Source organism: Humulus lupulus, chromosome 9 (genome assembly GCF_963169125.1).
Source record: "Humulus lupulus chromosome 9, drHumLupu1.1, whole genome shotgun sequence".
Classification (NCBI taxonomy): Eukaryota; Viridiplantae; Streptophyta; class Magnoliopsida; order Rosales; family Cannabaceae; genus Humulus; species Humulus lupulus.
Window position 1 is genome coordinate 135,287,212 of NC_084801.1, and position 72,089 is coordinate 135,359,300.

Below are 72,089 nucleotides of genomic sequence, written 5' to 3' on the forward strand. Positions count from 1 at the left end.
GGTCAGTGGCCGCGGCCACTGAATGTTGGTGGCCACGGATTGTGGGACAGAGAGTAGTGGCTGCGGCCACTAATGTCTCTGACCGCGGCCACAGGCCAAAACTGACCATTTTTTCAGTTTTTTCAATCTTTGTTGAACGGCTCAAAAAACCCAAATAACTCCCAAATCTCATTTTTAATTCCATAGTAATCCAATTAAACATTGGTAACAACCATGGGGTTGGTGGAATTTGAAATTCAAAGGGTGTCTCCAAACTCTATAAATAGGAGCCTATAGCTCACTTGAAAGACACAACATTTCTATCCATTAGAGCACTTGGCTAGAAACACCTTGAGGCTTGATAATTCCATAAATCATTTCCAATATCTGAGAGAGATCCCTTAGTGCTTGAGTTAGAGGGAAATAAGCTTTTGGACAAAGGTTTTAAACCTTGTTCAAGTTGGTGATCCCCAACCCTCTTCACTTAGGCTGTGTAAGTGAGAGTTTACTTTTGTTTCTGTTCTTACATTTTATTCTATTGCTTTCTTCTTATTCTCTTGTTCTATTTACTTGTAACTTTTGTTTAAGAGTTGTAATCTTCATTTCTTTTGTTTCAAACACCTTTATTTTACTTGTAATCTTTTGCTTAGAGTTGTATTCTCACTATTCTCTTCTTCTTCATCATCTTCTTCCTTTTCTTTATTTATTTGTAATTTTCAGTTATAGAGTTGTAACTTTATTTAATCAATCAATATTTATTTGTAATATATTGCCTAGAGTTGTAATATTATCTTACCATTTCCATTGAGGAAATCTATTTTTTCCTAACATTGACTACTTCACGAAGTGGGACAAAGCTGAGCCACTTGCAACAATAACGACCAAGAAAGTTCTCAATTTTGTGGTCAAGAACATCGTGTGTCACTATGGGCTGCCAAGGAAGATTGTTTTAGATGATGGCACACAGTTCAATAGTGATCTGTTCACTGATTTTTGTGAAAGGCATGGGATTATCAAGAGTTTTTCTTTAGTAGCTCATCCACAGGCAAACAGACAGGTTGAAGTTGTCAACAAGACACTGAAGGATACTCTGAAGAAAAGGCTTGAAGAAGCGAAGGGGGCATGGCCAGAATAGTTACCTGAAGTCCTTTGGTCGTATAGAATATCCCACCGAACAACAACAGAATATACTCCATTTTCCTTGGCCTATGGGTATGAGGGCATGTTGCCTGTTGAATTAGATCTGCCATCGCACCGAAGGTTGGCATACGATCGAGACGTTAATAGTCAATTATTGATGGAATCTCTAGATTTGGTCGATGAAAGGCACAAGCAATCTCAACTTTGAGTAACAGCTTACCAGCAAAAGGTCGCTCGGTATTTCAACTCTAAAGTACACGAAAGAAAGTTTAATGTGGGAGACTTGGTACTTAGAAGAGTTTTCCTCAACACCCACGATCAAACTGCTAGAGTGCTTGGACCTAACTGGGAAGGTCCATACCAAATCGAAGAAGTCCTAAATCCAGGCACTTATAAACTTGCTCGCTTAAATGGAGATCTCATTCCTCACTATTGGAATGGAGAACACCTGCGCAAGTATGATCAATAAACAGTTCTTTTTAAAGAATTGGCTTGTATTAATTTCACTTTTTACAAGTTTATGAATAAGGGTTAGTCAATCACATGACTGATCACTTATAAGTGTAAGATCAAATTTTTGATCACTTGTACAAACACGATAGTCCATTTATTACGAGAATTAAAAGGAACTATGCGCAGCCAGTTATTCTTGCCAATTATTGTATTTATTACAAGCATTTGCTCATTACGTGTGTTGTTTTGCTCTATTATCATTTTTATAAGTATTTATTCCGAGCAGTAATGTTCAAACAGGTCTTTGTCAAGGCAAGTGACCGAGGACCTTAAGCTCTTCAATCACTTGGGGGCATATAAGGTACTAAGTAAGCAAAGCATATCAACAAGTATATGTAAACACACGACCAAAATAAAGGAAAGCATGCTACGGTACTTAGAGTATTTTTCAAAATTTTGTTTAAATTTTGTTAAATCAAAATAGAGTGCGATGATAAGTTCGGTCATGCGAATAGATGTTATAATAAAGTGCAAATATTATAATGTCAAAAGTAAAATCCTTTTCACCACGAGCAGTTCCTGCTCGGATGAAATTGCTAATTAAAAGAAAAAGCTGCTCGTGTAGCAAAAATTTAAATTGTCTTGGCATCACGAACCGAGGTTCGTGTGTCCCAAGTTACAAATTAAAATAAATACAGGTAAAAATTTATGAGGCAGCAGGAGGATCCTGTTGAGGCTCTTGTGGTTGCTGGTCGACTGTGGCCCCAACATGTTCATTGACGCCCTCGATACCTGTTGCCAAAGATATCTCAGGGGATCCCTGAGCCCTCTCCTCCTCTTTTAGGCGAATGACACACTTCACCAGCTTAGCCTCCTTTATAGGATCTGGTAAGTAGGTAAAGTCCACCTTGGGATTGCTCTTCCAGAACATATAGAAGCACTGGAACGCCGCTCCCTCGTACTTCTCCAGGTTGTGGACATTGGTCTCCTCGAGGTCGGCAACCTCTTTGCGGCTGATTTCCAACTCTACTTGAAGTTTGTTGGCTTCTCGGCAGTTTATTAGCAGGGCCTCCTTATACCTCTCCTTGGAGGCAGAAATTTTGACAATAGAGTCCTCCTTCTTCTTCAGCTCCTCCTCAAGCTTGGCAATCTTAGCCTCAGTTGTTCGCAACTCCTCAGCATGCTTAGACTTGACCATCTTGTGCTGCTCGGTGAGCCTTCCCTCGGCCGCCTTGATTTCTTCAGCATGCTTGGCGGTCGCCTCCTCCGAGCAGTGCCAACCGGTACTCACGGTCAGAATCCCTTGCGATCAGAGAAAAAATAAAAAGCTGTTATTATCAATTAGAGAGATAAGCAATCAAACCACAGTAAAAGCGGTGACTTACAGTGAGTAGTTCATTCAGCGTGCGATTAAGAAGCTGGTCGACCAGCATGGTGGGGGCATTGCTGAAGGATTCCAAACTATGCTGGTGTCTGGACAGTTTCTTCAGCTTGTCGCTAGCCGAAGTGCAAGCAGAGTTCATAATAGCCTCGACCAGAGTTTTATCTGGCTGAGCAGCAGGGCTGGGGTTGGCGGCAGCTGGAAGGTTCTGGTCGGTGGGAGTTGGAGGATTCTGGTCGGCAGGATCTGGAGGAGGAGTCGTCTCTTTCACAGGAGTTGGTGCAGGAGGGTCCTCCGTCCGAGCCCTTTTTGCGGATGGGTCACTACAGCCTTCTCCGGGCTGGCGCTGGTTCGATTTCTTCCTGCTCGCAGGAGTTGTGGTAGTAGGGTTGGTGTACAAATCGAATGCCTTCTCGGCAGGCATGTCTGCAGAAAAGAACATACGATCAGTCAGGGCAAGTTGGCATACAAAAAAGACAAGGAAATGGAGAGAAAAGAAATTATAAGTTAAATACCCGAGCTACAACTACTGGTCATTACATTATCTATTGTACTACTGCTACACTCACTCTCTATCATGAAGAAGTCTGAATCTAAACTAGTCGCGTATTTAAAGTTGCCGTCCTCGTAAAATAAATGACAGGGAATGGGCAAACTGTCTAAGAGTGAGAATTCAATACCATTCTCATCCGAGGACTCAAGTATGGGCTCGGGGTGTGCAGAAAGCTTATGCTTGCCTTTTCCCTGTTGAGCAGGGGCAGCAGTTGCTTGCGGAGTGCTGGAGGGTTCCCTGATGGTCACTCCCGTAGTCCTCCTCCTCGGGGGTTGTGACACATCTTGGTGCTGCTCGGGAACTTCTCCCCCAATGGCACTTCCCGCGGTCGATTCCCTCACATCCTGGTGAGGTGCAAGAAGGCCGACCAACCTTAGGTTATTCTCTGTAACCAGCTCTTTGACACTCTTTTCGATGTCTATCATGCTGGCCAAGGTTTCTGCCCGTATCTCCATGTCTGGAGTGGGGACTGGTCGATGCCATGGACCTGAACAACACTGAAGTTCTAAAAATGCATATAGGAAAGCTAAAAGAAACCAAATGACCAGTAAGTAAATGATTTACCTCATTCAGTGAAGGTCAGGTTGTGGGCGACCAGGTCTGGTGTTAAAAAGTACTCCTGGAAGTACTTCCCCACATTGGACTTGAGGGTGATGTCACTCAGGAAGGTTCGAGCATATTTCTGGTGATAGAAATGGAAGAACCCCGTGTTGTTGTGCTTGGGGTTGGATTTGAGATCAAACAAATAATTGATCTCATGTGGCGTAGGTACGGGCCACTTCTTGTGGTTGTAAAGAATATAGAGAGCATAAAGCACTCTATATCCGTTTGGGGTGATTTGGAAGGGAGTGACCTCGAAATAGTTGGCCACCCACTGGAAGAACGGATGCAGAGGCAAGGTTTCCCCTGCCTCAATGTGATACCTCGACCAGGCGCTGAAGGCACCGCCAAGCAGGTTTGCCCGCTGGTCGATCGAGGGCTTGATGAGGGTTATCCCAAGAAGGCCATACTTCCTGAGATAATTCCCTACCATCCTAGATATAATAATACTAGGAGGTGCTATGTACCATTCGACCTCGGGTCGGATGACGTCGTGAGGTTGGGCTTTGGTTTGAATGTCTAGTGGGGAAGTGTTTGCAGGTTGAGGGGTGGTCGGAGGAGTTTTAGTTCGAGGAGCAGGCTGAGTAGTAGAAGGCTTGGTTGTATTCTTTTTTCTTTGAGCGATGGACTTCACGCGATCCATATTTGTTGGACTGGTCGGTGGTTTGTTTGCAGGGTTGTGTTGAGAAAAGGGAATTTCTGAGAATTGCAGTGACAACTATTCTTGATCTTCAAGTAATAGCGCAAGCAAGTCATCTTCGATCAACCTCTCACCTCCCCATGGGTTGTGCATGAAAATATGCGAACAGAGAAGGGGAGATGAGAATCTACGGCCAATAAACTAAAGAAGTGGAAGCGTTGGGATAACGTTGCTCGTGTATAAAAGTTAAGCTTTTATACGACCAGCAACATTCTAACGTAAACACTAAACAATATGTGAATAGTTTGGAAAACAAATTAAAAATCAGAAATGAAAATTTTTTCAGAGAAAACTTTTCAACTCTAAAAAAGGGAGGGAAAACTCCAGTTTTTTCCGAATGCCTAAAAATCAAATTTTTACTTCGATTTTGCGCCCTAAATCAGTAATCCCAATTCCTAAGCCTCGTTTAGTGTTTTTCCTTATCCTGTCATGTTAATACCTACTAGCCCAATTACCCCAATCATTTTTTCAAGAACATTTGGGAACTCAGAATCCAAAACACACCAGAAAACTCAAAATATAACTATTGCAAGGCATCTCAGAGACAAAGAAGTTCAAGGGACTTACTTGAATAGAAAGTTGAAGGGGAGATACGAGCGTTAATTCGAGTGGCTGAACAAAGACTCCATGAATCACCAAAGTTGTCTGAGTTTTCTAGGTTCTTCATTCTTCGTTTTTCGTTCTTTAGTTTGTGCTTTGTTCTTTAGTATACTTGAGGAAAAAAGGGAGAGTAAAAAGTAAAAAGTGAAACTGAGGGGTTATTTATATTGGTCGAGGCGCGGTTAATAAGGTAATGATGGGGGATGATTTTTTGAGGCATGGAAAAATGTGATAGCCGTCAAATCTCCTTTTAGGAAACTGCAATGACATGATTGGTTACCTTTTCCGAAAAGGCACTGGCGGCTTTGACAGGTCATGCGTAGGGTTGATCGTTTAAAGTTTACTTTATACTGGTCGTAGTAAAATAAACTTGGGGGGGGGGGGGGGGGGGGGCAAATGTTTACCCAAAAACGGACTACCTGATGACGTGGCAAGATTGATCTACATGTGGGAAACACGTGGCAGTTTTAAGTGAGCATATCCTCCTCGAACCTCGACCAGGAGATCATTGGCTTATCAAGTATCATAATCATGGGCGACCAGCCTGGTCACATATATTCAGCTATTTCCTTCAAATATGCAATCTTGTAATTACGTATGATTTATAATTTTCATTATTATTTAGATATTCATGTATTAAGTGTAATTAAGACCCATTGGCCCATGTAAACCGCCTTGAGCCTATAAATAAGAATAAAAGGGCTCAAGAGAGGGGACTTTTTTCTTTTCCAACATTTGGCTTGAGAACGCTTGAGCTGAGAGATTCTAAGAGAGAAAAAGAGTGTTGTTATCCATCACAATTGTATTTATTTGAGATCTAGTGAAACTCGTGAACCCTAGTTCATTGATCATTGTTCTTGGAATACTACATCAATAAGAACACTAAGTGGATGTAGGTTGTTACCATTCTATTGGGTTCGAACCACTATGAATCATTTGTGTCGTTTATTTTTTTGTCTGAAGTTCTTCTTATTTTCATCTTACTTTATATCGTTTATCTGACTCCGTGTCGTTGGCCAATTCGATGGTCAACAATAGTGATTAATTAATTACAAATTAGTTGTAATTAATAAAATTAATTAATATTTAATTATAATATAATTTTCGAAATTATATTAAATAATTAAATTAATTTTCAAAATTATAATAAATTAAATATTTATTTTCGAAATTATTGGATTTAATTAATTGGTGGAATTAATTAAATATATTTATTTGAGTGGGAGATAATAATCTGATAAGTTCAAATTGGATTTCAATTTAAAATTTTGATATTTATTCAAATAATTAATTATATTTGATAATTAGTTAAAAAGATATTTAATTTAAATTTGAATTAGTTATCAGGTTGTTAGATTTTTATCTGACAAAGTAGTTTGAATAAATAATTAAATAAAAAAAAAATCAAATATCCCTAAAAATTAGGGTGGTACACGACCGACTGTGTGTGGTGTGTACTGCATATTTGCATGGACAATTTTTTTAAATTTTATTTAATTAATTAATTAATTAATGGATAATTCAAAAAATCAGTTTTTGGATATTTTCATTTATAAGATAATTAATTAATTAAAAGATAAATTGTAAGTTAGTTACAGATTTATTTTTAAAAAGTTGAATATTTTCTTTTAAGTATGATGTTACACCCAGATTTCAAGACAAGAAGTTATGACCTCGAAAAACTGGGCTCGTCAAGTGTGAGCTCAAAACATATGCGATCATCATATGATCCAACCGTTAGACCTCTTTGAAGTAAACAACGACCTCGAGGGTGTATGGCCTCGGATGTGCTCTGAGCTCGCAATGGCATGGTACAACACCTAAATATATTTTTCACTAATTTTCTTCAAGTGAGGTGGGTCGAGCTCGGGAAGTACAAGCTCGATTGCGACAACATCATCTACATATACCTGTTCCGAGTATAAACAGAGCTGGCGGCGAGCTCGTGAATGACTCATGGTCTCGGCAAACTCAATGTCAATTACTGATCTCAAAGGTTGGATGAATCATCTGGGATAATTAGTTACGTCTGAACACGTTTATTGTTGTACAATCCCTATATTTAAGGGATATCATTTAATCTGCTATCTGTTCCCGATTATCACGGGACGTTTCCATGTATGTAGGATGTCAATTAAATTCTATCATTTAATGCATTATATTAATTGATTTACAGAATATCTTCCCGAAATATGTGGGAATGAATTCTGCAACCGTCTCTATAAATAGAGAAGGAAACACTATTTGTAAGAGACCGATTTCTGATTTCTGGAGAGAAAACTCTGGGCAACTCTTCTCTAAAAAGTTTCCAGAAAACTCCCAAGTCTTAATAACACAGACTCGTGGACTAGGCAGAGTTAACTGCTGAACCACGTAAAAATCCTCTAGTTTTCCTCTTTATTCATTTGCACCAATATTTCACTGTTTGATTGCTCTACTATTCAAGTTGACGAAAAACACCGTCAACAGTTTGGTGCTTTCATTGAGAGCCATTAAACGGTACATGTGTGAGTCTGTTCAGTGAGAGGGCCTCCCGAATCAACAATGGCAGCAAATGATCCCAATGTTCCTGAGGATGGAATTTTAGATGAAGCTGACTACCCCCGACGCCCTGGAAAGCAGCCTATGGTGAATTCGGACCCTGATGAGAGGAGTGGTTCATCCTGTTAGGAACGAGTTTCCTAATACGCAGCGGAAAGGTGGTATGGTTGGCCCAGTGTACAACAAAAATTTTGTAACATATTTAAACTACCTTTAAATATGCGGATCCATTAATATACATACATTAATCATAAGCAAGATAGTGATAGAAATCATACCTCTTGAAGCCTATCAAGTGTCCTTGCTATCTTCTCGTATTTAGAACGATCTTCCTATCCAAGCCGCTCCACGTACTCACACCAAGATCTTCCAAAGCGTTCTCTACACCTCAAGAAATGTGTGGGCACTTAGAGAATGAAGGATAGTTTATTTGTACTCAACACATGAGATCAAGAGAATAGGCCTGAGAATGGGTTCTTTATTTTCAGGGAGAGAAAACTATCGTTCTATTTTCATAGAGCGAAATTGTCAGAGTAGTCTCACACTCACTTCTCTTCTTTTGAATAATAATCTGATCAGTCTTACTTAACAGAAAATATTCAAAATTAAAAAAATAAAAATGTAACCATTTTACAATTTACTTTTTAATTAATTAATTATTCCATTAATGAAAAAATCCAAAAACCAATTTTTGAATTATCCATTAATTAATTAATTAAACAAATAAAATTGAAAATCCCATCCCTGAAAAAATACTGCTCTACATGCCACACACAGTCTATGGACTGTGTGTGAACGTGTAGCTTCCTAATTTCTAGGGATATTAGTTTTTCAAATTTTATTTAATTATTTATTCAAATTTCTTTGTCAGATAAGATCTAACAACCTGATAGCTAATTCAAATTAACTATCTTTTTAATTAATTATCAAATATAATCAATTATTTGAATAAATATCAATCTTTTAAATTTAAATCTAATTTGAACTTATTAGATTATCATCTCCCACTCAAATAAAGATATTTAATTAATTCTACTAATTAATTAAACCCAAATTTTCGAAAATAAATATTTAATTAATCATAATTTCGAAAATTACAATTAATTAATTATTTAATTAAATTTCGAAATTTAATTTAATTATTTAGTATAATTTCGAAAATTATATAATAATTAAATATTAATTAATTTGGTTAACTACAACTAATTTGTAATTAATTAATTAATCACCATTATCATATAATTGCATATTTGGCCTGAAGAACAAATGTCTTCCTAAATATGTCTTTAAACTATTTTCCCTTCATTTTAACTCTTACCTTGAACAGTGTTGATAGAGCCGCTATGGGGACCCATGGACCTATAATTCCAAGCTCCAATAAATTTGAGATTATTAATTAAACTCTTTAATTAAATAATCTTAATTTATTAATCTCATGATTATTCCACTATAAATATGAGATTGAACTTTTGTAATTATAGACATTTCATTTACTGAGTACTTTATAATCATAAAGCGTTCATTGATATAATCATTGCATACAACTTGACCCTCTAATAATGGTTCATAATTAATCGGGAATAAAATTACCGCTTTACCCTTTTAATTATGTCTTGTTTCCTTAAGTACCATTGACTCTACTAGTGAAGGTTAATTCACAACTAAATTATGAATTTGAGCTCAATAACCTTTCAGTCCCAAAAGTCAACCCTTAAGAAAACCATCATTCAATCTCTTGCGAGAAGGTATAGATTCCATATCTGTATACTATGTCCCCAGCCATCTATATTAATGAGTTCCCAAAACAAAAGTTTTTAGCCTGATCATTCTGACAGACCCTAACAAGTGAATCAAAGAACTCATATAACATAAAGAGGAGTTCATAGTAACTTCAGGATTAAGATCCATTTGTATATGATCATCAGTTGATATATTTAATTAATACTTCGAAACGGTATTTAACTAAGTATTAATAAACATATCTGGTCCAGTTCTATATATTCTCTAATATATAAAGCACCTCCACTAAAGTGTCCTACCACACTAGTGATCCGGATCTAGATCACATGTATTCATAATACTAGTGGACAATACTTGCAGTAATTAATCTAAAGATTCCATAACTTTATTTTACTACGAACTATTCAAGTTCATTTATCTTAAACACAATCCTCTCGTACTAATACGTGTTTGAGATTACATTCATGAACTTAGGAATTTTCCTGATATTTACATAATATTATCATAGAATAATATAGTCCATAAAATATATGCATAACAAATTCAATTTATTTATTTATTTCATAAAAACAATGTCCACCACATATGCTTTCAGGGAACATTTCCAACACATCCGACTCTCGGGGACCACCAGCCCCCAGGGACGACGAGGACATGTACTACAATCCTGAACAATATGTCCCGATAGTGGAACTCGAAAATCGCCAACTATGAAAGCAGTTGGCAGAGGCCAAGAAATGCAATGAAGAGCTAGCCAGACTAGTTGCTGAAGTGCAAGCAGCTCAGGCCCCACCTCTGCCAGAGGCCCAGGCTCCTCCTCCGTAGGACGTTCATGTTCCACCACGTAGGCCTCGAGGGCGACCACGCAAAAACGTCGCCACCAAAAGAGCGGAGCCACCTCCGCTGCCAGCGGAACAACCTGCTCCACCGAGAACCCGGAGAAGTAACCAGGCTGGAGGTCTTGCCAACCTAACTGCGGAGGCACCACCCGAAGTAGGGAATAACCAAGCCCCTTCGGAAGCTCAGACCCAAAATCCTGGTAACGCGCAGAACATTGCAAAGCCTGATCGAACAAACTCAGGACCTTCTAGGCCCCGTAATGGATGGCAGCCACCATCACCAATAAGGCACCCACCATCGCCAATAAGGTATCCCTCACCAACTTGGAGGAACACACAACCGACCCATGGTGATAAGGAAAGATGAGCTGGGCGAAGGCGTGGAAATGGGGAGACTGCTAGGGAGCATAGGGGTCCCCAACCCACGAGAAGCCAAATGTCTTGGTCTCACACTATTGAGATGAGGCAACCGACAAGAAACCCGTCTTGAAACAACCATGCAACGAGCCATGTCAGTGAAGGCTCGGGAGACACTAGATTAGTCAGTATATATGACCAGGAACGTAGATACATTGGGAATCGAAGAAATCACCTAGATTTATGAGAACATCTGAACCATAATCAGGGGAATGATAATCCATTAAACCCAGATCTGAGGGATCATCTCAATGGGCACAAGAACCCTGCGCCGAGGCGCGAAACTGGAGTTGTAATCAATGATAACCAGTGCCCGCTGCTTCAAGTCAGACCCCCATAGATCTTGTCCAAGAAAGGATTGAACAGTTGGAAAGAGCATTTAGGCTCTTACAAAACGAATGAGATAGGGAATGAGACGAAGAGTTCGATGAAGAACTTGAGCCCTTTGCCCCGCATATTTCTAGCACCCTGTTTCCTCAGGGATTCAGAATTCCTCATGTCCCACCATTTGATGGGAATTCGGATCTGCACAGTCATTTAAGCACGTTCAACACAATCATGCGAGCTAGTAATGTGGGCTACGAGCTCAGATGCATGCTGTTCCCAGCCTCGCTCACGGGACCAGTGAAGAATTGGTTTGAGAAGTATAAGAGACATTTGATTGCTTCTTGGGATCAATTATCAAGAGATTTCAAGAAACAGTTCAAGGACATGGTTGGCATTAGGCCTGAGGCGTCTGCCTTGACCAATGTTCGACAACAGCCGAATGAATCACTGAAAAGTTACCTCACGAGGTTTAATTTGGAAGTTTCCCAAGCTCGTGACATCGACGACAGTGGCCATTTAATGGCTGTCAGAGCCGGAGTAATGCCTGGAAGTCCTCTCTGGGAGGATATGCAGAGGAAGCCCGTAAGGTCCCTAATCGAGTTCAATCGACGAGCTCAGAGGTTTGTTAATGTAGAAGAAGCGAGGTCAGCATTGAATATAACCTCTCAGCCCATAACTACAACAACAAATGCAAACTCTGCCTCGACCTCGGCGGATCGTACGACCTCAAAACCCCCTGGGGACAACCTTTCTAAAAGAAAGAAGAATGAAGGGAATAATCCCGAGGCAGAAGAGGGAAAGAAGAAGAAAGGGGAAAGATATTTCTCCGTATACAAGGTGTATACCAAGCTCAATGAGTCTCAGGAGAATATCTACCTGGCTAATGAGAACCAGGTCCTTTTCAGACGGCCTGACCCCATGAGAAATCATAAAGATAAAAGAGACTCCAGCAAGTACTGCAGATTCCATAAAGATATCGGACATACAACCGATGAATGCATGCAATTAAAAGATGAGATCGAAGGCCTGATCTCGAGAGGATATTTCAAACAATATGTTAGGAATCAAAACCCCAATCAAGCTTCCACCAGCCAGAGGGCAGCAGCTACACCGCCTTCCCAGAACAACAACTCCCGAGCACGGGAAGATGAACGACCCCCTCTGATTGATGGAGAAGATGTTATAACCATCTCGAGGGGATCACATATTGCAGGATTGGGTAGGAACGCCCAAAAAAGATATGTCAATGAGCTGAAAACTGGTGACGGGTCCCCTTACGAACCCGAACCCAGAGCTCCAAAACAACAAAGGGTTGGATCTCAACCCATAACTTTTACTGAGGATGATGCGTCTCACGTACAATTCCCTCACAATGACCCGCTAGTCATCACCCTTCAGCTCGCGAATAAGACGGTACACCGGGTCCTAATTAACAATGGGAGCTCAGTGAATATCCTCTACAAGGCCACTTTAGAAAAGATGGGACTCACGCTTCGTGACCTAAAGGCCTGTGTAACGACATTGTACGACTTTTCAGGAGAAGGGATTGCATGTATGGGATCCATCGAACTCCCCATAACCTTGGGAGACTTCCCAGTCTTGACAACCAAGATGATGGAGTTTTAGGGGTGGATCTTCCATCGGCCTACAATATTCTGCTCGGAAGACCCGCCCTAGTAGGGCTGGGGCCAGTTTTGTCCGTTAGGCACCTAGCCATCAAGTTCCCGACTTCTAGTGGCATCAGGACCCTAAAATGAGACCAGCTCGCTGGCAGGGAATGTTACAGCATTTCCGTGAGAGGAAAGAAGCAGACAAGCGCACAAACGCTTGTAGTAATTCAGAGTAAGGATGGGACAATTTTCGAAATAGACGAAGAGATCGATCAAAGAATAGAAGAAATGGCTGACCTCGAGCCCCTAGAAGAACTCGAAGAGGTCAAGCTCGAAGAGGTTGATCCCCCAAAAACTGTGAAGGTAGGGAAAAACCTTCAAGAATAAAATAGCAATTAATTTGCTTCTTGAAGAAGAACCAAGATGTTTTCGCATGGTCACATTCAGACATGGTAGGGATAAGTCTGAATGTGATGAGCCACGCCCTTAACATCGATAAGAGCTTCCCCTGAAGCAACAAAAACGAAGACTCCTGGACGATGACAGGAAGAAAGCCCTGAAGGAAGAGGTCGACAGGTTGAAGGCAAACCGATTCATACGAGATGCCTTCTACCCTGATTGGGTCGCTAACCCAATACTAGTTCCAAAACCTAACGGAACATGGAGGACCTGTATCGATTACTCTGACCTCAATAAAGCATGTCCTAAGGACAGCTTCCCCCTACCTCGGACCGACCAGCTCGTAGATGCCACAGCCGGGCATGGAATTATGTCGTTCATGGACGCTTATTTTGGATATAACCAGATTGCCATGCATGCCCCGAACCAAGAGCACACGAGTTTTGTGACATATAAAGGTTTGTACTGCTACAATGTCATGTTGTTAGGGTCAAGAATGCTGGAGCCACATACCAACGGCTCGTAAACATGATGTCTCTGAACAGATAGGTAATAACATGGAAGTTTATGTTGATGATATGTTGGTAAAATATAAACATAACAATAACCATGTGGACGACCTTGAAGAATGCTTCGCCGTGCTACGAAAGTACAACATGAAGCTCAACCCCTAGAAATGCTCTTTTGGAGTATCGTCGGGGAAGTTCCTGGGTTTCATTGTGAACGCACGAGGAATAGAGGCTAATCCTGACAAGATCCGGGCGTTGATTGACATACCCTCACCTCGAAAGCATAAAGATGTCCAGAGTTTGACTAGACGAATGGTGGCATTAAGTAGGTTTATCTCGAAATCTACAGACTGCCGTCTTCCATTTTTCAACCTTTTAAGGAGGGGGGGGGGCAAAAAATTCGAGTGGGCAGAGGAATGAGAGCTAGCATTTTAGGAGCTCAAGAAGCACCTCGCAGAGCCTCCTATCTTGTCGAAACCTATCACAGGAGAAATTTTGTACCTATATCTCGCTACAACCGAGCATGCCATCAGCGCCGTGCTTGTCCGAGAAGACCAGAAGGTACAAAAGCCAGTATACTATGTCAGCAAAAGGTTACTGGGGGAAGAATCGAGATACCCCTTAATGGAGAAATTGGCTCTCAGCCTAATTCACTCATCTCGAAAGCTCCGACCTTACTTTCAAGCACACCCCATCCATGTGCTGACTGACCAACCACTACGACAAGTCTTATCAAAGCCAGAAGCCTCAGGCCGATTATTAAAATAGGTTGTTGAGCTCAATTAAATATCACTTATCATCCAAGGACGACCATAAAAGGATAGGCCCTGGCAGAATTCATAGTAGGATGTACTAGAATGACTGACGACAAAGTTATAACCCTAGCCCGCGAGCTGTGGAAACTTTATGTCGATGGGTCTTCCAACGAAAATGGATCGGGGCAAGAATCATATTGATCACTCCAACTGGAAGTCGATTTCACTCCGCCTTGAGATTTGACTTCGAAGCATCTAACAACGAGGCTGAATACGAAGCTCTATTGGTAGGACTTCGAATAGCCAACGAACTCAAGGCTAAAGCGATACACTGCTATAATGACTTGCAGTTGGTGGTCAACCAAATTTTAGGGGAATACCAAGCTCGCGAAACAAAAATGGCTGCATATTTAGAAAAAGAAAAAACAGCACTCGAACATTTCGAGTTCTACACAATAGAGCAGGTTCCCCGAGAACAAAATTCGAATGCAGACGCCCTAGCCAGGCTCACCACATCCACCGAGGTCGACAAGCTGAATGTTGTGCCAATCGAGCATCTGTTGACACCCAGTATTAGCGAGTTAGAACAGGAAGATGTCTGCATGATCAACTCCGAGCCAACCTGGATAACCCCAATAGTTGAGTACCTTGAAACCGACCTTCTCCCAGCAAAACAGAACAAGGTCGAAAACTGATGTATCAGATCCCCAGATACACTATTGTGGAAGGAAGGCTATATCGGAGAGGATACTCTATGCCACTACTCCGATGTGTGACTCCACCCAAGGCCAAAAATATCCTAGAAGAGATACATGAGGGATTCAGTGGGGACCACACTGGGGGGCATAGCTTATCAAAGAAAATTATACGCCAATGATACTTCTGGCCCACTATCAAAGTAGACACATTTGATTATGTCAAGAAATGCGATAAGTGTCAACGGTTCGCTACAATCCCACGAGCTCCACCTTCCGAGCTAACTATGATGACCTCCCCATGGCCATTTGTGGTATGGGGAATTGACCTCATATGCTCATTGCCGACTGGCAAAGGTGGAGTTAAGTATGCAGTAGTCGCAATAGATTATTTTACGAAGTGGACCGATGCCGAACCTCTGGCAACAATTACCTCAAAGAAAGTTTTGGACTTTGTGGTAAAAAATATAATCTGCCGATATGGAATGCCATGGAAGATAGTATCGGATAACGGTACTCAGTTCGATAGTGAACTATTTACCAATTTTTGTGAGAAAAATGGGATAATAAAGAGCTTTTCCTCTGTGGCTCATCCCCAAGCGAATGGCCAAGTTGAAGCTATGAATAAAATCTTGAAGAGTTCTATGAAGAAGAAATTGGAAGAAGCTAAGGGAAAATGGCCCGAGGAATTACCACAAGTTTTGTGGGGATATCAAACCATAGCTCGCACTTCAACAGGACATACCCCCTTTTCTTTGGCATATGTATGCGAGGCTATGCTACCAATCGAGGTTGAAATACCCACTATTCGTAGCCATGCTTTTGACCAAACCTCGAACCAATCCCAGCTCGAAGTAAGTCTGGACTTGATTGAAGAAGATGGGATGAGGCTCAGCTAAAAAATGCAGCATATTAGCAGCGAGCTACTCGATATTTCAATAAAAAGGTTCGGGACAGGAAATTCGAATTGGGAGACTTGGTTCTGAGGCGTGTGTTCCTAGCCACGCGGGACCCAGCCGCTAGCGTGGTCGGGCCTAATTGGGAAGGGCCTTATCAAATCGAATCAGTTATCCGACCTGGCGTCTACAAATAGGCAAGATTAAATGGGGAATTGGTACCACGAGCATGGAATGGCGAACATCTATGACCTTACTATCAATAGTGTAGGAATGATGTCACCTGTAACCATGCTTGTTTATCTTTACTACGCTTTTGTTGATAAATTGTTCATTTCTGAATAAAGTTCATTTTCGTTTCAATATGTTGTATATTTTGAAAACTCTCTTAATTTAATAACCTATGGTCACACCCATAGGATATTAAGGGGGCATTAGTGGTATATATACCGTAAGCTTGAAAAAAATAAAAAATAGCATACACGAAAATAAACAAAGTGTTTGGATATAACCAAACGCGCGAGCTAAAATAATTTGGACATAACCAAATTATTAAAAGTAAAGTGTTTGGATGTAACCAAATGCGCGTGCTAAAATAATTTGGACATAACATAACCAGGTTATTAAAAGTAAAGTGTTTGGATGTAACCAAATACGCGAGCTAAAATAACCAGATTGTTAAAAGCAAAGTGTTTGGGCATAACCGAATGCACGAGCTAAAATAATTTGGATATTAAAAGTAAAAGTGTTTGGATATAACCAAATGCAGCCAAGATAATTTGGGCATAACAAAAATATTAGAAAAGCGTCTGGATACAACTGGATACGCAAACCAGTACGATCTAGATATAACTAGATCAAAAATATATAAGTGTATGGATTACGAACCAAGAACACGGCCTAAATAGGTTTGGAACAAATCAGCTAAAATTGATCGATGCAGGTGGGATATAAATAAACCCACTTCAAGTTAAGTCGAGATCGAGGTTGGAATACCTTGCAACAAGATAGTTTCGACCTCATAACTTTGGGGAGCTACCCAAGGATGAGGAAAATTAACTAGAAAAGCAGGGTATAACTAAACTACCCATCTTGCACGCCATATAAGTACTTTCGTGTGCATGGTAAAAGTAAGTTCTGACCTTGACGAATAACGAGATCGAACACAGATATATCGAGCAAACTATGCGAAAATGTGTAGAAACTCGAGCTAAAATCCACAGCGTTTTTGTATGAATAAACAGACATAAGGACAAACTTTTAATACAAATTGCTTAAAATATTTCTATTTAAGAGATGTAAAGCAAAAATATTAAAGTAAAGTCAAATATGGTATTGTAAATATCATAAGAAAATAACTCTTTTACGAGCTATAAATTTTCTTAGCCCCAAGGGCATAAAAAACAAAAGAAAAAGACTATTACAAAGGTTTCAAAGGGACGCAGCCCAAGATCGAGATTCAGGAGGAAGGAGCACCCCCCTTAGCCTTCTCAGCATCCTCCTTAGCCTTCTCAGCATCCTCCTTGGCCTTTTTTGCATCCTCCCGAGCAGCCTCCTTCGCATCAAGCCGAGCTTGCCATTTGGCCACAAGCTCCTCCTTAAAAGAGCCTAGGAAGCTGGTATCAAGATCAGCATTGCTGGCCCAGATCCTGTACATGGCCAGGTCAACTGCTCGGTCCTTCCTCTTCTTGAACTCTTCAAGAAGACGAGCCTTTTCGCCCTCCATTATCTCGAAGGTGGCCTTTTTCTCCTCCTCAAGCTTGGCATTGATCTTCTTAAGCTCCTCAAGCCTGGCATTCAGCTTCTCGAGCGCTACTATCCTGGACTTCATCTGCTCGGCCTCAGCCTCCAGCTTTGATTTTGTGGCCTTAAACTCTTCTGCGAGCTTGAGCTGGAGATCCTTCACCTCTTGAGCATAGGACATGCTCAAATGGACATCGTTGTTCAGCTTGTAATTTAGCTGAGCAAATGCAGTAAGAGACTAACACAAAAACAAATCAAGTTAGAACATACACTAAGCACAACAACAACAAATAATAAGGTGAGAGAGGTTACCACAGCAACGAGCTCGACACTCTTGTCATAAAGGGTGTTGCAGTCTCGAGCATTGACCAAAAACTGCCACTGAGGAGCCTCAAAGCTGGTGATGCTCTGGCCTACCCGAGACAGGACGTCCAAGCCAAGTGTAGCCCCATGAGTCCCTAGCAGCATTGTCGACGACATACTCATCAACATGAGTATAAATCAACAACAGGCGCCATTTGGATGCTGGTTTCTTCGGAGGAGGGCCGAGCGTGGGGAGGATCTTGATGGCAGGAGGCAGAGGAGGAGCATCTGTGGAGGAAGCATCAACATGGGAGGCAGGATCCGCGGTCAGGCTCGTAACAATGGGACCTGGGGAAGGAGGAGTCTTCTCGGTCCTCTTAGAGACCTTAGCAGGTCGATCAGACTTCTGCGAGGCTCTCGGGTGCTTACTCTTATTGGCCTCTTACCCCTGGAGAGCACGATCTCGAGATTGGAATCCATAGTACCTGCACATTCATACCACATTATAAGAAATTTCAAGACAAAAAAGTTAGTATAATGCAGACAGTCAAGGAATAAAAGGACAAGTAACGAGGAACCTAACTGGAACTCTCCCTTGAGCTCGTGCTCAGCGACCACGTAATTCCCCCATCTTCGGAAGAGGCAGGGGGAGTCCCTTCCCTATATGTGGAAGTCAACCTCGAAAGGTCCCTATAATCATTCGTCCTGTATTGGACGACTATTCCATCCCAGACCTCGTTCAGACTATACATAGTATCGTACTTCCCTAGCCAACTATGAAACCTATGAACCCTCTCATCTACCCAAGACCATACATAAAAATTGTCCCTATCATCTGGGCATAAGATTAGGGTGTCGAGTTTATGCTTAAGTAGCGAAGGAGACCATAAAGCTGAGCTAATGATGACCGTACCTTTGTCGCTTTAGCTCGAAGCCTCATCATTGGCCTCGTTCCCCGAGCACGGACTCCTAGGGCAGCGAGCTGGGGATCATGCCTAAGAGCTTTGCCTCGGGGGAAGGCTGCCGGTTGGAAGAGGCACAAACTCCCACTTGGTGTACTTCTTGTAGGCTCTATCGTCTGTGGAATGATCCTTCTCCAGGAGACCACAGGCTCGAAGATTATCTTCATGAAGAAGATAAGAGCGGGAGTGCCTACCATAAGGGAGTTGAAGTAAAGTCTCCTTATGCTCCTTCATCTCACCAGTGGGAGTAAGGCGATGATAGTTGGCTGAAGAAGTGAATGTATTATGAGTGGTTCAAGCCTAAGCAAAAATTCAAGCATAAAAAGAAAAAAGATAGTATACTTACGGATTCGGCTGAATGAATAGTTTCTAAAGGGAGCCAGGTCGTCCGTCCAAAAGAACGCCACCTTGAAGTTGGGAGGATGGTTCGGCAGGTCCTCGAAGATTTTCCTCTCCTGGGGATAGCTCGAGAGATAGTAGAAGCCATCTCCTTCCCGGGCTCGGGAGGGATTGCTTTTCAAGAAAAAGAGATACAAAATCTCTTTTGGTGAAGGTCCTTCCCACTTTAGCTTGTGGTAAAGCGACCTCAGGGCTTACAAGACCCTGTACGAGTTGGTTTGGAGTTGGAAAGGCGCGAGCCCAACATAATCCAGAAAGTCCTTAAAAAAGGACTTCAAGGGCAATAAGGCCCCTGCCCTCATATGCTCATGGCTCCAAGCCGCGAGCTTTAGCTTACTGTCGGGATTTCCATCTCCCGAAGCATGACAACTACGCTCAGTGGGGGTCGAAGCTCGACACTTAACGAGCCTGATAATCCCAGGCCATGTCGAGCTAGGATGTTTGTTATCTGCCCCAAAGAGACCGAGCTCCAATAATGTTCGACCTTGAAAAATTCTCCCCTCGAGGTGGGAATAGTGGTTGGCTGCGAGGTGGACGGTTGATTTGTTGGTTCCCCTATCAGTGAAAATATAAGTTTGCTTGGATTGAAAGCTACCGTCACTTTAAGGGTAGGGTCGAGGGGGATTGGTCTAGGCTCGGGGTGTGGATCTAGATAGATTGCGACCTTAAGTCTCTTCCTTTTTCTCTCTTCGACATCGTCGATCTGGCATCGAAAAATGAGCTCGAGTATCCTCTTGCTCACACTTCAATTCGTGCTCTCTAATCAGCCGCTGGTTTCGAGTAAAGGGTGACTCCGGGCTCAGAGTTAACGGCGAGTAAGGAATCACAAATATTGGCCCCCACCGCTTTTCCAAATTTTGCGACATCTAGTGTAACGCCCTGGCTACCCCAGAACAGTTACGGAGAACGGTGAACCAGAAATTTGACCCGCTACCCGAGTCCTTTGGTTAAAAACGTGATCTAGGTGTCATTAACAGGTTAAGGTGTAAAATCAGTAAAAAGGAAAGGGCACTTTTCATTAAGTAAATAAACTGCTCATGAGCCTTTTTAAAATGTTTACAAGTAGTTCATGTTACAAAAGAGCTGTTACAGTTCCAAATATACAATCCCCGCCGGCCTAAGCGGCAAAAATAGGGTAAACCCCTAGTCCCTCTGAGAACTCCTTGACCGTGGCAGTCAAGCGGCCCTGTATGTACATCACATCGCCCAAGCTCTCCACTCAGGGTTGGCCAAGCTTTTCCTTCCCTTTACCTGCACCACATAGCACCCATGAGCCAAGGCCCAGCAAGAAAACACAATAAAGCATGATATAATATCAACAACGATCATAATAACCATTCAGGACTATCAATCCAACAAATAGGTGACAATAGCCAAAAGTCACAATAATGAGCATCGCTCCCTCTAGCCATGTGACGATAGGGTCACCAGGGCTTAACTGAGAAGTGAATCATTCATAAGTTGTTTAGGACAGGTGTATGGTGATTAGTCACCAACGTAACCTTCCTCACGACTCTGGAGTCGAAACTATGGACAACGTCCCTTAGCCATGTGACAAACAGTCACCGGGGTCATATACCTTGGCTATATTCATCTGGTTGTAAGCCAAGCAAGCGCTTATAAGTTCCTCGACCTTAGGGTCGGTCTGGCATTAATGCTATAGAGCCATTCAATGCATGATTCTCGACTTTAGAGTCGGTCCCTGACTAGTCAGTGTCTCAAACAGGTAAACAACGTTCAACAGCATTTAATATGCAATCCATGTCCACATATATCAACCAACATGCCTCAAGTATCAAACCACGCATGTCATATACCTATACAGGGTGCAACTGTACTCAAACACCGTTTTCTTACCTCTGGTTCGAGTGAGAATAATTATATGAACGACCCCTGAGAACGATCAACCTTTAAATTCCTCGACGGTCACCTGGTCATAACCAAAATATAGGATTCATCAATAAAAATGATAACTGAGGGTTCCCAAACCAAATCCCAGCCCCCGAGACCTCAAATACTACCCAACCGGGTACTAGGTCCAACCCCGAGGCCTATGGTATGAATCCCTAAGCTAAAAACCACTTTTAGCAAAATTTGGCCTTATGGGCCGCGGCCCCAAAAAGCCGTGCCGCGGCACGCCCCCAAGCCCCATCTGCCAGACGCGCGTGGGCCGCGGCACACAAAAGCTGTGCCGGGGCACCCAGCCCAGTTCAGCAACTAGCCCACGCACAAACCAGATTTTCCCCCTGTGCGTTTTTCTCTCAAACCAGCCTCTCAAACCATCATAAAACCTCCTCCAAACATGTAATTAAACCCCCTTACAACATCCTTATCTCACTCACACCAAACCCCAATCAACTAACACCAAAAACCTCCTTTGATTCATACTTCCCACATCAAGAACATGAATTGAAAACTATAAACAAAAATAGAGTACCAGCTGTGTTAATAGCCAAAACTCACCTTGAAACTTGTCTTGAACCTTCCACACAAGCTAACACAAGTCTTCAATCCAGCCCTTAAGTTTCCCTAGCTTGAATCTCCTCCAAGAACTCAAAACCCAAGGAAAGCAATGGAGGAAGTGGTGTGTACGGGAAGAGAAAATAGAGCCTCTGTTTTGTTCTGTTTTGTTCTACAACCTTCAGCTATCAAACATCATATATATCCACCCCTAAAAAGACCAAAATACCCTTTATGTCATCTTAAGCCTCCAAAGCCACCCCAAGGGCAAAATTGGTACATTATGCTAAACCCGTTAATTATAATTAACGCTTCCCAATTCCCGCTAATCTCAATATCCTCAAACACCAATATTTCATAACCCGTTACCCTAAAATCCCCGGTAACGCTATAACCTTTAAATTCACCCCGAGACTCACCCCAAGCCCCGAGCTCAAACTTGTTATGACCAAACCGATAAATCATGTTTAAAGATCGTCTCATGTCGAAATACTCGAACCAATCCACATTATAATGTGGTCTCACAATATATCATTATCATACAACAAATATTCAATTATACCCTCAACGGGCCAAATTACCATAATACCCCTATAAACAAATTGTGGACTCACATGCATGCATTTAACATCATATGATAATATAATTCTCATAAACATGCATAAACACATTTAATGGCATAATTAAACAGTTATGGCCCTCCCGGCCTACTAATCCAGCCATTAATCATAATAGGGAATCCGAGGCATTACATCTAGCAAGAAAGAAAAAGGGTGAGGCCCAGGTGTACAAGAAATTGAAGATAAAAATCAAAATGGTCAGAGCTCGAATGCTCGAGACCATCGAGTAAGCTCGATTAAAAGAACGAGATCAAGTTTGGAGGGAACTTGAGCTATCAAAAGAATCAAGCCCCGAGCGTGTGTTTGACGAAAAAGGGGGAAAGTGAATTTATTTTTAAAAGATCCCAGATTTTTAGGGAAAAAGTTGGCGGTTACTCGAAAAGTCATATTTTTTAGAAATGTGCAATTTATAAACCCTAATATTATACCCTGTTTCTTGGTCTACATGATATGATGTTCAAAATCAATACAAACCCGTTAAAAGAGCCATATTTGCATCATTCATGCAAAATCTGGGATTGGAAATCCGTAATCTCAGAAGAGCCTAAAAATTACACGACATTGACTAAAGTAACCTAGTGTTGAACTGGTACTAAAATTGGTGTCCAAAGTGCTACTATGACATAAACATGCATGGAAAAATAGAATGTACATGATCAAGAACTGATACTTACACAATGTGGCTGGTGGGTATAGAGAAATCGATGACTGAAGGATCTGTTGCAAGAACGATTTCACGGAGTCGAACAGGCCAGCATTGTTTTGTTTCCTCGGCTTGGAGAACATACAAAAGTAGAATGAGTTTTGAGTTCTGATTTTTTGTTCTTCACTTTTCTTTGAAAACTTGAAAGCGTAAAATTGAAATGAAGAAGACGATGGGCGTATTTATAGACCACAAGAGAATGTCAAACGGCAAATTAAATCTGGACTGTTGGATGAATTTGGTATCTGATTGGACGAACGAGTACTGGCATGGCAATGGCAACAAAAAGGTGGCAGATGAGAAGACGTGGGCATGGTGCAAACATACTCAAGTACTCTGATCCTCCAATATCTGCCTGACGCGTGTCTACACTCGAGTACAATCAATGGTACAGTTTCCAAGAAGGGCAGTTCAAAAGTTTCCTTCTCATGGGATTTGAACTGATACTTTTGAGGGGGCAAAATGTTACACCCAGATTTTGAGACAAGAAGTTATGACCTCGAAAAACTGGGCTCATCAAGTGTGAGCTCGAAACATACGCGGTCATCATATGATCCAACCGTCAGACCTATTTGAAGTAAACAACGACCTCGAGGGTGTATGGCCTCAGATGTGCTCTGAGCTCGCAATGGCATGGTACAACGCCTAAATATATTTTTCACTGATTTCCTTCAAGTGAGGTGGTTCGAACTCGGGAAGTACAAGCTCAATTGCGACAACATCGTCTACATATACTTGTTCTGAGTATAAATAGAGCTGGCGGCGAGCTCGTGAATGACTCATGGTCTCGGCAAACTCAATGTTAATTACTGATCTCGAAGGTTGGATGAATCATCTGGGATAATCAGTTACGTCTGAACACGTTTATTGTTGTACAATCCCTATATTTAAGGGATATCATTTAATCTGCTATCCGTTCCCGATTATCATGGGACATTTCCATGTATGTAGGATGTCAATTAAATTCTCTCATTTAATGCATTATATTAATTGATTTACAGAATATCTTCCCGAAATATGTGAGAATGAATTTCGCAACCTTCTCTATAAATAGATAAGGAAACACTATTTGTAAGGGACCGATTTTTGATTTCTGGAGAGAAAACTCTGGGCAACTCTTCTCTGAAAAGTTTCCAGAAAACTCCCAAATCTTAATAACATAGACTCGTGGACTAGGGAGAGTTAACTGCTGAACCACATAAAAATCCTCTAGTTTTCCTCTTTATTAATTTGCACCAATATTTCACTGTTTGATTGCTCTACTATTTAAGTTGACGAAAAACGGCGTCAACATATGACTAATAAGAAAATATACAGATAACTCAGACAACTCAGTCATTCGCTCTGTGAAAAATAGAACGATACTTTTCTTTCCCTGAAAAGATAAAGAACCGATTCTCAGGCCTATTATATTGATCTCATGTGTTGAGTACATCAAGTAGAATCACAAATAAACTATCATTTATTCTCTAAGTGCCCACACACTTCTTGAGGTGTAGAGAACGCTGTGGAAGATCTTGGGGTGAGTACCTGGGAGCAGCTTGGATAGGAAGATCGTTCTTATTATGAAAAGATAGCAAGGACACTTGATAGGCTTCAAGAGGTATGGTTTCTATTCCTAACTTGCTTATGATTAATGTATGTATATTAATGGATCCACATATTTAAAGGTAGTTTAAATATGTTACAAAAATTTTGTTGTACACTGGGCCAACCCCACCACCATTTCGCTGCGTATTAGGAAACTTGTTCCTAACAGCTACAGCCTGTGGAACCTGTAACCCATTGCCTTGAGGAGATGCATGTTGCCTCAAATATCAAAGCTCTTCTTTTGTTCGGTGAAGTATAGCTTCCATCTCGGTAAATAACTATTGTCAATTCGGTGGGGGCAGGATGAGGGTCCTAACCTTGGTTGTCATCGTCGTCCCTTTTATCGCGAAGTCTGATTGATCACCAAGGCATTACCACAATATGCATGCAATCAATGATGCCGCTTATCAAGCATGATAACAACAACCAAAACCACCTCCTAAATTCATCAACAAATCACAACCAACAAATCCACATAACACATATAGCATACAACAATCAAGGGGGCCATGCCCTATCATCAAGCATATGTCAACTCGTTCATCATGCTCTATTTAAATATTCAGGCAAATAGGGCACTTTAACAAGCAATCAAGCATATAATTCACTAAATACAAACCAACCCTGAGTCGAGCTTGTAACTGGCAGCCAGCGTACATGTTCGGTCGATCTCCAGGAACCATAAACCTTGGCTTGCTTTTATACCAAGTTGTAACGCTCTACTTCCTTAGAGCTGTTACTAAGTGAGTTAAAAATGTGTCATTAACTCGCTAATCGAGATTTTAGGTTAAAAATGTGACTAAACTGAAGCAAAAGTCATTTAAAGACATTAGGGATAAAATGTTTGGTTATTCATTGAAATCATAGAAAGTTTTACAATTGGGACCCCAAAATATTGTTTAGAAAATAAAATGCAGATCAAAATATACACATGGTCGACCTAGGCGACAAAACAACAATTATAGTACATTTTCCTAAAAATAACCCTGGTAGTGGCAGCCAGGTAGGCCGAACATGTACTCGTCGCTCCACGCTGTCCAACTCATGGTTGGTCGACCTTTCCTTTACCCTTACCTGCACCAAAGAGCACTCGTGAGTCGAAGCCCAACAAGAAAACTCATACAAAACATATAACATATATTAGACAATCCACAATATATAACAAACAGCCAACGGGCTAAACATATAGTGGCCAGCGCTGTCCCAGGCGCTTACCAGGCCCTGGGTTCGTGGTCTTCACTAAGAGGGTGACTCCAGCACCCTAGGAGGGTCTCGCCCTAAGGGCCTACACTCAACATGCTTAATGCCATTCCCAACCCCTGGTCGTATTTAGCTTCCTGCCATTCTCGGCCTTCGCCGTTCACTTACAAATATGTATCACATAGCATAATATCAACAGATACTTAAACACATATTGAATATAAACATTAGGGCCACGCCCTGCAATACAATCATTAGGGATACACCATGTAATACAAATAATAGGGCTACGCCCTACAATACAAACAATGGGGCCACACCCTGCTTTATGGGTAGAACAGTTTCCTTACCTGTGTCCCGAGCTATCTGAGCACCGTGATCCCAAGCACAGTCCCCTAACCCGAGCCTCATTGAAAACCTAGTCACAATGCATTCATAATAACCATCCATCAAGTTCTAAACCAATAAATACTTCAGAATATAAATCTAGCCTCCGGGACCGTGGATTCTACCAATCCAGGAAGTAAAATCCTTCCCGAGCATTAACATTTGGGTTCTCGAGCTAAAAACCTTCAAACAACCATTATTTTTCATTTGAGCCGCGGCCCAACCCCTTAAGGGCTGTGGCGCACTCAAGTTAGAGGAAAAATGCCTCTCTGCTGAGGGACACTATGCGCTACACCTTGTGCCGCGCCGCACCTCGGAAAATAGAGGATTTCCAGCCTCTTCGAACACACCGGCCGCGGCGCCTAAAGAACAAGGTCGCGACTCGAGCCTCCAAACCCAGAATTCCCATGCATTTTTATGAGCTGACCTCCCTAAAAATCAATCTAAACACACCCCAAAGTCATAGTTGAGTCCCATAATCACTCTACTACACCTTAAGCAGTGCTAGTACCCCAGAAAGCTAACTAACTCACCCCAATTCAGACCAAATTCAATCTTAAGTCCAAAACTTAACTAAGTTTCATTCTCAACAGAATTGATCATCAAAGCATGCTAGTAACCTTACCTCAATGAGTATTTGAGCTTAGACCAGCTCTCCAGCACCCTAAGCTTATCTTCCCCAAGTTCCAAGCTTTAGTTTATGAGTTTCTCCTCCAAAATTCCAAAGATCAACTAAGTCCCCAAGAGAGGGAGAAAGAGAGCCGAGAGAGAGTACAAGAGCTGAGATACTTTGGTGTTTTTTCTTTCCTCTTCTGTTTCCTTCCAAGTCTCTCTAGAGTCTCTGTAGTCAATGGGGTCTAAATCTATCCCTTGCCAAAAGTCTAAAATGCCCCTTAAATCTATCCAAATCCTTAAGTGTACAAGGGCAATTTCATCGATTGCCAAGTCCCACTAATTCCTCGAGTGTTCCTATAAATCCCCATTTAATCCCAACATGTCCAAATCATTGATAAATTACTACCCATTATCCGGTAATTCCCGAATACATATAACATTCCCACAATACCCCTAGGCTCCTCCCGAGCCGGGTATTTGACCCCGTTATGACTATCTAGCTAAACTGGTCCTTAGGACCATCTCGAATTGTTCATCACAAATATATCACCACTCACTCGTTGTATCAATCACAGTATACACAAATATTACATTTAGGTCATCAACGGGCTAAAATTACAAATATGCCCCTAATAGCCAAATGGGGCCCTCATGCATATTTAATTCACCTAAACATGCATATCTAATCACATAATCATCAAACTCATATATTAACTTAATTAAATCAATTATTGCCCTCCAGACACACTAATCAAGGCCCTAAGCCTTATTAGCAAATTTGGGACGTTACACTTAGGATGACACCTCTTCCTCTCATCCATCAGCCCTGACCCTAGAAGTCGTCTCCACTGTCTCTGTGGGCTCATTTGCCAACTGGTCCTGAACTTGATAGGTAGCGCCCCCAGACTTTGGCATCAAGGAATGAGAAATCCCCATCCTGATTATATGCCCAAAATCGATAGAACATCTCCTCCCCTACCAGATCCTGTAAAGGGAGGTCCCATCCTCCTGGTATCCCTTCTGATCGCGTTCTTGCACCATATCTTGTTTTCAATGCCCTTTGCAGTAAGGACTCTCTCTACTACCTGAGTGTATGTCGTCACTCCAGGCATTGTAGTAATTCTGACATCCCGGGCTATCATAGAATTCAGCCCCCTAAGAAATCTCTCCTTCCTGTTCATATCAGTAGGCACCAAGTCCAAAGCAAACTTGGCTAGTCTATCAAACTTCAGGCCATATTCTGTTACTGACATATTTCCCTGAACCAAACTGTTGAATTCATCTGCCTTCGCAGCTCTCACTACATCATTATAATATTTTTCATTAAATACATCTCAGAATTCTTCCCAATTCGTTGTGGTCACATCCCTAATTTGGGACACCACCTCCCACCAGATTTGGGCACCGTCCCGAAACATGTACGTGGCACAAGCCACCCTCTCGTTACCCACCACCATCATAAAGTCTAGGATGGATGTGATCATGCTCATCCACTGCTTAGCCTTGAGTGGATATATGCTACCCTCAAAAGTCGGAGGGTGCTGCTTCTTGAATCTTTCATATAGTAGTTCCCAACGGTTCTCTATCTCTCGCTACTGCTGTATGACCGGTACTATGGCAGCAGATGGTGCTACTGATGCAGCGCTCCCTACTGGAACCTACTGCTGTCTCAACTTGAAAATTTCTTCTTCCTACCTCTGCAGCCTAGCTTGCATATCAGCAAGCATCTGTTGCCAGTTCTCAAGGACTGGCCCTTTGGCAAAATGACATATTTTTTTAAGTCATTTTGCAATCCAGCCTAGTTTTAATAATTCTTTGCAAAATGGCCTCTCATAATTTAGACAGCTAGTCGAAAATTTAGACAGGTGGTCAAAAAATTCAAACAGTTGGTTGAAAATTTTAGACAGCTGGTCAAAAAAATTAGACAGCTAGTCGAATTTTAGACAGAGGCCATTTTGCAAAAAATTATCAAAAGTAGGCCAGAGTGCAAAATCACTTAAAAAAAGAGGCCATTTTTACTAATTTCTCTACCTGATTATTCAGCGTCGACTAGCTCATTTGAATTCCCTAGAAGCATACTTCCAAGTCTATCTACAATCAATGAATCAACTCATCAGGCAATAATAACAATATTCCATGCCAACCCATGGTCCAAAACCGATCAAATAAGCATTCACATGCATTGACAATGCTAATAAGCATCCCAATAGCTTCACACATATACAGTCATGCTAATAAGCATGGCGATTCATGTTCATGCTTATTATGGTTATTACTGCTAGGCATGCTTATTATGGTTTGATAATGTATTATTAACTTCTTATGAGCATGTTTGAGTTTTCTTGTTGGGCCTTGGCTCACGGGTGCTATGTGGTGCAGGTACGGGGAAAGGGAAGTTGGACTAACCATGAGTTGGAGAGCTTAGGTGGTGACGTGTACATATGCGGCCGCTTGACCACCAGGACCAAGGTTTCTCAGAGGAACTAGGGTTAAACCCTATTTTTGCCGCTTAGGTCGGCAGGTTATAACTTTTGAGTTGTAATGACCATTTTGGAACTGTAAACAACTTTGTAAACGTTTATTATGGGATCCCATGTATAGCTTAACATTTTAATAGAATATCCATTCCCTTTAACCAAAATTTTAACCATGGAATGTTAATCACATTTAGATGCACGTTTATGGCCTAATGACTCGTTTAGCGAGTTAAGCACTATTTAAAATACACAGTGTAACAATATTGGATAACTAGGGCGTTACAAAGTTGTAACCCCTACTAATCAGGGACTGTTATGACATGTGTTTAAAATGGTGCTGTACTCGCTAAATGAGTCATTTGGACTAAACCATGTGATTAAGTAACTAATAGCTCAGGTATTAAAATTTTTGGTCAAAGGAATAAACATTTTCATTAAAAGCTTTAGTCTTTACATGGGATCCCAAAATAGAAGTCTAAAAGTCGTTTACAACTCAAGGATTACAAAATAAGGCAACCTAAGAGGCAAAATATGGTCCAACCCTAGTTTCTCTTTAATATCTCGGACATGGCGATCAAGCCAGACAAGTACATAATACACTCCCATGGTGGCCAAGCCATAGCAGCTTGTGTTCTGCACGCATAGTGCCGACCGTGACTTATAAGTCGAGCTTTCCAATCAGGAATAATCATACATATAATATATTCATCATATAAACAAATGCAGCGCATTCCAGTATGCTTAATCATATATTCACAGGCATAATTATAATCATGCTCATTAACAGGAGCCCACGCCCTAACCATATCTACATTTAACAACCGGCCAAGCCCTAATCACATATCTCATGTATTAGGGGCATTTTTCTTACCTCGAGCTTTGTGTGAATAAAGAAATGACCTTGAGCGGTACCCCTGACTTAAGCCTTGCAGAAACCAGTTCATCAGGAATCGACCCCAGTTCTAGAGTTCCAATCTGAACTCTAACTCACAGAACCACTGCTTCCAGTTAACGGGGCGCTAAAAATGTCCCCTGAGCCTCCAAGCGGGCTCCTAAACTAGATTCCCGAGCCCCCAGACCTTAATCTTAAAATTCAGCTAAACCACTTTTCAAGGCACCTGGCGCGGTCGCGCCTCCCCTTAGCACAGTCGTACCCACCAAAAATTTGGGGTTTCCAGGGCATTGGCGCGGTCACGCCCCTAAACTCGAGCCCCCAAATTGAATTTCAATTTCACCCTTTCTGGGATACTAGCGCAGTCTCGCCCAACCTAGTGCGATCGCGCTAGGTCACCAGAAACACAAATTGAGCCCAGAATATTAGTGTTCTTCCCCAATTGAAAAATCTACGATTTTCTCTACCCAACCAGACAAAACTTTGACCTAAGGATTAGTATTCCAGCAAACTTTCGACAACAAAATACACCACAAAGCTTAGGCAACCAAAACCCAACACTTATTTCTCAACAAAACACATCATACAACTCAAAACCCAAAATCAAACTCTAAACTAAAAAACACCATTGAAATACCAAGAGCATGGGTCTTACCTTTGAATTTCCCCAAGAAAATCCAAACTCCTTGGGTGCTAATACTCCTAGTAGCCTCAAGTCCCTTGCCACAAGCCTAACTCCCCTTCAATCTCCTCCAAAAATCCAAGCTCGGTCTAGTCTTTTGGGTACCTTTAAGTGCTCTTCCAAAATATCCAACAAGTGAGAATGAGAGAGGGAAAAAAACGTGTATGTCCCCTCCTATGGCTATTGCCTATTTTACCAATCAATGTGGTCAAATGACCTCATTGCCCCTTGCCCCACTTATCCTTAAAGGTTACGCCTAAGGGCAACATTGTCATTTGGCATATTTCCTGCTAATCTCAAATTACCCCACATATTCCCAAATAAGTCTATCAAACCAAATATTCATCAATTAATTCTTGTTACTCAATAAATCCTAGTAATTTACCAAATTACCAAAATACCCCTAAGCTCACCAAGAGCCGGGTTTTTACCCCATTGTGACTTTTCCGCTAACTTGCTCACTTGGATCGCCTCTTTCCGGGTAACTTAAATATATTCACATAATAATGTGGTCGCAAATCATAAATCACATATATTTATAATTATACCCTCAGCAGGTCAAAATTACGAAAATGTCATTCTAATAAGAAACGGGCCCACATGCATATTTAATACACTTAAACATGCAAGCATATTCATATCATCATACCATTCACATAATTCACATAACAATATGCTCATAACACATAAATACATAATTAAATCAATTATTGCCCTCCTGGCCCTTAATCAAGGCACTAACCCATATTAGGGAAGTTGGGGCGTTACAGTCGCAGAACGTTTCGTCCTCTTATAAATTGCTACACAAGATAACAACTCGATCAGAATAAGTAAATCTTAGCAAAAGTAAATAATTCAGATGAAGAGGTTAAAAGATAGGATACTTACGAGGTCAGTTGAAATAACGGTGTTTGTAGTTCCAGAATACGTTTGATATAAAGAATTGGTCTTTGAAGTCATTCAGATGGCCGGGGAGGTTAAAGATGCAGGCGGATTTGGGAAACCGGTTGAGGTAGTAGAAACCATCACCTTAGGTTTTAACGTCTGGATTGGCCTTCAGGCAGAAAAAATATAAAATATTTTCTGGGGTGGGGATCTCCCACTCGTTCTTGAGGAATAGATACTTTAACCCCGCAAGGAGGTGATAAGAATTTGGCGGGAGCTGAAATGGGGCGAGCTTCACGTAGTTTAGGAAGTCCGCAAAGTACTGATCCAGTGGGAGGAAGGCACCCGCCTTCAGGTATTCATCACTCCAGGCCCCGACGTCGTCCTCCAATGGGGCACAACTCCGCTCACTTTCCAACGGAGGTCGAGCGTAGAAGTTTAGGTTCATCTTGATCCCGTGACTTAGCATTATTTTATTTACTTTGGATTGAGAAGTAATTCAAGAAACGATCCTCTCGGCCTCAAAGAACCTTGATCTTCTTCTCCACCATTGGACCAAAGTGAGGGATGGGGGTCTCGGGGGCAACCTGCTTATCCTTGTCTCGAGAAGAGAAGCCTACCACAGTCTTTTTCTTTTGAGAGGACATGACGATTGTTTTAGTTTGCCTTATTACAAACTGACTCATTAGAGGTGACCTAGGGATATAACCTAGTTCTAAATAACGGAAGAAATGACGACCTAAAATTCTAAGGCTTTATTACTCGACTTAAAGCATCTATGGGTTAAGTTCAGGCTTAATATCTTGACGCGTGGTCCCTAATTCACGCGCCCTAATCTTGGGAAGGTGTTGAAACTTCGGGATTCGCGTGTCAGACACGGTGGTTTCAAAAAGTAATTTAATGCAAAATCATCCTTGTATCGTGTCCCTTAAGCTACCTGGGTTTAAGCCTAAACCCTTCACCTTCCAGACCAAGAGATTCGTACATTTAACCTCTAAACCCAGAAAAATTACCTCTTTTTATGCACTTAACTTAACAGTTTGTAGTCATGTTTGTTTTGGCATAGTATAACCCAAACTAAACCTGTACAGAACCAAAATAAGGAAAAACACACTGGAAAATTTTAGAAACTTGTCAAAAAAAAATGAGTAAAAAGAAATTTAAACAAGAGTAAATATGTACTTATGGATTGGTTCTTGATCGAAGTTGTAAAAGGACAAAGAACGACGAAGATTGCAGAAAATCTTGGAGGCAATCGTCAAAGGGATTTCTGAGAGGGAAGAAACTTAAAGGGGTTTTTTGAGAATTCTCGGCGAGAAGTAAGAAAGGAAAATTCAAATGCAAAGGTGGTGAATGCCAGGCCTTGTTCTCCTATTTATACTTCAAAGTTGGGGACAAATCTGAGCCGCATGATTAAAGCAGGTAGAGATCCGAGGGTCAGTATTAAATAAACCAAACAACGACAAAATGTTGACAAGACAACTGTCACTGTACTCAAAACCCGAACATAGCCCTACAATAAGCAGACACGTGTCCCATACTCAAGTGAGTGGGTGGGCACGTATTCTCACGACAGAAGCCAAAAAGTCCCTACTGTGCATGTCAGAAGTGACGTCATGCTCGAGTAGGGACTTGGGGAGCAAATGTTGTACCCTAAATACATGAGTTTCATTATCTTGCTCGAGATACAGCTGGCTCGTAATAAGTAAAGGATGCAAGACTTCAGAGATGTTTCATTAACTTCAAACCAAACAGCTTGAGGTTGTGTCACTAAGTTTGGGACAACCCAGGATCCTTTAGATCGTTTGAAGTACTGATGACAAGAGATCGAAGTATCCCATGTCCAGATCACCTTCATCAAGCCCGAGCATTATCTAAGTCAATCCGTCCTGCTCTAGCTATATCTAGTTCGAGAGTGACATCTAGCTCGAGGCGGTTCAAAGATATGCATATGGAAGAATCCCTATAGACCCGGATTCCCAATATGCACATTAAATGTATATTGTCAATCATAATTCCATATTAATATTAGGGGAATTGACAGTAAAATGAACCAATATGTTGTATGCCAAAATTCTACTGAAGTTGTCATAAATAAATTCTTCAAGAGTTCCTAAGCAAGAAATAAGAGTGACTCATGGACTGGGTGAATTTTAATCATTGAACCACGTTAAAATTTTGCGAGTTTACATTTCTGATTTATTAACAAGCTTAATCTCTCTAATCGGGTTTCTTAATCCCCTGTTGGTGAAAAACCGCGTCAACGAGATCCGAAAAATCACAAAAAAAAAAAAAAAAAAAGCTAAAAAATTACAAAAAATAAAATAAAAAATCCATGCCCAGATCTATTCAAAATGCATAAATTAGTGTTTTAATTGAACTTTTAGTGGGTTTAAGTTTTAAATCATCAATAACTATCATGAGGTATTTTTTTAGTCTCCATGGATAATTTAAGAGAGAAGAATAAAAATGGAGAAGGTGTCGAAGTTGTTAATATTTTTTTCAAAGAAATTTGGTGGTGATGTGGTGTAGTGGTGACTGTCATGACTCTCCCATGAAAAAGAGAGTGAACCAAGAAAGAGACGGAGAAGAAAGAAGATTAAAAAAAATGAAGGCTAAAAATATAAAAATAGTATTTTTAGAAACAAAACAAATAATAACATAAGTTTGTAACGTTAGAATTGGATCACACTTTTTGGATTTATTAGTCCAATAGAAACTCAAATTTTCCTTTTGGAATCAATAATTATGATTCTATTAGGAGAAACTATTAGATTTTTTTTTAATGGACAATAATTTTTTAAATAATTAATATATTAAAATATAATTTCACTGAATGATTTTTGTTAAAAAAAAAATTAATAATAAAAAGATATGACGTTTTTGACTTAAAATTTAAAAGCTACCAAGGTCGCTTTTAATGCTTAGGTGAAAAACCGTTTAAAGAAGAAACAAAAGGAAAATATTAAATAGCACGCTATAAATGCTATTGTCTCCACATACGAACGGTGCGTGAAAACAACGTCCAACAAAGACGCGTGGTGTATTACAAAGCAAAATGAATTATAGGGGTGCGCAGGTTAAGCTCTCTCGGGTCTCTGCATCGCTTAGCGTTAAACTACGCCGCATAATACCATCGCCTATATTTCTTGCTATTTTGCGCACGCTACCACAAAATTTACCTTGGACTTTTTCACTTATAAAAGAAAATAGATAAATAAATAAATAAATAAATCTTGTACTCTTTTTCCCTTTGAAAAATATAGATAAATAAATAAACCTTGTACTCTTTCCAATCATATCATGTACAAATTTACTAAGATAATCACAAGAATGAGAAATTATTGAACTCGACTAGATTGTGATATGATCTTCATTGTTATTTTTTTTTTTTAAAATGGATCCATCTAACATATTTATTCTAGAAAAAACCAAAGCATAGCCAAATCTAATTTTGATTTGAGCTTAATAAACAAGGGATTTGTAAAAAAAAAATATGAGACAACTCTTTCGGTGAGCATGAAAGTATTATTATTATTATTATAGAATGTTAGTTTATAAAATCATTTATCTATTGATTAAAAATAATGAAATATATCATTTAAAATGAACCAATATTGATTAAAATATTGTTACAAAACATTTTGAACATACATCTTTATGCAAATTTATTTTGGCTAATTTTTTTTTTACACTATATATATTTTTTGCCATGAATTACACTATATTTTTACAATATCTATGGCATGTTGATATTATTCAAATATATTATATAATAACTAATCATAAATTATTAATAAAATCTATGTTTCAAATACTAAATAAGAGAATGTATAAAAAAAAAGGAGATATTGTATATAGTATCTTTCATATGTGTATTAATGTGTAATGGTAATTTGTAACTTTTTTTAAAGATTTCTTAAAATAACAATTTTTTAAAAATCTCGATAGTTATATTTGCTACCAAACATGGAGTCAATATCTCTTTAATATAATAAGTGTGTAAATAACAGAAATTCTTAGTTTTAACAATTTTTTATTTTTTTTAATGTTAGCTTTAACAGAATATTCTTATAATTAACAAAATAGTCTTATATTTAACGATAGTTTGTAAACATCACTTAAGCTTAAATGAAAAGAAATAAAATAAGATATTTTTGAGATATTTTAAAATGATAATTATTTAAAAATAATAAATAATTAAACAAATTAAAATATAATATTTTTTAGATATTTTACAATGATAATTATTTAAAAATAATAAAATCATACATTTTATAACTTAAATAAAATTTAATTAAACTTAAACTCACTTAGTAGAATAATCTCATATTAAACATATAATATCAATTAGCAATAAATTATTATTTAAAAAAAAAACTACCAAAAAACTTAAATTTAAAATCCATGTATAATATTTAATATTACATTAAATATATAATATATAATCTCTTGTTGTCACTCTCAAATTCAAAAACTAGAACAAACATAAATTTAAATAAAAATAAATAAATTATTTAATTAAAATAAGATATTTATTTAAAATTTATATGATATTAATATAAATTTAATAAAAATAATTAATAAATTTTATAAATAAAACCAAATAAATATACATATTACACATTGTTTATATCTAATATATTATAAAATTTACCAAATGTAGACTTTATAATTTTATAATATATATACATATATAACTGTAAATTTCTCTCTTTTTTATTATACATTTTTATTTTAGATTAAAAATGTATGGTAAAGAAGTATAAGTGAAGGCTCATGTCATCACAAGGGTCGTAACACGTGTGAAAGGGCAGAAGGAAGGAAGAATGAATGAGACCCCACTTTGGTTTTGAGTGGGTCCCACACAGTCTCTAAAAACCACACATGCTCACTTTCATACCATCGTTTGTGGGTATGCCCTAAACCCTCCAAACCAATACAATTAATGAACCTCAACACTTTAGATCCACTTAGATTGGGACCACACCATCTCTCTTTCTTCATACTATTTCTTTCCTTTTTTTTTTTCTAATTATTATGTATAAGTTTTTAGTAAATTAAAAAAAATGGTAACAATGCAAGAAGAAAATTTTAGCAAACAAAAATGAAAGACTCACATGACAAAGGAAAGTTGATAAATAGAATGCCTTATTCTCATCTTTAGGAATGAAACAACATGAATAACTCTTAAGATTGGAAATGGAGTGTCTAACATCTCTTGTAATAAGGAGTTTAGCTTGAAAAAATGGTATTAAAATACTTTATCGAACATCATATCAGGACAGATCTAGGATTCAATCTTAGGGTGGATATACTATCGGTGGTGGTGGTGGCATAATAACAAAAAAAGACCTACCAAAACTTTTCTTTAGACCATCCAAGGATCGATTCCCACCAACCACACCACAATAAGGTTGAAAGTATTATCTCTCACGTGGATCTACCTTCTTATGTTTAATTGACCAATGGTGCTTAGTGGACTTCCTAAATAAATATTGGAAAAGTATGAGATATGTCATTTTCCATTCTACCTATGGTTCTAGTAGATTCCAAAAATAACATTAGGCTGGGGGCACGAGGACAACATCAATACATAAATGAAAAAAAAATTAAAATTGTAACAAAAACGTAAGTAAAAAAATAATTTTTAATACATGCACATTTATAATTACTAGATATAAGTAACGTGCAATGCACATTTCTTTAGTTTTATTTATAGAATTTATTAATTATTTTTATTAAATTTATATTAATGTCATATAAATTTCAAATAAATATCCTATTTTAATTAAATAATTTATTTATTTTTGTTTAAGTTTATGTTTGTTCTAGTTTTGAATTTGGGAGTGATAATAAAATATTATATATTATATGTTTAATGTAATATTAAATATTATACGTGGATTTTAAATTTAAGTTTCTTGCAAGTTTTTTTAAATAAACAATTTGTTGCTAATTGACAGTAGATTATATTATATGTTTAATATGATATTATTCTAATAAGTGAGTTTAAGTTTAATTAAAATTTATTTAAGTTATAAAACGCATGCTTTTATTATTTTTAAATAATTATCATTGTAAAATATCTCAAAAATATCATATTTTTATTTTTTTAATTTTTAATTTTTTTTATTTAAGTTTAAGTGATATTTACAAACTACCGTTAAATATAAAAATATTCTGTTAAATATAAAAATATTTTGTTAAAGTTAACATTAAAAAAATAAAAAATTGTTAAAACAAAAAATTTCTATTATCTACCCACTTTTTATATAGAAGAGATTATATATATATATATATATATATAAACTAATTAAAAAATATCTATGGGAAGAGGAAGGAAGGCAATTGTTTCACTATGTGATTTCAAACCACGTTGCCTATACCAATAGCACCTACAAAAATCAATAATAATAAAAACTCACGATGCAACCACGTTAAGCTTTAAATACCTAATCGTAAGGGATTCAAACTATTTTGTTGAGATTGATTCTTTAAAGGGAACTTAGATGGTAAGGCAAATAAGTTTGAAGAACTATAGAAAAAAAAAAAGGATAACTAAGAATATCTTTTTTATAGGTTCAACTTTGATTTTGTGAGTGTTGCTCTTATTTTGTGGATAAGTATTGCATTCATATGGGATCGTGTATGCTTGATTGGAGTTAAACTTCAACACCTAGGTTCAAGGCACTACAAAATACATTGTTTAATGTATCCAACTCTAAAATATATATATGGTATATTTGGTTATTTGTTTGACATGAATTATAATTATATATTAAATTATTATTATTATTATTTAGTTGAAATTGAAGTACATTACTTCTTTTCAAAACTATCTTTTTAAATAGGCATTAGCTTTATAATGTAGTATTTTCATCCAAAATGTTCTAAATCTTAACATTTTATCAAGATCAAATTTACCATTACCACACATCTAATTACTTCATTCAACATTATTCTTAGTGTTTTTCAATATGAAAACCAAAATTCTTCTCCTTCTTGCTAACTTTAACCCATTTATTCATAATGTCACGACCAATTTTATTAACAATGTCAACTTGACTATTTTCACCAACATTACCATCATTTTCATTATTTAAAAAAAAAAGTCTCAGGTAACTTTAATACTTAAACCTAGTTGTGACGACTTTTTACGTTAACTAAATTAAATAAGAGCGATTAAGCACTTACAAACAATAAAGGAACAAAATAATGAACATAGATTGTTTACGTGGTTTGGTAGTTAAATTTACCTACGTTTACGAGTCACTTTTATAAGTAAATAGCCTGTGTTTAAAGCTTTGAGAGCAATTTCACAGAGCTTTGAGTACAAATTTGTGCGTAAGAAATATATGACTAAATCTAGGATATTTATAGACCCGATTTACATAATATTATTATCTTAATTTTAGGGAAGTTACAAGATATCTCATTTACATTTGAAATACAAAAGAATATATTAAAATACAATAAAATGTATTAATACAATAAATATCCCTTAAAAATAGGATTGTTTACATACGGTTTTAACTAAGCTCATAATTGTATGGATTTATAACTGCACACACACTGTTACTCCAATGCGCTTTTGAGCCTGCTTCATGTTTCGAGCTCATCAAAACATTAGCATCGCCTCCTTACTGTCAGACTTTCGAGACTATCCTTCGGAGGGAACATCGACCTTCAAGCTCACATTGCATGCGCGGGTACTAGTGATGTGACACCTTAGCGTGATTGATTATTTGCATAAGTAACCATACTATTTGTCTTTTATATAATCAGACTATATAATTGCGAGCCTACATTTAGAGGCTAATATTTGTATCTCAAAATTTGGGGTGTAACACTAGCTCTCCTTTATCTTAAGAAAAAATAGCCATTATGCCTCAAATTCAACCTTTTTCTGCTTCTTCAATTTAACCAAATCAGTAAACATTACTTGTTGCCACATATTTATATCAAGTAAACAGTCTCTTAGTTTAGACAATTTAGAATGAAAAGAAGAATAAGGAGAAGAATGCATATCATCAATTGTTTTCAAAACCTATAAAATCATCATCTTCAACACCTTGATATTCTATTGGATATCTTCTTCATTCCTTTTTTTTAAAAAAAAAATCCATATTCAATTTGACCATTTTCTTATCAATAGGTCCTATTTTGTTAATTCTTCATTATATATCTAAAAAGAGGCATGTTTATAAGTAATAGTATGCTTTATTTTTAGAAAAAAAGTAATACTATGCTAGACTAAAAAAAATTATAATTTAAAAACATAAAAGATTAAAAAAAGTGACAAAGTAACACATAATTGATTTATACAATAGAAGTTACTAAACATAAAACTAAAAGTTATAAAGTAACATTACAACACAAAAACTATTGAAATGAAAACATTAAAACTGAGACTTAAACAAAAACACATAAACAATTACAAATATTGATTTCTACTAAACATGAAAAGTAAATTTTGCAAAAATAACAACATATATCATGTTGACTCATTTTTTCGTCTACTTGTACAAAATAATAAATGAAGAGTTGTTTTGTGTGTAAAATCTCAAAGCGGAACTTAATGATAAACAATGAGCCAAAGAAAAGAGGACCAAATGCGGTAATAAATGAACGAGACAAATATTTATAGTGGTTCGGCTAAAAAAAGATGACCTACGTCCACTTTAGTCAGTATTATTTATGATAAAATTTGAACCCTCAAGAACAAATACACTGAGTTTGATCTTGTCCTTGGGGCAGTTACAGTAATGGAGAGTGGGAGCTCTCTCTGAAAATGAACAGAGACTGACTTGTTTATCCAGTTAGGTCTCGAAGTAGTTAAGGAAGCAAGTGAGGCGGTAGAGAGAATTAGAAAATAGATGCTAACTTCCTAGAGTAGACAGAAAAGCTATGTAGATCCGAAACATAGGGAAGTTGAATTCGCAGTAGGTGACCTCGTGTTTCTAAGGGTATCACCTATGAAAGGCGTGATGCATTTTGGGAAAAAAGGGTAAGCTAAGCCCAATATATATAGGTCCATTTGAGATACTGGACAAGGCTGGGCAGGTTGCCTATCACTTAGCTTTACCACCAGCCTTGGCAGATACGCACAACATTTTTCACATTTCTATGATGCGAAAGTACGTGTCAAACCCATCCCATGTGTTGAGTTACAAGCTGTTAGATAGAGTTGAGATAGGACCTAAGTTATGATGAGCAGCTGGTGGGAATCATAGAAAAGGGAATCAAGGAACTGAGATTCAAGAAGATTCCACTAGTAAAGGTCCTGTGGAAGAATTGTTTGGCAAGGGAAGCAACTTGGGAGTTGGAGGATGACATGAGAAAACAGTATCTCGAGATTTTTGGTGAGTCAAATTTTGAGGACGAAATTCATTTTAAGGATGGTATACTGTAATATCCAGACACACACATTTTAATTATTTATTATTTATTTTAATTTTTTAATTTAATGATTTTATATTGTCTTGTTTACTTGTTTAATTAGTTGTTACCTTATTTACTATAATAGTTATTCTTTTATTAATTTATTTATGTAGTTATTTATTTACCTTTATTTTATTACTCATTTATGCTTTGATTTAATTATATGATAATGTGTGAACATGTGTGTGTGACTAAGCCTTGGGTGTGTGGTGTGTGTGAAAGAGAAGCGTGGTAAGATCTTGATGATTTGTATGAATTAAGGCTTGACATATTTGATTGAATTGTGGTGAATTAATGAGGATTTTCTTGTTCACACTACAAGCTGATTTTTGAACAGTAAAAGGGAAGTGTGAGGTGAATTTTTGAAAATTCAAGAGGATGGGATGACAATGTGAATGACAAGATTTGTTCCTTGATTGAGTGGAATCAAGAGCTTCATTTGAAGAGCCAATTTTGAAAATCAAGCATCTGTGATGCTCTTGATTTATTTGGTGATACAAAAGGAAGGATTGTCTCTTGATTCTAGTTTAGAGATTTCGACATTCATGAGATTTGATGATGGGAACTCAATGGTGATTGATTTTAGAAGATCATCGATGGGATAGTGTTTGATAAATGTGGCTAGAATGAGGACTAGGTTCATGCTAATGTGAATAGGATACGATCAATTAATAGTGATTGTGAATCAATTAGGCTATGTAAATTGGAAGAATGGAATAAATCAGCTTCAACTGGGAGGATTTGATGTGTGGCCTTGGAGCATATAAATAGAGAGAGTTTAGCTCTCATTTTTGCACAACACTAAGAAAGGAAGAGAGAGAGAGAGAGAGAGAGACGTGAGGAAAGAAAGAAAGAAAGAAAGAAAGAAGGCGTGAGAAAGAAAGAAAGAAAGAAAGAAAGAAGGTTGAGGAGGTGGAGGTTTAGCTTAAGGGCTCAGGATTTTCATGAAGAAAGGGAATAAAGGTTTAAGGTAAAATGTTGCTTTATGGTTTAATCTTCAAGTTCATTCTCTTCTTGTTCTTTTTTGTGGTTATTAGATAGACATGATTCTTGGCTAGGGTTCGTAATCTCTAAGGTGGTGGTGCTTCATAGTGGTTCGACCTACACATCTAATTAAGGTATTATTGGTTATTTTTGAAGGTTTTTTGGTGTTGGTATTAGGGTAAGTTTGATTTATGGGAATATAATATTTATGATTAATGAAATAAGGGTACTTGTTGCATGGCTCATGCAAAGTGGTTCTTGGGTGTGTAACTTAGCTATTTAAGCATGTTATGGTCTAAATAAGGTTATTGTTATTTTGTTGATAGGCTTTGATCGTTAAACAAGATCACTTTCTCCTTTTTCAAAGACTCCACACACACGCGAAGGTAAGGAGGTTAAACATGTTTACTTGATTTCTAATGTTTATTGAATGCATGTTGTATGCTATATGTTTCAGGGCATGCACTTGGGAAGGTAAAATGTGGACAAAGATAGCCACAAAGTTGACCATGGAGGTCGTAGAGAGGACCACGAGAGCTTCCTCGTAGTTATCTCTCCCATTTACATGAGTAGTGCACACATAGGTTTTTTGTATGATGATTGTGATGATGATGATAATGATAATGCTATGTATTGTTATGATATGAGATTATGACTTGGCTATATGAGGTTTGCTTTATGTTGATGTTTGGTTTGATTCTCCTTACTCGGCTTTAGCTCACTTTTTTTTCCTCTCCACAGGCAAGAATTGATTATGTAATGACATGGTGAGCAGGGACCGTTCCAAGAAAGTGTTTGTGCTCTATGAGGGGACTGCATGGACGACGATGATCCTAAGAACATCATAGTTTATCATTAGTTTTATGAAATGCATTTATTATATGTTGGAACATATTTTATTTAATTGCATGTTTCGATGAAACTCAGCTCCGGAGCATTTATAAAGACTACTTTCTTTTGTATTTAAAATATTTATTAAAAGAATATGTTCTAGTTAAATTAGAGTGTTACACCATTAGGCCCAATAATTAATTAGAAACTAATTTTTAATTAATTTATTGGGTAAATAATCATTTGGTACCCTGTGTTTGATCAAAATACAGACTTGGTACCCTATGTTTTTGTTGACGCGGTTCTTCGCCAACAAGTAATTAAGAAAATAAGAGAATGAGATTAGTGCTAAATAATGAACCGAAACAGATGAATGATCTTAAAATGAATTGATGACACGAATACGTTTTTAGGTGGTTCAAAGGTTAAAATCCTTCTACTCCACCAGCCAATATTATTGGTATATTTATGATATTCTTTACAAGGTAATTTGTTACACAATAGAATCCAACCCCTTGCAACTCCCAGGGTCTCCATATTTATAGGAGAGGGCACCTGTGAGTTGGTAAGGGGGGTCATCCCGTGACCTTCTTACCCATCATGTCACTTCTGTGACATTCATGATTAATTCCTAAAACCTGACAAATGAAGTGTGGTCTAATCAATGGGTAAGGGGGATAATGGGCCGCACGGCCCAACCCAGTCGTGGGTGCCTGAACACGGACGTTCATGCTGCGTCTCCGAGAATTCAGGGATATATCAAACACGTGATGTCTGATATATGCACGTTTACATTGCGTGGTTGACTTTATGAAGGGTCACAGCTGCCAACTCCAGCTCGTACCTCGAGCTGGATGCCTTCTTGACCTACAGTCTTCATATCTCTGACTCGGCTCTTAAGTAATCTTTAATAAACTTTTGACTACCTCGAGCTAGAAAGATACGACCTGACAACAGCAGCTCCGGCTACGTGGCATCCACGTAGCTGATATAATTATGCCATATATCAACTCGCTAATAGCCCGTGGAAAATTAGGGTGTACATTTGCCCCCCAAGCCTCTGCTCGTGGCACATGACGTCATCTGGGGCCACAGCGGGGGCTTTTAGGCTTCTTCATGGACTCTCCGTATTCCGCCCATTACGCAGGCGCCGAATACGTGGAGCATCGTGGTTGGTGATGGTACATCTTTCGAGAACCACATTAAATGGCCTAGCCTATACTCGGCCGTCGTTTCGCCTTTCGAGTAGAGAGCCTCAGATCCCACATCAGGGCAATCCAACAGCCCTCCTCACACGGCCTTTCACGTATATAAAAGGGGTGGCCACCTTACGCATGGGCCACCCGTTTATTTGAAAATGTTCTAAATTTCCCATCTTCTTCTCTCTTCCCATCTTAAAAAAACCCTCTTTTTCTTCCGGTTACCGTTCCCAGCATTCCAGAAGTTCAGTTGCAAGGGCTCCTTTGAGGCTTAGGTACCAGCTATTCCGACGAGGCTCCAACCCAGACGATCCCTTCATCCCCTCCACAGCACAACACTCCGTAATTTTTCTGACTGTGCATGCTTTAAATTTTCTTTTCACTGTAGCCTAGGTAAATAGTTCCTGTAGCTGCATGCAACATTCTGTTGGTTTTTTGTGGGTATGAAGGGTGTAGGATTTTACTTTAGGGCATCGACTGTGGAAGAAAACCATTTAGGAGCCTGGCTCATAGGGTACGCTTTCTGGGGAAATCTTCTGGGTAGGATTTTTGGTATGCTTGTTTAACATTTCCAGCCTTTTGGGTGCAAAACCGGGTAGCTTAAGGGACACGCTTCACAGGCGGTTTTGCACTTCTTACCTACTGAAACTTTCCTTCCAAGGCAAACTTTTATCTCGACTCTCCTGACACACGAATTCCGAGTAACCAGGGATCCGTTGGGAGCACAGGCGCGTGTTCATAGAACTGCGTGGTCTCACTCTCCACGGGCTGAGTTTACCTCAGCCCGTGCAAAGGAAACACTTCTCTTCAGATTCTTTCTTATGCTTAGGTCGCCCCTTCTAAAGTTTCTTCTTTTGTTCACTAGGCGACCAGATGGGACCCAAGAAGAACGCCCCTAAGAAGACCGCAGGCAGCTCGTCCTCCCAATAATCCAAAGGAAAGGAGGTGGTGACCGACTCCCCAATCCCTGTTTTCGGGCCGGCCGTGGAGCGGGAGCTCGAGGTGGCGTCCGACGCTTTTTTCGAGGCCGAGAGGATCGTCTCGAAGATCACCGACCAGGGGAAAGTGAATAAAATATTCCTTTCCCACAATATCGTGCTGGGGAGGGGGCCCTGATCGCCCGACCTCCCCTAGAAGGTGAGCGGAGCTGCGCGCCGCTCGACGAGGAATACGCGGCTTGGAGTGACGAGCACCTCAAGGCTGGGGCCTTCCTCCCGCTAGACCAATATTTTGCCGACTTCCTCAACTATGTGAAGTTGGCTCCTTTCCAGCTCCCCCCTAAATCCTACCGTTTATTGGCAGGGTTGAGATATCTGTTCCTGAAACAGGAATGGGAGGTCCCCACCCCGGTGGATATCTTATATTTTTTCTGCCTCAAGGCCAGCCCGGAGCAGCGGGGGCGAGGTGACGGGTTCTACTACCTGACCCATTTTCCAAACACGGCTGCGGTCATCGAGCTACCCAGCCACCCCAACGACTTCAAAGACCGGTTCTTTATGTCCAAGGGGTTTCGCAACTGTAACTTCATTACTTCAACCGTCCTCGTAAGTACCTTTTACTCTAAGCTCGTAAGTTAAGTATCGATTAGCTCCCCTATATCAGTTTCTGACTTAGAACAATTCTGCAGCCATTTTCGCGAGGACAGACAAGTCTGTGATCCTCGAGAGTCAGTACGAGACACTGGCGGGTCTGCCCCCCAGTGAAAAGGACTATCGCCAGCTCATGATAGACGAGACGATGTTGGCATGCAAACTGATCTCTCCAGGCCAGACTTTGGCTCCGAGGAGACCGCGGGGGCTTCCCCCAGCTCGCGAGATGAGGCCCATCCCCGAGGAGGAGGCCGAGGGAGGAGAGGAGGACGAGGTGCCCCTCGTGAGGCAGAAACGGGCGCTGGAGGTCGCCCAAGCAGCTAACGCGGAGAGGGCCCAATCCGGGGCAGCAGCCGGCCCCTCCGGCCAAGGTAACCCTTATCTATTTAGGGGCTTAGATAGGGCCACCGCAGACCCTCGGCTAGTTAGGTTTAATCCCAACCAGCCCATCCAGCGCCATCGAAATGACCCAGACCTCGACATAACCTTACTCCAGTGTGTCGACCGGCTCGTGCTGGATTACGAGAGTAGTCACCCTAGGGGTACTGTAGTCGTAGACAACAACTTAGCCTTTAGGTCGACCTTCTTTGAGGAGTATGGGACTAATCTCCGGTCGTGGCCCTCACTTCGGGAGGGTACCGTAGCTCCGGATCTTAGGCAGTATGTAGAAAAGTCTAGTCCCGAGCCAGATTTGGACCCAGAACCTGTTCCAGCTTGTGAAGTCATTGTCTTAGATTCCCCCGCAGAAGCTCCGGGGTCGATGGTCGTGACCATAGATTCCTCTTCTAGCTCGGGGGGTAGGATCCCTTCCGATATATACTTGAGTTTCGCTTTTTCCCTCTTATTCTTGTTGTTCTTGCATAAATGCTTACTTGTATACTAATGTTGTCTTTGTTTTGCCAGAGGAGATGTCTCAGCCCGGAAACAAAGACTTGCGAGCTATGTTCACCGGAGGGAACTCTTCTGCTGGGGCCTCTGGGCCCATTGTGAAGAAGCTCCGGGTGGCGAAGAAAGCCGTTGGGACAACATCCAAGTCCCCTGCCAAGGGGAAAGACCAGACCCCAGCTGCCCAGGCCAAGGTACCTCCACCTCCTACAGCAGTGGCGAAGATGCCCCCGCCCCCTCCACGAGCTCCTGCCTTTGTTCGGGATATGGAGATGGATCCCAGGACTTCGGCAACCGCGGTCCCCGAGGTGCGCGTTCCGGTGGACCCCCAGGCCTTGGAGAAAATTCCTGACGTCTTTCGGGGGATAATGTATGAGACAACGACCTACACCGTCGACCATTACTACAGCGCCGCCGAAAGGGACCTGCGGGTGATCGAAACAAGGAGCCCGGAGAGCGTGATGAAATCTTCACTGGGAATGGCTCTAACGGTAAGTTGGCTTTGCGTTTTGTATTCTTTGGTTACCATGCATCGCACGTTCTCTCCCTTTTTTTTCTAAGACAGTTGCCTCTTTGTTTTGTAGGGTGCTCTGGCTCTTCACTGGAGCATATCCAGGTCCAAGGCTCGGCTCGAGGACATGAGGGGCGAGCATCAGGCTGTTTTGGCCGCCCAGCAGGCTACCTTGGTCGCCCTGGAGGCTGCCCAAAAGCAAGAACAGGAGGCCAAGGATGCCTTGGCGGCCGCGCGGGTTGAGCTGGACGCGTCCCGCCCCAAGTTGCAAGAGGCCGAGGCTACCAAGGCCGCCCTAGCTGCTGTAACGGGCGAACTCGAGGAGGCCAGGGCTGCCCGGGCCACGCTAGAATCTGCGAAAACCGAGGCCGAGGAAGCCAAGGTCGCCTTGGTAACGGAGAAGGCAGCTTCCAGCTCCGCCATGGAGGACATGCTATACCATTGCTGGGCCTTCAAACCGGATGGCGACTTCTCCTTTCTAGGAGCGGATGCCTGGGAGTCCTTCCGGGAGGGGTTTAAAGCTCGCCTTCAGCAAGAGGCGCCCTCTGAGACCGGGGAGACCTCCACAGCGGCCAAGCAGGAGGGCGAGACGGCGACCTTAACGGAGCAACCCGATGGAGCCTAGGGCCTTCTTTCTTTTTCTTTTTTGAACACATATATTTTTTTTTGTAACTTTTGTATGAGGTTTTCTCACCTCGAGACAATTGGCTTTACCAGCCTTTTTTGCTTTTAATTGATTGGCATCACTTTACCTTTCTGCATTTTTGGCAAGTCTTAGTTTTTGTTGATGCTGCGATTGACATTCTATGCTTTTCTAGGGGAAAACATAACCAATTTTGAGCCAACTTCTAAGATAAGTCCTGGTTGCTCCCCGGACATTGCCTTGAAAACTTAGTTTGCATTAATTCTTGATATAATATCTCGTGTTCTTTAAGAAAAACAACAATCAATCAACTTGAATTAACTTCTAAGTTTTAGGACCTGGCTATGTCCAGGACGTTAGTTTGAAAAATTAGTTGGCGTTAATTTTTATCAATATCTCGTGCTTTTTAAGAAAAACATCGATCAATCAATTTGAATCAACTTCTAAGTTTTAGGACCTGGTTATATCCAAGACGTTAATTTGAAAACTTAGTTCATGTTAATTCTTGACTAATATCTTGTGCTTTTTAAGAAAAACACCGATCAATCAATTTGAATCAACTTCTAAGTTTTAGGACCTGGTTATATCCAGGACATTAATTTGAAAACTTAGTTCGTGTTAATTCTTGACTAATATCTTGTGTTTTTAAGAAAAACACCGATCAATCAATTTGAATCAACTTCTAAGTTTTGAGCCGACCTGGTTATATCTAGGATATGACTTAGTTCGCGTTAATCCTTTATTAATATCTCGTGTTTTTTAAGAAAAACATCGATCAATCGACTTGAATCAACTTCTAAGCCTTTAAGGCGACCTGGTTATATCCAGGCACCATATGCCTCCTAAGTAATTAGGAAAGGGTCTTTCGTGGTTAATTGAGATTACACTTGCAAATATACACAATAATGAAAAAAGATTTAATTCTCATTGCATAATACACAAAAAATGGCCTTTCTGAGTAAGCCTTACAAGGGTGTTACTGATAATATCTCTTTAAATGGATGGCGTTCCAAGTTCGTGGGACTGCTTCTCCATTGAGCTGAGCTAATTTGTAAGTTCCTTCCTTTATGACCTCGGTGATTTGATATGGCCTTTCCCAGCTCGGTCCCAATACTCCATCTTTGGGATCCTTACCAGCTAAGAAGACTCTCCTGAGGACCATGTCGCCGATGCTAAAGGCGCATTTTTTGACCTTTAAGTTGAAATAACGAGTGATTTTTTGCTGGTAATGCGCGACATGGAGCTGCGAATCTTCTCATCTTTCCTCAATCAGGTCGAGGGATGTGCAAAGTAGTTCGTGGTTGCGGTCCTGGTCATACGCCTGGACCCTGTGCGAAGATAGCTCTATTTCGACAGGAAGGACTGCCTCACTCCCAAAGGTCAGGGAGAAAGGAGTATGACCCATAGGAGTTTGATGCGAGGTCCGGTATGCCCACAATACCTGGGGGAGCTGTTCTGGCCAGACCCCCTTGGCTTCGTCCAGCCTATTCTTAAGGCTCGCCTTTAGCGTCTTATTGACAGCTTCGACCTGGCCATTTGCCTGGGGATAGGCCACGGAGGAGAAGCTTTTCACAATGCTGTACCTTTCACAAAATTCGGTGAAGAGGTCGCTGTTGAACTGAGTTCCATTGTCGGATACGATTTTCTTTGGCAGTCCGAACCGGCAGACAATGCTTTTGACCACGAAGTCGAGGACTTTCTTGGAAGTGATTGTGGCCAAAGGTTCCGCCTCATCCCACTTGGTGAAGTAATCGATAGCCACCACCGCGTAATAGAACCCACCCTTTCCAGTAGGGAGGGCGCCAATCAAGTCGATTCCCCAAACCGTGAATGGCCACGGGGACGAGATCATCTTCAGCTCGACTGGGGGAGCTCGGGCAACTGTGGCGAATCACTGGCACTTATCACATTTCTTGACGTGCGAGATCGAGTCCTTTGATAGAGTGGGCCAGTAATACCCTTGCCTTAAGACTTTCAGGGCCAAGCTTTGCCCCCCAGTGTGATCCCCACAAAAACCCTCGTGCACCTCCTGCAAGATGGTCTTTGTTTCGCCTGGCAGAACACATCATAGAAGGGGTATGGAATGCCCATGCCGGTACAGCACCCCATCTACTATCGTGTACCTTGGAGCCTGGTACAGTATCCACCGTGCGTCTTTACGCCCCTCGGGTAACTTTCCTTCGGTGAGACACTCGAGGATGGGGGTCATCCAAGTCGGTCTGGCGTCGATCATCTCGACCTCCACCCCGACCTCTTCTATACTTAGTTTCTCCAAGAACTCTATCGGTACTAACCCCAAAGCCTCCGTCTCCCCAGAGGTGCGAGCTTGGCGAGGGCATCTGCGTTAGCGTTCTGTTCTCGAGGTATCTGCTCGATCGAGCCTCGTTCAAATGCGGACAGTGCGAATTTTACCTTGGCCAGGTAAGCAACCATCTTGGCTCCCCGTGCTTGATATTCACCTAGCACCTGGTTTACCATGAGTTGGGAATCGCTGAAGCATTGAACGGAGCTGGCCTTCAGCTCCTGGGCCACCCTTAGCCCGGCCAACAAAGCCTCGTATTCGGCCTCGTTGTTGGAGGCCTTGAATCCGAATCTCAACGCCGAGTGGAATCTATGCCCTTCTGGGGATATCAAAATGATTCCAGCCCCGGAGCCGTTCTCATTAGATAAGCCATCCATGAAGATCTTCCATGATGCCTGGGCCGAGGCGATCTGGGGCGGATCCACCACAGAATCTTCTTGGAACCCTGTACACTCCACCACAAAATCAGCTAGGGCCTGGCTTTTTATTGCAGTTCGTGGGGTGTACAAAATCTCGAACTGACTGAGCTCGATAGCCCACTTCAACAGGTGTCCCGATGCCTCAGGTTTTTGCAAAACCTGCCTTAAAGGTTGATCGGTTATGACGTGTATTGAGTGGGATTGGAAATACGGCCTGAGCTTTCGGGAGGCCGTGATAAGACAGAATGCCATCTTTTCCATCACCGGGTATCGGGACTCGGCTCCGAGAAGCCTCTTACTGATGTAGCAGACTGGTTTTTGAACCCAGTCTTCTTCACGGACTAATACGGCACTAGCTGCATCTTCCGTGACAGCTAGGTAAAGGAAAAGAGGCTCTCCTGCCTTTGGTTTGGACAATATGGGTGGCTCGCCCAGATGTGATTTCAGGTTGAGGAACACATGCTCACAATCCTCTGTCCATTCAAACTTCTTATTCCCCCGGAGCAGGTTGTAGAATGGCAGGCACTTGTCGGTGGATTTTGAAATAAACCGATTAAGGGCTGCCACCCTTCCTGTCAGACCTTTGACGTCCTTTCACGACCTAGGTGAGGGGAGCTCGAGCAATGACCTAATCTTATCGGGGTTCGCCTCGATTCCTCGGGTATTGACGATGAAACCCAGGAATTTTCCAGATGCGACCCTGAAAGTGCACTTCTGCGGGTTAACCTCATGCCGTATTCTCTTAGTATCTTGAAGCATTCCTCCAGGTCAGAAACATGGTTATCGGCAGTCTTTGACTTGACTAGCATGTCATCAACGTACACCTCCATGTTCGTCCAGATCTGGTTGGAAAACATTCTATTCACCAATCTTTGGTATGTAGCACCGGCGTTCTTCAGTCCGAACGACATGACCTTGTAACAATATACGTTAGTTGGGGTCATAAAGCTGGTATGCTCCTGGTCCGTCGGATTCATGGCGATCTGATTATAGCCTGAGTACGCGTCCATAAAGGACATGAGCTCGTGCCCTGCTGTGGCGTCCACCAATTGGTCGATCCTTGGTAAGGGAAAACAGTCCTTGGGGCAGGCTTTATTCAGATCGGAGAAGTCAATGCAGGTCCGCCATTTCCCGTTGGGCTTCAGGACCAGCATAGGATTGGCGACCCAAACCGGGAACTTGGCTTCATGGATAAAGCCGCATTTCTTGAGTCGGGCTACTTCTTCTTCTAGGGCTTTAGCCCGAGTCGTTCCCAGGCGCCTTTGTTTCTGGGACTTTGCAGGAACGTTCCTATCCACATGAAGGGTGTGCATGATGATGTTTGGACTGATTCCCACCATGTCCTCGTGTGACCATGCAAACACATCCAGGTTCTCCTGCAGAAATTTGATCAGCTTCGCCTTCCTCTTGTGACAGAGGTTTTTCCCGAGCTTAACCATCCGTGAGGGATTTTGTGGATCGATATTTACTTCCTCGAGCTCTTCAATAAGTTGGAGCTCGAACTTATCCTCGCCTATTCAGGGGTCAATATCCTCACTTAGGACGATACTTTCCCCTTCGACGCTTTGAGGTTTTTCAATCTCAGGATTAGGCAAAGGTTCCCGAGATTCCTCTTCTCCACCTTGAATGGCCATTGTTAACTGCCCGGGTTTCAATTTTCCCTTCATGGAAATGCTGTAGCATTCCCTGGCAGCAAGCTGATCACCACGGACCATGCATATCTCTGTGGAAGAAGGGAATTTCAGCGTGAGGTGGCGGACGAAGGTGATGGCTTCAAAAGCTATAAGTGTAGGTCGACCCAAAATGGCATTGTATGCGGCGGGACAGTCGATGACCACGAATTCAAGGAGTTTTGAGACTGTCCGAGGTCCCTCTCCTAAGGTGATCACCAACTCGATCGTCCCTATAGCCACTGATCCTTCTCCCAAGAAGCCATAAAGCATCATGGAGGTTGCCTTCAGCTCGGCGACGGTCAAACCCATCTTCTCCAGCGTGGACTGGAATAGAAGGTTTACTGAGCTCCCATTATCGATCAGCACTCTCCTAACCCTCTGATTAGCGAGCTGCACTGCTACAACTAGAGGGTCGTTATGAGGGAACTGAACGTGGCTGGCATCTTCTTCAGTAAAAATAATTGGTTGCCTTTCCAATCGCTGCTGCTTTGGCAGATGTTGCTCGAGGATGAACTCTGCTCCATTATGAGCCTTAAGTTCGTTGACGTACCTCTTTTGGGCACCTCTGCTCGTGCCAGCCAAATGAGGACCTCCAGAGATTGTGGAGATCTCCACTCCCGTCACTGGAGGAGGGACGTCTAGATCTACTCGAGACCCGGGCTGAGTGATCGGGACTTCCGGAGATGGACGGGCTGCGGGAACTCTGTTCCGCGCATATTGAGCCAAGGGGCCGGCTCTGATGAGAGTCTCGATCTCATCCTTCAGGTGTCTGCAATCATCAGTATTGTGGCCAAGGTCGTTGTGGAAACGACAAAACTTGGAGGGGTCTCGCTTCCCCTTCTGGTGCTTTAACGACTCCGGCTTCTTCCAGGGGAGGCGAGCAGAGTTTGCTAGGAAGATGTTCTCCCTAGAGTGGGTGAGCTCCGTATAAGTCGCGTAGACTGGCTTAAATTTTTCTACGGACTTGTTCTTCTTTGAGCCGTGCTGGTTGCCCTCGCTGCTCCCCTTTCTCTTGCCTCCACCAAACTGGTTATTCTGTGTAATAGTCTGGGTTGCTATCACGACCTCCATTCCCACTCCAGCGGGCTGCTCAGGGACCTGGCTGGTTTCTGCAGCTGAGGCTTGGGCCTCCTCCAAGTTGATCCACCCCTGGGCCCTGCTTAGGAATTCATTTACTGAGCTGACTCCCTTCCTTTGTATCTCATTCAAGAGTCCCCCTCCGATGAGGATTCCAATCCTCAAAGCCATGAGCTTGGAGCTGTCATCTGCGTCTCTGGCTTGAGCAGCGACGTTCGCGAACCTTCTCAGGTAGGCCTTCAAAGGCTCATCGGGCTGTTGTCTCACGTTGGCCAGGGAGTCGGCCTTGACGCGGGCAGCCTGGGAGGCCCAGAAGGCTCTCTTGAAGTCAGCGGAGAAAGTCTTCCAGGAGCCGATTGACTGTTTCTTGCTTTGTTTGAACCACTGCCTGGCCGGCCCAGTCAATGTGGAGGGAAATATTAAACATCTCAGCTCGGGGCCAATGTTGTGGGCCATCATTAGGGTATTGAACATACCCAGATGATCGGACGGATCTCCGTCTCCATTGAATTTGGACAGGTGCAGCATACTGAAATCGGGCGGGTATACCGTTGTTGCTATGCTGGGGGCGAAGAGCTCAAGTTCGTCCCCTGAATCATATTCGTCCTTTTCTTTCTCTGGCAGGAGCTTCCTCATTAGCTCCTCCATCTGAGCCAGGCGCTCAAGGGTTTTGTCCTGATTTCCTTGGTTGTTCCGGGGCTGTTCAACAGCTCCGGATCCATCGTACACGTCTGGCGGGTTATTGTCCCTCCTTTCTTGAGATAGGTTATATGGAACATTCCCGCTGTCACGCACCTCGGACAAGTCTTCCCTTGAGCGAGCACGGCTGCCACTTCCTACTGGGTCTCCCCTTTTTGGGAGTTAAGGTGATCTCGTAGGTCGCCCCTCGGGGTGGCTTGAGGACTTTGCGCCGAGCTTAGGCATTGGCATAGGTCTCTGCCAGAAAGATCACTTCGGTGGCTTCCGGTCCAGTAGCTCCCATTAGAGAAGCTTGGAGCCCACCTTTGGGGCTGAGGATCCGGGACTTCTCTGGGCGCCCTACCACGATGGGAATGTCCTGCGGATGATGGATTTCTCCTGCTGCTCCCATAAGCTGGAATATCTCGGACAGCCCGAGGAGGAGACAGATATCTTATCGGTGAAGGAGGATGTCTGACCGGGGATGCAATTCTGGTCTCGTCAGGGCGGATGAGGTTAGGTAAGGGCCTCTCGACCCTGCCAACTTGCGGGTCTTGCACCTGGCGATCTGAGCGGGACGCAGGACGGCTGGCCGGGATGGGCTGTCGCTAGGAGCCCTCCCCGGATCTCCTTTTAGAATTCCCTCGAGCTCTCCTGGGTGCACTCAAGGCTGGTAGTAAGCTGGGAGTTGAAGTTCGGACCGATCGGCTATACTGTTGCTCGGCTCTGGGTAGTTCTTCGAAGGTTGTCTCCCGGCGATGTGATGAGGGAGTAGAGTTAGATGTCGGGGGTCTGACCGAACGGCTAGGCCTGGACTGATTACCCCAGCGGGACTTATGAGTCTCGCCTTGCCTCTTTCCGACGTTAGCGTCGGTTGCAAGAGGGGGTAGTCAGGCCAACACCTCCTTAATCTGCTGGTTAGCTTTCGCCAGCTGACTCCTCAGCTGAGCATTCTCCATTTCTACCGCCGTGTAAAAATCTGGGTTCGGATTGGGTGGCCAGGTTGCCGAACTTCCAGTGTCGTCCTGGCCTATTGGCTGCTTGCCCGGCCACTGCTGAACTTCAAGGTTCTGCTCACCAGAGATGGCGGCATGGTGGGCCTCCTGCCCATCATGTTGGTCCGCCTCGTTACCGTTTCTTGAGCGAGTGATCACCATGGTTGGGTATTCGCGATAACACCAATTGAACAAGCTCTCAATGAAAGCACCAAACTGTTGACGCGGTTCTTCGCCAACAGGTAATTAAGAAAATAAGAGAATGAGATTAGTGCTAAATAATGAACTGAAACAAATGAATGATCTTAAAATGAACTGATGGCACGAATACGTTTTTAGGTGGTTCAAAAGTTAAAATCCTTCTACTCCACCAGCTAATATTATTGGTATATTTATGATATTCTTTACAAGGTAATTTGTTACACAATAGAATCCAACCCCTTGCAACTCCCAGGGTCTCCATATTTATAGGAGAGGGCACCTGGGAGTTGGTAAGGGGGGTCATCCCGTGACCTTCTTACCCATCATGTCACTTCTGTGACATTCATGATTAATTCCTAAAACCTGACAAATGAAGTGTGGTCTAATCAATGGGTAAGGGGGATAATGGGCCGCACGGCCCAATCCAGTCGTGGGTGCCTGAACTCACACGTTCATGCTGCGTGTCCGAGAATTCAGGGATATATCAGACACGTGATGTCTGATATATGCACGTTTACATTGCGTGGTTGACTTTATGAAGGGTCACAGCTGCCAACTCCAGCTCGTACCTCGGGTTGGATGCCTTCTTGACCTACGATCTTCATATCTCTAACTTGGCTCTTAAGTAATCTTTAATAAAATTTTGACTACCTCGAGCTAAAAAGATACGACCTGACAACAGCAGCTCCGGCTACGTGGCATCCACGTAGGTGATATAATTATGCCATATATCAGCTCGCTAATAGCCCGTGGAAAATTAGGGCGTACAGTTTTCATTAATGATCATCTAGTACCTTGTAATTTGAAATCGTATCCATTTGGTACCTTGTGTTTTATAGAAATACATACTTTTGTACCCTGAGTTCAAATTTTGTCAATATTTTTTTAATATGACCAAATTACCCTCAGTTATAAATAAATAAGTAATCAAAATTTATTAAAAACACAACTTTGACTAGTGTCATATTTTTATTATTCCAACTTATAATTTTTTTTAAATTACAAAAATAATTAAAAAAAATTAAAATTAATAAAATAAAAAATATTTTTTTACCCCTTATTTTTACCTTTTGCACTCCTTTTTTAAATTATTTTAATTTATACTTATTAATTAAAATATTTTTTACCCTATTTTTTTAACCTTTTTCACTTTTTTTAAAAAATTATTTTTGTAAATAAATAAAATAGAAGTTGGACTAATAAAAATATGACACGTGTGAAAGTAATTTTTTAAATAAATTTTGATTACTTATTTATTTAGGGTAATTTGGTTATATTGAAAAAATTTGTTGAGAAAATTTGAATTTAGGGTATCAAAGTTTATATTTTGATAAAACATAAGGTACCAAGTGAGTATGATTTAAAATTAGAAGATATCAGATGATCATTATTGAAAACATAGGGCACCAAGTTTGTATTTCGATAAAACACAAGATACCAAATTCAAATAATTATTTAAACTTAAGGTAAGATCTTAACCAACTAAAAGATATTTTATTTTTCTAATAAAAATGAAATAAGATAATTAATTTTTCAAATTCAAATAATTTAAAGATTCATTTAAATAAAAGATAACTGAAAAAATATAGGGATTTGTTGTGCACCATTTTTTGGTGTACAACCCTAGGGCCGACGCAAGGAGGTAAGCCCTAAGGGGCTCGAGTGGTGGTTGCTGGCGCACACAGGCTGGGCTTGGGTAGCACGCATGGGCGTGTAGGGCTTGCTGGAAAGCACGGTCACGTGGGGCGCCAGGCAGGCGCAAGGCCTGGGCACGAGTGCGCGAGCCACAGGCGCATGGGGTGCTCGGCTTGAGCCATGGGTGCTGGTTGTGGGGCTTATGGGGATCGGGCCGTGTGCCTCTTTGGCGCATGGCTCAGGTCCCTCCTCTTTTTCTCCTTCTCTTGTGACCAGAATTTTTACAAGAAAATTTCACAAATAAAATTACAAAAACTCCTATGCCCCATATGGCTTACACAAGATCTAAGGAAAATTGAAGAAATCAATTCCTAACCCAATAGTACCATATAATTAACGATTGATCATTCGACCATACATTCAAAAAATAAAATAATCCATTCAATATACATATCAACATATATATAAAAAAAATGCAAGAAACTCACACAACATTTAATGTATACATATATGTAGACTGCTCTAGTACCAATGGTTGGTATTAATGTGAATAAAATCAAGGACGCAGCGGAAGGTGGGCTGGGGATATTTTAAAATATCATTAATATCGAGCCATGATCAATACATATATTTATACATTAAATCAACATATACAAGGAAAAGTAGATTACCTCTTATAGCCTATCAAGATTTCTTAAGTCTTTAGTATAATCAAACAATCTTCCTATCCATTAAAGACTCACACCTTAGCCTTCCAAGTCATCCTCAAATACTCAAGGATGTGTATGGCTACGTAGAATTCACAGGTTGATTATTTAGGCTATATAGATGTTCTCAACACATGAAACCTTGAGAGTTTGGAGGAAGGAGAAGAATTGTAGAAATTCCTAGAATTTTCAGGTCTATAAAATGTTGGTAATTGGTTTACTATATGCGTAGCGGAAAGCACGGGGTGGTGGGTCCAGAGATTAAAAAAAATTATTTAAACATTCTTTAAAGAATAGATCCATTAATATGCAAAACATTAATCATATAGAAAGAAAAAGATGAGGATTTACCTGTTGTAGAACAATCAAGAATTCTCGCTATCTTTTAGTACCTCCAACATACATCCAATCCAAAGCAGTCTCTTGAATACTCAGACCAAGATATTCCAAGATGTATCTTTACACCTCAAGACGTGTGTGGGCACATAGAGTAATGGTGGAAAAATTTATGATTCACAAGATGTACTCAACTCAGGAGATCTTGGAATATTAGGTCCGAGACAATTTTTTTAGGGATAGAGAAAAATAATGCGATATATTTTTCTCTATGTGTGAAAGACTTAGAATTCTTTAAAATCTTGTCTCTATTAAGCGTATTATGAAATTATTTCCACCAGATAGATTTATAAAAGAATTAACTGAATTCAAAATTCAAATTATAAACCTGTTACACCCAGATTTCGAGACTTGAGGTTGTAACCTCGAAAGATGGATCCGTCAGGGGTGAGTTCGAGATGGTCAAAATACATGCTCGTAACCTAGATATCGAACCTTCAAAGCAGGTGGCTACCTCGAAGATGGGCGGCCTCGAAGTTCTTGCAAGCTCGAAAGACAGAACATCGGAGTACGTCCATTATCAGATGACCTCGGATCAAGTGGCCCGAGATTGGCATGAGTGTGAGCTCGGGGTAAGACGGCCTCGGTGGTACTTACCCTCTCCAAATTGATTTCGGGAAAACAAGACAACTTGTACTTCGCTCAGAGACTTAGACGGGCATGGTGCTGATTGCTGACCTCGAACGGCTTAATAGGTCACTTGAAGAGACACAGTCCATGCATTCAAGAGATATTATTGTTGTAACTTCCCTACGATAAAGGGATATTTATTAGTCAGTTACACGCCCCCTGGTCTTCAGGGGACGTTTCCTTGTATATAGGAGTTATAGGCTTTAAAGCCATTAAATTTATTAATATACAGAATAACTTCCCTGAACGTGTGGGATAGTATTATGAGACTTTCTCTATAAATAGAGAAGTCTTGTGCCTTTGTAAAGGACCGAAATTTTGTAATCTGAGGAGAAACTCTGGAGAATTCATCTCTGAAGAATTTCCAGAAATTTCCTAAGTTCTAATAACAAAGACTCGTGGACTAGGCAGAATTAACTGTTGAACCACGTAAAAAATCCTCCTTGTTTTATTGTATTTTCTGGCCATAATTATTTACTGTTCACGTGCTCTACATTTCAAGTTGACGAAAAACGACGTCAACAGTTTGGTGCTTTCATTGAGAGCCTTAAGCAGTGCGATCCCTGAACAAGTTATGGCCGCAAACGATCAAAACATTCCTGAAGAAAACTATGCAAGACGCCCTGGGAAGCAGCCAATGGTAAACCCGGATATTGAAGAGACAAGCGAGTCCTTCGATTCTCGGGGACCACCCGCACCTCCAAGGGATGAGGATATGTACTACAATCCTGAATGGTATGTTCCCATTGTGGAACTTGAAAACTGGCAGCTAAAACAACAATTGGCTGATGCCAATAAGCGGAATGAGGAGTTGGCTAGGTTAGTCGCAGAGGCTCAGGCGGCTCAGTCCCCACCTCTGCGTGAAAACCAAGCCCCTCCTCCGAGGGACGTGCATGTTCCTCCCCGCAAGCCTCGTGTACATCCACGAAAAAATGCTGCCACAAGGAGGCCAAAGCAACCTCCGGCACCAGCAGAGCCATCCGCTCCCTCAAAACCCCAGAGAAGTACCCGAGCTAGGGCTCCGGTTAATTCAGGTGCGGAGGTACCAGCAGGAACTGGGAATAACTGAGCCCCTACAGAGGCTCAGACTCAAATCTCTAGTAACACGCAGAATGCAACCGACCCGTCTCGAGCAAACTCCAGGCCATCTAGGCCTCGAAATGGGTGGCAGCCACCTTCACCCATATGCTTCCCGCCATCACCTATAAGATACCCTTCACCGCCTCGCAAGAACGCTTAACCAGTTAGTGATGATGAGGAAAGACATGCGGGAAGGAGGCAAGGGAACAGAGAAACCTTCAGGGAGCGGAGAGGCGCCCAGTCTACAAGAAGTCAGATGTCCCGGTCTCGCACTGCAGAGACGAGGTAGCATGAAAGAGACCCATCTCGAAATAATCATATGACGAGTCTTACCAGTGATGACTCAGGAGATACTAGATCAGTCAGTATGTATGATCGAGGTCGAAAGAATACTGGGAGCCGCAGGAATCGCTCCGACCTACGGGAGCATTTGAATCAGAATCGGGGTAATGTTAACCCGACAAACCCGGACCTGAGGGATCGCCTAAATGGGCGTAAAGATCCCCTGCGGAGGCGCGAGCCTGGAATTGTGATCAATGACAGCCAATTTCAGGCAAGACCCCTCGCGGACCCGGTCCAGGAAAGAATTGATCAGTTGGAGAAGGCCTTCAGACTTTTGCAAAATGAGCAAGGCCGAGGTCGGCATGAGGATTCTGACGAGGAGCTCGAACCGTTCGCTCCCCATATTTCCAATACTCCATTTCCTCAAGGATTTCGGATCCCTCATGTCCCAACTTTTGAGGGAAAATTTGACCCGTACAGCCATCTGAGTACATTCAATACCATAATGAGAGCAAGTAACGTGGGTTACGAGCTCAGGTTTATGTTATTTCCAGCATCGCTTACGGGACCAGCCAAGAGTTGGTTCGAGAAATATAAAAGACATTCAATCACTTCTTGGGATCAGCTGTCTAAGGACTTCAAGAAGCAGTTCAGAGCCATGATGGGGGTTAGACCTGAGGCATCAACTCTGACTAATGTTCGGCAGCAGCCAAGTGAGACATTAAAAAGTTACCTTACGAGGTTTAACTTGGAAGTTGCCCGAGCTCGAAATGTGGATGACAACGGTCATCTAATGGCTGTCCAAGCTGGAGTAATGCCAGGAAGTGCTCTCTGGGATGACATGCAGAGAAAACAGGTGAGGTCCCTAACCGAGTTTAACAAACGAGCACAGAGGTTTGTCAATGTAAAGGAGGCGAGGTTGAAACTGAATATGACCTCCCTGCCCGTAACTACAACGATAAACGTAAACTCTGCCTCAACCTCAGCGAACCCACTAGCCTCAAAGCCTGCTGCGGAAAACCCTTCCAAGAGAAAGAAGAACGAAGGGAGTAACCCCGAGGCAGAAAGGGGAAAGAAGAAGAAGGGGGAAAGATATTTATCCGTGTACAAAGTGTACACTGAGCTCAACGAGTCTCGGGAGAACATATACCTGGATAATGAAAACCAGGTCCCCTTCAGACTTCCAGACTCCATGAGAAATCAGAAGTCCAAGAGAGACTCCAGCAAATATTGTCAATTTCACAGAGACACTGGGCACACTACTGACAAGTGCCGACAGTTGAAAGACGAGATCGAAGGATTGATCTCGAAAGGCTACTTTAGACAATATGTCAAAAACCAGAATACTAATCAGGCGTCTACAAGCCAGAGGGCAGCTGCGCCACAACTTGCACAAAACAACAATTCCCGGGCCAGGGAAGAAGATAGGCCCCCTCCAATTGATGGAGAAGACGTGATAACCATTTCGGGAGGGCCTCATCTCGCGAGCATGGGCAGGAATGCCCAAAAAAGATATTTGAACGAGCTAAAAACTGGGGATAGGTCTCCTTATGAACTCGAACCTAGAGCTCCAAAAAGTCAAAAGATTGAGTCCCAACCAATAACCTTCACTGATGACGATGCTTCCCATGTTCAGTTTCCTCACCATGATCCACTGTTCATCACTCTCCAGCTGGCAAATAAGAGAGTTCACCGAGTTCTCATAGATAATGGGAGCTCAGTAAACATTCTCTATAAGGCCACCCTAGAGAAAATGGGACTCACTCTTCGCGACCTGAAAGCATGTGCGACAACACTATACGGTTTTTCAGGAGAAAGGACCGCTTGCATGGGATCCATTGAACTCCTCGTAACCTTGGGAGACTACCCAGTCTCAACAACCAAGATGATGGAGTTCGTAGTAGTAGACCTGCCTTCGGCCTACAACATGCTGCTCGGAAGACCCGCCCTAGTAGGGCTGGGGGCAATCTCATCTGTGATGCATCTGGCCATTAAGTTCCCTACTCCTAGTGGCATCGGGACATTGAAGGGAGACCAGTTGGCTGGAAGGGAATGCTATAGCATCTCCCTAAGAGGAAAGAAACAGACGAGCGCACATGCACTCGTCATTATTCAAAATAAGGATGGGACGATCTTGGAGATAGATGAAGAAATTGACCCAAGGGTGGAGGAGAAAGCTGACCTCGAACCATTAGAAGAGCTCGAAGAAGTCAGGCTCGAAGAGTCAGATCCTTCCAAAACGATAAAGGTCGGGAAACATCTCCAAGAGGAAACTAAATAGCAATTAATTTGCTTCTTGAAAAAAACTAGGATGCCTTCGCGTGGTCACATTCGGACATGGTAGGAGTAAGTCCGAACATAGTGAGCCACGCTCTAAATATCGATAAGAGCTTCCCAGCGAAGCAACAAAAGTGAAGACAATTGGACGATGATAGAAAAAAGGCACAGAAAGAGGAGGTCGACAGGTTAAAAGAAAATCGATTCATTAGGGATGCTTTTTACCCTGACTGGGTAGCCAATCCGGTGTTGGTCCCAAAGTCGAATGGGACGTGGCGAACCTGCATTGACTATTCGGACTTCAACAAGGCTTGTCCAAAGGACTGCTTTCCCTTACCGAGGATTGACCAACTCGTGGATGCCACGGCAGGGCATGGACTGATGTCGTTCATGGATGCCTATCCTGGATATAACCAGATTACCATGCATGCCCCTGACCAGGAACATACGAGCTTTATAACTGACAAAGGACTATATTGTGATAACATCATGCCATTCGGGCTCAAAAATGTTGGGGCCACATACCAGCGGCTCGTGAACATGATGTTTTCGGAGCAAATAGGGAACAACATGGAAGTTTATGTTGATGACATGCTAGTCAAGTCTCAACTTAACGATAACCATGTTGATGATCTCGAAGAGTGTTTTGCCGTGCTCCGAAAGTATACACATGAAGCTTAACCCTCAGAAATGCTCGTTTGGGGTATCATCCGGAAAATTCCTGGGTTTCATTGTAAACGCTCGTGGAATAGAAGCCAACCCATACAAGATCCAGGCCCTGATCGACATGCCCTCACCCCGAAGACACAAAGATGTCCAAAGTTTGACCGGTAGGATGGCGGCACTGAGTAGGTTTATCTCGAAATCTATAGACCGTTGTCTTCCATTTTTCAACCTATTAAGGGGAGGCAAGAAATTTGAATGGACGGAAGAGTGCGAGCTGGCCTTCCAGGAGATTAAAAAACACCTCACAGAACCCCCCGTCTTATCAAAACCTATTACGGGAGAAGTGCTATACTTATATCTTGCCACTACTGAGCACGCAATAAGTGCAGTGCTCGTGCGAGAGGAAGAAAAGGTATAGAGGCCCATATATTACATTAGTAAAAGATTATTGGGGGCAGAGTCGAGATACCCCTTGATGGAAAAGCTAGCTCTCAGCTTAATTCATTCATCTCGAAAACTTCGAGCCTACTTTCAGGCGCACCCCATCCATGTATTAACTGATCAACCACTGAGGCAAGTCTTGTTTAAGCCAGAAGCTTCAGGTCGACTTCTTAAATGGGCGGTTGAACTCGGGCAATTTGAGATCACCTACCACCCAAGGACGACCATTATGGCACAGGCCTTGGCAGAATTTATAGTGGAATGTACTGGCATGACCAACGATGAAGTTATAACCCCGGCCCATGAGCTGTGGAAACTTTACGTCGATGGGTCATCTAATGAGAATGGATCGGGGGCAGGGGTCATTTTGATTACTCCCACTGGAAGAAGATTTCATTCTGCCTTAAGATTCGACTTCAACGCATCGAATAACAAGGCCGAATATGAGGCTTTACTAGCGGGACTCCGTATAGCCAAAGAGCTCAAAGCTAAAGTAATACATTGCTACAGCGACTCCCAGCTTGTGGTTAACCAAATTTTGGGAGAATACCAAGCTCGTGGCACGAAAATGGCAGCTTACTTAGAAAAGGCAAAGTCCGCATTGGAACATTTTGAGTTTTATGCGATCGAACAAGTTCCCCGAGAGCAAAACTCAAATGCATATGCCTTAGCTCGGCTCGCTACTTCCACCAAGAATGATGAGCTAAATGTTGTGCCAATAGAACATCTCTCGGCACCTAGGAACAGGAAGACATGTGTATGATTGATCCCGAGCCTACCTGGATGACCCCGATAGTCGAATATCTCAAGACCGGCGTCCTTCCGAGAGATTGGAACCAGGTTCGAAAGTTAATGTATCAAATTCCCCGTTACACCATTTTGGATGGAAAGCTATATAGAAAGGGATATTCCATGCCATTACTTCGGTGTGTGACTCCACCTGAAGCCAAGAAGATCATTGAAGAAATTCATGAAGGGTTCTGTGGAGACCATACTGAGGGGCATAGCCTGTCCAAGAAAATCATACGCCAAGGTTATTTCTGGCCTACAATCAAATTGGATTCTTTCGAATACGTAAAGAAGTGTGATAAGTGCCAACATTTCACCACGATTCCTCGAGCTCCACCATCCGAGCTGACCATGATGATTTCCCCATGGCCATTTGTGGTATGGGGAATCGACCTCATAGGCTCTCTCCCAACTAGCAAGGGCGGAGTGAAGTATGCTGTAGTTACCGTAGACTACTTCACGAAGTGGACAGAACCTGAATCGTTAGCAACAATAACCTCCAAGAAAGTCCTTGACTTCGTGGTAAAGAACATTGTATGCCGATATGGGATGCCGAGGAAAATTGTATCCGACAATGGAACCTAGTTCGATAGCGACTTGTTCACCAAATTTTGCGAGAAAAATGGAATAATAAAGAGTTTTTCGTCAGTAGCTCATCCCCAGGCGAATGGCCAGGTCGAAGCTGTAAACAAAACTCTCAAGAGTTCGCTAAAGAAAAAGTTGGAGGAAGCAAAAGGACGATGGCCTGAAGAATTGCCCCAAGTCCTATGGGGATATAGGACTACAGCCTGAACATCAACAGGACATACCCCGTTCTCTCTGGCGTACGGTTACGAGGCTATTTTGCCTGTTGAGGTCGAAATTCCTACAATTCGAACCCACGCTTATGACCAAAGCTCGAACCACACTCAGCTCGAAGAAACGAAGCTCAGCTAAGAAATGCTGCATACCAACAGCGAGCTACCAGGTACTTCAACAAGAGAGTTCGAGATCGAAAGTTCGGTGTGGGAGATTTGGTGCTAAGGCGTGTATTTTTGGCAACGCGAGATCCAGCAGCTGGCGTGCTCAGGCCAAATTGGGAAGGACCCTACCAGATAGAGTCAGTCATCCAATCCGGTGTCTACAAGCTAGCAAGATTGGATGAGAGCCTAATACCGCGAGCATGGAACGACGATCACCTAAGACCTTACTATCAATAGTGTAGGAAGGATGTTGCCTGTAACCATGCTTGTCTATTTATACTGTTTTGCCTACTTTTGGATTTTATCAAATAAAGAGTTATTTTGTCTGATATGGTTTATTTTTGCAATCTCTCTTAATCCAATAACCTATGGTCATATTCATAGGATATTAAGGGGGCATCATTGGTATATATATAAATACCACCAGCTTGAAAAATAAATTGAGATATACGAAATACATACAAGTGTTTGGATATAACCAAATGCCCAAGCTAAGATAATTTGGAAATAACCGAATTATCAAAGAACATATAAGTGTATGGATTACAAACTAATCACGACCTTAATAGGTTTGGAGCAAACCAGCTAAAACTAATCGACGATAAGTTGGAACATAAACCCACTTCGAGTTAAGTCGAGATCGAGGCTGGAGTATCTTATAAAAAAATAGTTTCGAACTCAAAACCTCGGAGAGATAACCGAGGACGAGAAAAAGTAACTAAAAAATAAGATATAACTAAACCGTTTGCATTACACACCATACAAGTACTTTCGGGTTCATGGTTAAAGTAATATCCGACCTTGACGAATAACGAGATCGAAAGCGGATAATTCGAGCAAACTGTGCATGAATGCATTGAACCTCGAGCCTAAATCCAAACTATGTTTGTGCGAATAAACAAACATACGCGATTCTTTAAATAAAATGTGCAAAATATTTCGAATCAAGAAATGTAAAGCATATATATTAAAAGAAAAAGAAATTGTATCAGCCCTACGGGCATAAATTAAAACAATTACAAAAATAAAGGGACGCAGCCCCGAGATGAGATTCAAGAAGGAGCAGTCTCCTTAGACTTCTCAGCACCAGCAGCACTAGACTCTCCAGGACGAATAGCATGACTATCCTTCTGAGCAGCCTCCCGAGCAGCCTCCTCCGCGTCAAGCCGAGCTTGCCATTTGGCCACAAATCCTTCCTCGAAAGAGCCCAGGAAGCTGGTATCAAGGTCAGCGTTGCTAGCCCAGATCCTGTACATGGCTTGATCGACCGCCTTGTCCTTCTTCTCTTTGAACTCGGTAAGGAGGCGAGCCTTTTCATTTTCGATTATCTCGAAAGTGGCAGCCTTCTCCTCCTCGAGCTTGGAATTAGCTTTCTCCAGCTTTGCAAGCCGAGCCTTCACCTTTTCAAGCTCTGTCTTCGAGTCCTTGAGTTCATCAGCCGCTTTAAGCTGGAGATTCCTTGACTCCTGGGCTAGAGACATGCCCGTGTGCACCTCATTGGTCAGCTTATAATTAAGCTGAGCCGAGACGACAAGAGCCTGAAACACAAAGAGATTGAATTAGAACATAAGCCAAGGCACATAAGCAATTAAAAGTAAGTTGCAAAAATTACCGCAGCAGTAAGTTCAATACTCTTATCATAAAGAGTATTGCAGTCTCGGGCCTTATTCACAAACTCCCAGTGATCAGCGTCAAATCCTGTAAGACTCTGACCCATTCGAGAGAGGATATCCGAGCCAATTACAGCTCCGTGGGCTCCGGCGGCACTATCAAGCACGAACTCTTCAACATGAGGTCGGGCCGACGGCAGGAGTGGCTTGGAGGTTGAGGGTTTCTTCGGGGGTTGGTCGAGTGTTGGAGGAATTGTAGCTGGAGAAAGCGTGGCAGGTGCGGTCGAGTCGGATGCGTCGACCTGGGCATTCGAGTCCTCGGTTGTGCTCGCAGTAGTTGGAGCTGGTGGAGTCTTCTTAGTGCGCTTGAGGATTTTGGAGGGTCGGTCTAACCTCCGCAAGCCTCTCGGGCGCTTACTCTTTTGAGCCCCCTCGCCACTGTAAAGCACGACGTCAAGTTCAGAGTCCATAGCACCTGCACAGTTGCAATCAAGATTTAGCATGGTGCTAACAAACGTAGAAGATATAAAAAAAAAAACAAGTGGAGAAAAACCTAACTGGAACTCTCCTCCGAGCTTGAGCTCGGAGACCATGAAATTCCCCCATCTTCAGAAGAGGCGGGGGGAGTACCTTCCCTATAGGTAGACGTCAACCTCGAAAGGTTCCTATAGTCATTGGTCCCATATTGGACGGCTATTCCGTCCTATACCTTGTTTAGGCTATACATAGTGTCGTATTTCCTGTGCCAGCTATCGAACCTATGAACCCGTTCATCTACCCAATTCCATACATAAAAATGATCCCCATCATCCTCGCACAATACTAACCTATCGGGTTTGTGTTTTAGTAAGGTGGGGGACCACATTTTCGAGCTTAGGATGACTGTACCTTGATCATCCGAGCCCGAGCTCGAGGCTTCATCGTTGGCCTCGTTCCCTGATTGCGGGCTCCTTCGGCGAACTGGAGGCGAGGGCCTCACCTCTCTCCTTGGGGGGAGGATGCCTGTTGGCAAGGGCACGAGCTCCCAGCGGTCATATTTTTTGTTGGACCAATCCGAGGTGGACTGGCCATCTCCCAAGAGCCCGCAAGCTCGAAGTTTACCTTCATGCAAAAGGTATGAGAGCGATCTCCTGCCATAAAGGAGTTGGAGCAGGGTCTCCCTACGCTCCTTCATCTCGTCAGAAGGAGTGGGACGACGATAGTTGGCTGGAAAATAAAATACATTTCAACTAAGTACAAGCCTATAGACAACAGTTCGAGCACAAAGATAAAGGAGGTTGGGGTACTTTCGAATCTGTCTGAATGAATAATATTGAGACGGAGATAGGCCATCCGTCCAAAAGAAGGCCTTCTTAAAATCAGGAGGATGATTGGGAAGATCCTCAAACATCTTTTTCTCCTTCGGGTAGCTCGAAAGGTAATAGAAGCCGTCTCCTACCCAAGCTCGGGAGGGATTGCTTTTCAAGCAGCAAAGATACAGGATCTCCTCTGACCTCGGTCCTTCCCACTTCAGCTCGTGGTATATCGACCTCAGGGCAGACAGAACCCTGTATGAATTAGTGTTGAGCTGGAATGGAGCCAACCCAACGAAGTCTGTGAAGTCCTTGAAGAAAGACTTCAAAGGCAGTATCACTCCTGCCTTCATATGCTCCTGGCTCTAAGCCGCATACCTCAGCTTGTTGTCAGGATTTCCATCTCCTGGAGTGTAGCAGCTTCGCTCGTGAAAGGTAGGGGCTCGACACCTTAACGAGCCTGACAATCTTATACCGTGAAAGGCCAAGATATCGTTTATCTGACCTAGCGAGGTAACCGAGCTCCAATAATGCTCGGCCTCGAAAATTTCCCTCCTCGGCTGCGAGGTGGAGGGCTCCCCCATCAGTGAAAATTGAAGATCTCCCGGGTTGTACGCGACTGTCACTTTTAGCCCGGGATCGAGGGGGATCGGTCTGGGCCCTGAGTTAGATTCCAGATAAAGAGCCTCTCAAAGGATTTTACTCTTCTTCTCTATGACCTTGACGATTTGATGACAATAATTAGCTCGGGTTTCTTCTTGTTCGCAAGCTAGCTCGTGTTCACAAATCAGGCTCTGGTTCCGGGCGAACAACGACTCTGGGCTCGGAGTTTTTGGCGAATACGGGATGGCATGCAGCGACCCCCACCGTCTTTCCAGATTCTGTGACATCTAGCGAGAAAGAAAAAATGGTGAGGGCCATGCATGCAAGGAGTCAAGAATAACGAGCTTGGTGAAACAAGCTCGGAAGTGCTTGGATATGAGACGAGCTCGATCCTGGAAACCCGATTAAGGGTCAGGACGTGTATTCCACGAAAAAAGGAGGGAAGTGGGTCTAATTTTTTAGTATCCCGAGATATCAGGGAAAAAGGTGGCGGTTATTCAAAAATGGTATTCTTGGGTATTGTGTGTTCTTTAAAATCAAGATTTTGTACCCGATATCTTGGTGTGCAAGATATGTCCTCTAGAATTTGAAAACCCAGAAAAAAGACCATATTTGGGCTTTCCTACATTTGAACTGGATTTAAAACCAGTGATGGGGAACCTAAACTAATATCTATCGATCAAAGTATCCTAGTATATCAAACTAAAGAATAAACCAGCACATTCCCAGAAATGTAAAAGCAACAAAAGCAGAAACTGGCGCAAAGAAAAAAAAAGAGAAGATATACATAAAAGTTAAGATCAGATACTTACACATTGAAGATGGTGGTTGCAAAGAAGCAGATGATTGAAGAAGAGGCTGCAGGTATGATCTCACGGTCTCGAACAAGCTGGTGGTCCTTTGTTTCTTTGGCCGAGAGAACATGTAACACCAAACACTTTCTGGGCTTGCCTCTGGTTTTCTCTTCTCTTTTTTCTTCTCTTCTGGTAAACGTGAAAATGAGAGGAAGGGGATGACTGAAGTCTTATATATAGACTATCAGAAATGATAATAGAAGGAGTAATCTGGGCCATTGGCCAGATTCCGTATCAAATCCAACGGTCAGGGATAGGAGACAAGGTGGTGTCGTAAAGGTGGCAGGCGAACGATCGTGGGCTGATTACCGAGGCACTCGAGTACCTTGAATAAGCAATACTCAACTGACGCGTGTCCACACTCGAGTATGTGTGACGGTGCGGTTCCCAAAGAAAGTAGTTCAAAAGTTTTCTTCTCATAGGATTCGAACAAATACTTTTGAGGGGGCAAAATGTTACATCCAGATTTCGAGACTTGAGGTTGTAACCTTGAAAGCTGGATCCGTCAGGGGTGAGTTCGAGATGGTCAAAATACATGCTCGTAACCTAGATACCGAACCTTCAAAGCAGGTGGCAACCTCGAAGATGGGCGGCCTCGAAGTTCTTGCAAGCTCGAAAGACAGAACATCGGAGTACGTCCATTATCAGATGACCTCGGATCAAGTGGTCGAGATTGGCATGAGTGTGAGCTCGGGGTAAGGCGGCCTTGGTGGTACTTACCCTCTCCGAACTGATTTCGGGAAAACAAGACAACTTGTACTTCGCTCAGAGACTTAGACGGACATGGTGCTGATTGCTGACCTCGAACGGCTTAATAGGTCACTTGAAGAGACACAGTCCATGCATTCAAGAGATATTATTGTTGTAACTTCCCTACGATAAAGGGATATTTATTAGTCAGTTACACGCCCCCTGGTCTTCAGGGGACGTTTCCTTGTATATAGGAGTTACAGGCTTTAAAGCCATTAAATTTATTAATATACAGAATAACTTCCCTGAACGTGTGGGATAATATTCTGAGACTTCCTCTATAAATAGAGAAGTCCTGTGCCTTTGTAAATGACCAAAATTTTGTAATCTGGGGAGAAACTCTGGAGAATTCATCTCTGAAGAATTTCCAGAAATTTCCTAAGTTCTAATAACAAAGACTCGTGGACTAGGCAGAATTAACTGCTGAACCGCGTAAAAAATCCTCCTTGTTTTATTGTATTTTCTGGCCATAATCATTTACTGTTTACGTGCTCTACATTTCAAGTTGACGAAAAACGGCGTCAACAAAACTAATTATTAAATAAATAAAAGAAATATCAAAGACCCATTCTTGGACCTTGTTACACGCTGTAGTTGGTGTGTAACACATCCCTGATTTCAAGGATGTGTTCCAACCACTTTCTTTTAATTATTATTTATTCAAAATACCTAAACCTAATAGCTTATCTTATTATGTTAATTAAAGAATAAATATCATTTCAAATTTTAAATAAACAAAACTAATTAATTCAAAATTAATTATCTTAATTATTTAAATAGTCATTTTTTAAAATACCTATTTTATTTAAAAAATAATTTTTGAAAAATATATTAATTAATTTATTAATTTCAAAAATTAATATATTAATTAATTCATTTGTCTCAATTACATATTGACCCTGAAGAATAACTTTCTTCCAAATATGTCATTTTCCTTATTTTTTTTTAATTTCAACTATTACCTTAAATAGTGTTGATAGAGCCATCTCGATGACCTATGGATCCATAATTTCAAGTTCCAATAAATTTAGATTATTAATTAAAACTCTTTAATATAATAACTTTAATTTATTAACTCAATATTATTACACAAAAAACATGAGACTTCACTCTTGTAATTATAGACATTTATTTATTGAGTACTTTTAAGTATAAAAAGTGTCCATCGATTTAATCACTACATACAATTCAATCCTCTATTAATGGTTCATAATTAAAGTAGGAATTAATTACTATTTAACCTCTTTAATTATATCTTGTTTCATTAAGTACCATTAACTTTACTAGTGAAGGTTAATTCATAAACTGATTTATGAATTTGAGTTCAATAACCTTTCAGTTCCAAAAGCCAACCCTTAAGAGAACCATTATTCAATTCCTTTCGGAAATGTATAGATTCCATATATGTATATTATGTTCCCAGCCATTTACATCAATGAGTTCTAAAAACAAAAGTTTTCAGTCTGATCATTTTGACAAACCATAACAGTTGAATCAAAGAACTCATTTGACATAAATAGGAGTTCATGATAACTTCAGGATTAAGATCAATTTGTATATGATCATCTTATTAATATGTTTAATTAATACTTATAAAGTTGTTGTAGAAATTATGTACGCAAGTATACGCAA